The sequence below is a fragment of the Oratosquilla oratoria genome, unplaced genomic scaffold (assembly GCF_046742065.1).
Source record: "Oratosquilla oratoria isolate Oo_2021 unplaced genomic scaffold, ASM4674206v1 SCAFFOLD115, whole genome shotgun sequence".
Lineage (NCBI taxonomy): Eukaryota > Metazoa > Arthropoda > Malacostraca > Stomatopoda > Squillidae > Oratosquilla > Oratosquilla oratoria.
In genome coordinates, this window is record NW_027467472.1 from 23305 (window position 1) to 94761 (window position 71457).

At 40.9% G+C, this 71457-nt stretch overlaps 1 protein-coding gene across 1 annotated transcript; it reads left to right on the forward strand.

The window, feature by feature from the left end:
* Positions 1–3937: 3937 nt before the first annotated feature.
* LOC143022548 (tetratricopeptide repeat protein 1-like) lies at positions 3938–59517 on the forward strand. The gene is made up of 6 exons (XM_076180816.1): positions 3938–4137; positions 8903–9263; positions 10076–10249; positions 29313–29498; positions 29887–29941; positions 58858–59517. Exons 2-6 carry the CDS (start codon positions 8904–8906, stop codon positions 58983–58985), a joined length of 903 nt encoding a protein of 300 aa, XP_076036931.1. The 5' UTR covers positions 3938–4137; position 8903; the 3' UTR covers positions 58986–59517.
* Positions 59518–71457: the final 11940 nt, after the last annotated feature.

Sequence of the window (71457 nt, forward strand, 5' to 3'; positions counted from 1 at the left end):
AGCGGTTCAAGGAGCGTGAGAGCATGCTCTAATATCTCGAACTGGTCCTGTGGTGATCCACACGGACTCAGTCTCTGCTAGGCAGCTTAGATACGACACAGCCCAGCGACAATGTACGCCTACTGACCTCCATCCTAGCACTCCTGCTGAAGCCACATCAGCAAGGCAGGAGTGTTACGCTCAACTGGGTGCCGAGCCATGTAGGCGTCCCAGGAAACGAGCTAGGCGATGCCGCAGCAGAAGCGGCGCGCCAAGGACCCGAAGTCGATGTTGTCGTCCCTCTTACCAGAAATCAGTTGCGCATATGCACCAGGACTCTTAACCAGGTACAACGGTTCCTTCAGCACAGACTGGAGGCAGAGGTATCAGAAAGGGCGAGGTGATACAGGGCAGTCACAGACTACGAGCCCCTTGTACTTCCTCGCTCCACACCAAGAAAAGTGGAAACTCTGCTCTTCCGTCTGCGACTGGAGGACCGTTGTTTCTGGCAAATAAAAAGAAATCCAACACCTGAAGAAAGAACATACCACCATTGCAACCACCCTTAAGCATTACCTCCAGCATTGCCCCGCAACTGCTTTTCTGAGGAGAAGGCCTTCGACAACATCTGAGGGTCTTGTGTGCCGCCTATGCAGCCACCTTAGCGAATATGAACTGCGTCGGCTGGTGGAGTGTCAGCCCCCCCTTTAAATATTCATCATGTTTACATTTTCTGATTACATGCACTATTATTGTTAGGAAAGGGTTGTGGAGAATATTATGACTTCCAACAGATTTCCCATCTCTTTTAATACGAATGTTGACGGTATAAGTTAATCTAGGTGACCGTCCCACCGAGTTAATACTGGGATACTCTGCGTGAACTTTGTATACAACTTTCAACACTCCAAAACTACGTACCTGTGAACAGCAGGGAACTCATCGAACCCTGAAACGTATAATGGCATCACAAAGCATCATGTATCTTTATGAATATGTAATTATTTCCATTATTCATATTGGTTTGAATATTTCATTGAACTAAATTTGTGACTTACCGTGGCCTTGGGGCCACTTGGAAATCTTCTTCGTCTTGTTCTGGTTAATGACGGTGATGTGCGTAACGAACTTCGGGCGTGGCATGGAGGGTGAGTATGGGGATGGGAAAGGATATAGGTATGCTGAGGGGAAATGGTTCTCTCACAGAATCCCCTCACTGGTTTAAGACACGCTTCGTCGTATATGCACTTCACACATGATTTATATGAGGTCTGTGATTGGGGTGAATTCATATCATCCCCTAGTCACTAATCACTAACACTTTGGTCAATTACATTTCTTGTCTCGGACTTGTCTTGTCCTCAACTTGAACTCAACCACGCCAACACTGCCTGTTTTGGCGCCAGAGGGGCCTCCTTGGTGCCGAACGCCTAGTGACCTTTGGCCTCTCGTTGCCAAGGGTCTATGGGAAGTACAACTTCACCTTAACTGAAGTGAAAATGTTGCACGATACATATATTATATGATCCCCATGCATAGGAACTATAGATGGGTAATACACCAGAACCAATACTCAAGACGGAGAAGACACCAAGTGGTAAATAAAATGATTAATAATGAAAATGACATATCGGTAACTCGACATTCCTGAGAGGGGTTAGAACAACCGGCTTGTGGTAACTAAGGGGTGTCGAGTCCTTACAAAATGCTTTATATAATATTTTTGTATATAGAAACAAAAATGATAGGCCACTCTATCTAAATGGTAAAAGTAATACTGTATAATCTGTTATGCATGCTTTCATATACTAAGTCTCTAGAATACCAATTTCATACAGCTCGATATGCCATATTGTGAAGTGTGAGGAATTCATATTAGATGGGCTGAATTACTATTCGGGGCCCGTTCAAAAATTATGTAACGTTTTTTCTGGTGAAATTCGACACCCCCCACCTCATGTAATATTGCGTAACACTGGGTGTTACATCTCCCTGTATTACATAACACTGATTACAACTAATTACAACTCGCACCCCCATCAAGTGTAGGCCAGATCCGCCAAACACCCCTCCCCCTTGACTTCTCACCAAAACATACTCATTTTTATTTGTCCTGTGTGAAATTGTTTACGATTGCATCAAAGAATGAAACATGGTATGATGTTTTTGGATTTTTTTGCTCGATATTTATTGCTCGATCTGTTAAGGATATGCTATTTCAGTGCATAATTTATGACATAAATTAATAAATGAATATAAATAACCATTATTAGCGTTGCGTAGCACTGTTGAAAACACCCCCACATCCTCGTAACGCATCGCATCTACCATACTCTTTGAATGGCCCCTTACATGTTCACCACTTTAATGCGATATTTTACTATTTGAAACAATTTAGATCATAGATATGGCAATTTCTCTATCTTTCCACATGTTCGACACAACCCCGGATTCTAACCTCATCGTCAATTTGATCAAGTGTATCGTCACGTGCTTCTGCAAAATCAGGCTCCATCATATCTCCAAATTGTATTCTCAAAAAGTAAACGGTGTCAAAGTGAGGAAGGAGTTATCAAAACTTGTTTTATTCAAGCACCAATAACGATAAGCAGTACAGTAATCAAATGTTATAGGGATATTTATTCCGTTAAATGCTAGTATAGATATATTATTATCCCTATAATATTTTGACTATATATCATTATCCCATTTGTTGTCTGTGTAACATTCCCTTGAAGTTATAATATATACTGGAATTATAATTTGTCAGTGCCAACTCATCCATATACTGTACATGCACAAGTTTATGTATATAAATGGTATTTCTGCCAGAGGTAATGAATATCAATATATTGTTTTATTGTGATGATGCTATTTTGATATACACCTTGTATACGTATGTACGTACGTATGTATGTATGTATATGGAGGGCCCAGCAGCGACGAATTGTGTGGCCATTATATACCCAATCATGCTTGGATCACAGGCCACGAGAGTATCACGACAGCTCCCATGACACTGATCTAAAAATGGTTTTATAATGACCGGCGGAGCGGTTCACACTAGCTGTTTTGGTACTTCCATTATGGCGGCCATGTCCCGCCCGCTGGCCTCACTCCTGGGGCAGCCCACGGCCCGTATACGCTATCCAGGTGTTATATAGATCAGTGGTTCCGGGTTCGGTTCTCAGCCGATAATGTAAAATTACAGCTCACATATGAGGGAGCAGAATTATGAATGACATTGTAAACCTGGTTTAGTTTCAGCTGCTGGACACGATATTTTACTGGTAACATTCCTACCTTTCTAAATTCTTCAATACCAATATGACTACGTTGAGGTAGGTTAGGTATGAATCTAATTATCTTATTCTGTGTAACCTGTAGCCGGGACTGGCAAGGCAAAGTCGAAGTAGTGATGCAGTTTGTACATGTAGCCTTCATGCCAGTCAAATGCCTTCTCCACATCCCTGCACACCAAGTTTACCTTACCAAGGCACATAATAAGACGTCCTCATAGTAACCACATAATGATGATAATCGTTCAATTTTAACGAGTTTTTACCAAATAATGTTTCATACTTGTACACATTTTTCATATATGATAAACAATACTACAACGTTTTACGTACAAAATATAGCATATGCGCATAGGATATGCACTAAATAAATGCAGTATTTCTTATTCTTGGACCTTTAATGCGTTAAAGTGAGCTAATGTTAGCGAAAACTCGTGAGCGCTAAAGATTTTGTGGCTGCCTTGAGGACAGCTAGTCGAAAACACTAGACTTTGTCCTCCTCACCTCATGTTTACAAACAAGTCAGCAGCTGTTATCAGGAGACTGCAGGTGTTGTCACTGATTTTTTTTTATTTTAATTGAAATAAGAGTGATTATACACCGTGAGGTGGATATTTTTAATTATACTGATAGGTTAAAAATTACCATAAGAAAACTTTTTACAAAAGGAAAAGGGGGATAAACGAGATTCTGTAATTTTGACAGAACTGAAGTCTGAATACTGGGTGTGTGAAAGTTCTCGTGTTTTTCTCCAGTCTGAAGAAAAACACGAACTTGCACACACCCAGTATTCTTTTGGATATTTCGAGAAGCAAAATACAAATCTATACGAAGCCAGCTTTTTATTCACATTTGTTGGGTATGTATGTGTGCAAGGGAATAATATTATATTTAGTAGATGGGGACGACTATAGTGACGTCAATATCGCCATGGGTACGTGAATGATATCAACTCAAGGAAGCATACATAACTCCAGTAGTATACATCTGGCTACGTATATTTTGAACGTAGGAGACAGGACCTAACGAATATTGCTCGTTTCCTATATACTACAATTAAGTAAATACACACAACCTATGCCAACATGTTCACACTTGTAAAAATCGTGAGTGGGAATGGGCGATAGCTTCAAAAGTTGAAAAGACCATCTTTAAACTATAATAGTTACTATGGACAATTTATAGTTTCACCCAACCATAGAATTTGATATGTGGCTTATGTGTTTCTGGTGAGAAATGTTGTGATATGAATGATGGTGTACATCATATCCATCGCAAATGCGTACTTTTGAAGTAATTAAGTATTGAATTTATGCACTTATGCCTACATCTCCCGAACGATCTGGGGGACGTGTGGGAAATCAGGGTTTGTGGGTGGGGAAGACTAATAAATGAAGTAATGTGCATTGCAAAACAGTTATAAAATGAACAAAAACATTTAAAAAATATAAAGAAAAATGAAAAATCACATTCTATGGCCGGAGTCCAGCGGTAGCCATCTTTGTGTTTACCAACGAATTGAACAATGTCTCGCTAGATGTGTCACACTTAGCGAAGTCCACTCCAGCAGCACAGGACTTCCTAACCGTAAACTAACGTTACCTCCGTTAGGTTAGGTTACTTTACTTTATGGTTACCAAGTCTTGCGCGAGCGGCTAATCTAGCACTTCTGGTCACAAAAATTTACAATCGTTAGTAAACAAACATGGCGCCGCGTGCGGTACCCGCCGATATGGGATATTTTTGTTTTTATGGGTTTCTTTAGTCTTATTCCTTTTACACCTGTTTGGCAATGCGCATTACTCCATTTATTAGTCTTCCCCACCCAAAAACCCCGATTTCCCACACGTCCCCCCAGATCGTTCGGGAGATGTAGGCATAAGTGCATAACTTCAATACTTAATTACTTCAAAAGTACACATTTGCGACGGAAATGATGTACACCATCGTTCATATCACAACATTTCTCACCAGAAACACATAAGCCACATATCAAAATCTATGGTTGGGTGAAACTATAAATTGACCGTTACGATTCCTTGGGAAGTGAATCATTACAAAAACAAAAGAAAAGAAAAATATGGAAGTGTCAATAAAAGACATCCTTTCACATGGCAGACAAATCAGCAGTATTGTGGGAGAGATGTATGGATTAGTACAGAAGATTAATGTGGTTTTCCACAATATAGATGGAGAGAATGAGATGATAAAAAAAAAAAAAAAAAAAAAAAATCAAAATTCTGAGTTACTCAAGACTGAAATATGTGTCAATGGTATGGTCCTGACAAAGAGTGAAGTATATAAACAAGATTGAGAAAATGCTAAGGTCAAAAACCAAACTGGTTCCCAGTCTGGCTGATAAATCATATAAAGAAAGACTAAACAATGGGTTGGTATTTTTTTTGGAAGTGCACACCTATGCAATACAGCATTAGAAAACTAATTATTGATTTTATTAATTATAATACATCAATGTAACATATGTTTTTCTTGGTGGAAATAAATAACAAAAAACCTTGCTAAAAGCAAATATACTACTGAACAAAGCTGTGTGCATAGGAGCAAGACGCCATGTTGTTGTCTATCCAGTCCAGTCACTGTCAGATGATGGCTTTCACTTTGTGCACTGGGTGTTCTCCAACTCCAGGTGACATTAATAAGTGCTGTTTCAAAGACAATAGGGCTTCCTTGGACTTTATGAGAGAACATGGGGTTCTGCCATTGTCTGTTAATTGCCTGGGGTACAATAATAATCAGGCTGTCAACATCCGGGTATTATTTTTGTTGTGCACACCTACACAATATAGCATTAAAGAATTAAATATTAGTTTTGTAAATTATAATACATAGGTAATAAACAATTTTCTTGGCAGAAATAAGTAAAAAAAAAAAAAAAAAAAATTACTACAAGCAATTCTGATGATTAATGAAGGCGCTAGGATACAGTCCAGATGCCACATTGTCGTCTGTCCATTCCAGTCACTGTCATTTAGATGATGGTTTTTACGTTATAGACCGGGTGTTCTCCAACTCCAGGTGATGTTAATAAGTGCTGTTACAAAGACAATAGGGCTTCCTTGGACTTTATAAAAGAACTTGGAAAAATGCCAATATTGTGCCAGTATATAAAGGGGGAGATAAGGAAGACCGAACAAACTATAGACTGGTCTCCCTTACAAGCACAATAGCTAAAATATGTGAAAAAATCATCAAAAATAGATGGACTAAACATCTGGAAGAAAACAGTACACCAAATCCAAAACAATTTGGATTAAGACATGGAAGATCATGTGTCACAAACTTGATTTGTTTTTATTCAAGGTTAATAGATATAATGCAAGAAAGGGATGGATGGGCAGATTGTGCATTCCTGGATTTACAAAAGATGTTTGATAAATACCACAAAAAAAGCTATTAAGAAAACTCGAAACAACAGGAGGTGTACAAGGAAAATTATTGAAATGGAAGATTTCTTGCATGGGAGAAAAATGAGGGTGGTACTTAGAGATAAAAACTTGACCTGGGAAGAAATGATAAGTGGAGTCCCACAAGGTTCAGTATTAGCTCCGATAATGTTTGCTATATATATATATATATAAATGACATGGATGAAGGTGTAGAATGTTATATGAACTTCTTTGCAGATGATGCAAAACTACTAAAGAAAGTACGGAAAAAGACTGAATCACTACAGAGAGACCTGGACAAAGTCTAGAAATGGAGCCAAAAGTGGGAAGTGAACTTCAACATTAAGGAATGTAGTGTAATAGAGTTTGAAAAAAATAATAAAATAATATTAGGAGAATACAAAATTGGTATAAAGGAAGTAAAGAAAGCTCCGAAAAGGACCTAGGAGTAATAATCATCAAAGACATGTCGCCAGACAAACATATAAACAAAATAGTTGGAGAAACCTACAATTTACTAAGATCAATAAAGGTGGCTTTTAATTGCTTAGATGAAGTAATGGTAAAAAAATATTAGTCACACTGATAAGATCAAGATTGGAGTACACTGCGACACTATGGACGCCCAGTACAAATAATAATATAAAGAAATTAGAAATAATCTAAAGAGCAATGACAAAGATGGCACCAACACTTTCAAAATTGACATATGAACAAAGATTGTCTAAATTGGAACTACTAACCCTGGAACAAAGAAGAGAAAGGGGAGACATATTGGCCATTTACAGAATCATGAATGGCATGGAAGTCCTTGACAGAGAAGACTTATTAAAGTGTGGTAAAAGAAAAACAAGAGGACATGAAAAGAAATTCAAAAAGGATAGTTACAGGAAAGGGGACAAGTGTGAGTTTCAGAGGGATCAGCTTGTTAAGTGTAGTTGGGAAGGCTTATGGGAGGGTCTTGATTGAGAGGATTAGGAAAGGAACAGAGGGAGTAATTGGTGAGAAACAATGTAGTTTAAGACAGACAGGGGTTGTGTAGTTCAGATTTTTGTGGTAAGACAGATATGTGAGAAAGCTATAGGAAAAGGTATATATATTTTTTTATGGATTAAAAAAAGCTTACGACAGGGTAGACAGGAAGGCACTGGGAGGTATTGCAAATATATGAGATAGGAGGAAAGCTTTTAAGAGCAGTCAAAAGTTTTTATGAGAGTAGTAGAGCATGTGCTAGGATTAGAATTGGAGAGAGTGAGTGGTTTGAGGTAAAGGTAGGACTTCATCAGGGATGTGTAATGTCGCCCTGGCTGATGTTGAGGGAGCGTCGGGTTCAACATTTATATCAGCCCTCTGATTACCTATAGTAACAGAAACTACTTCAGAAGACAAAATTCTTCATGGGAGATGATCAGGGTTGAACACCATCCTCATGTGGTGGATTGATAGCTACAGTTGTCCCTTCATAATCAAGTACATCCAGTATTTCATGAATATCATTTGAGTTGAGGCTGAAAACCAAACAGACAAACAAATAAGCACATGATATTAATGTGTACACATTTTGCTATGCAGTTTATTGCAGTCACAGACATTGTATAGCAATAGAATGCTATGCAATTTATTGTTACTGAAAATAGCTTATTGTAATGATGAGCGGCAGGAAATCCTGCCAGCAAATTCTTTCCAGTTACATATCTGATAAGAAGCAATTTGCTGATATTTTCCAGTACAGTTTTATAAAGACATCATTACAGAGTAAAATAATAGTGGTTACTGGTCTGAGAACAAATGTAAACATTGTTCTACATACCTTTGTTTGTTGTGTGGTCAAGACATGCCTATGAACACCTTCACACAGCTGTATCTAGCACATAACTGACACAGACTTGTGAATAAGAGCGATTGTGGATGTGTAATGAGCAAGTTGAAACATGTAGATATCTGCTCAAGTGGTGTTTAGAGTGCTAGCACTGAATACCATGTGTCCTGACATGTACAGTATAGAAGCAGTGGTAGGATATTCTGGCAATCATCATTAATGGGTTAATGACTTCTGGATATAGTGAATTACATCTTTAGTGACCTACCTTTCCCCCATATGTGTTTATTATATTGAAGGTTTTTTGTATTAACTTATAACTTTAAGGAATGTATATAGAGTTATCATAAGAATGTATTTACCCATCACAATTGAAATCTCCAAACTCTTGCTTGCAGCATGGAAGTCAAAGAATCAGTTCCATCATATGTAGATGACCTTGCACAAAAGGTAAATTATGAACTAAAGCTAGAACAAGATGATGATGATGATTCAGATGCATCCAGTGTAACATCCTTTCACTCTGCTGGTGAAGATATGACAGCCCACATGGACAAAGAGGAAGTTAGAGAAACAACAGTTGTGAAAGAAGATAGGATTTTACCAGATGGGAATGATGGAGAAACTACAGATGTAAAAGAAGAAGACCATTTTTTTACAGATGATAATGATGATGAATGTATATCAGAGTGTGATAATGTTAGTGATGAAGAATGTTTGAAGGATATGGAATTGCAGTTGACTGAAGAAGAAAAGAAGGTATGTTGTTTTGCTTTGGTTCCTTCATCTTGACTTGCATCTGATAGATTTACTTAGATATTATGGTTTACTTGCAGAACCTGTTGGTCAGTATGGCTTTGTTTACTTATTATTATTTTGTTTTAGTTATTGCCAGGTGCTATTGGACAATAGGAATGCCCACTCCCATTTTAAAGGTTTTAGTCCAAATAGGTTTAGTTCCTTATCAAGTAAAATCTCTCTCTCTCTCTCTTTTAATATATATATATATATATATATATATATATATAGATCATGTATTGGACACATGATTAACATTTAACCCCTTCCATACGGTGCCGCACACGTAGGCGTCATGGGGAGCGAGTGTATTCGCGAGGCTGCCATATCGGCGTCTTGATTATATTTATTGTAGTCGCCCCTCCATAATGACATTCTTTCTAATTCTTTTGTAATCGCATTTTCTATGGTTATCAAAATTCACGGGTGAAGAGAGAACGATCGATATAAGCGGTGACTACATTTTATGATGCGAGTATTATTACGACACGTCGTACGGCTGGCATTGGCTGCTGCCACCGAGATCCAAGGAAATGACGCCTACGTGTGCGGCACCGTATGGAAGGGGTTAATACCCTCCTGGATGTGAGCTCAGAGCTCATACATGGCCCAGTTTATGGGTAGTTCTGTGACCTTATCTTGTTTACTTGAGGGAAACCCCCTGTGCAATAATAAGATGTATGACTAAGGATTATTTGTATTATGTATTATTTTACAAGCACATCTGTATATTTAATGGAATTTGAAAGTAAAAGTTGATGCACATATTTCAGGTTAAACTTGAGGAAGCCAAGAGTCACAAAGAGGAAGGAAATAAGCATTTTAAAGAAGGAAACTTTGAGGAAGCCTTAACTGAATACACTTCAGGACTCCGTATTTGTCCATTAGCTTTTCCAAGAGACAGAGCAATACTTTACTCTAACAGAGCAGCAACCAAAACACACCTAGTAAGTGAAAAAATGTAGTTTTGCATTGCAAATTCCAAAAGTCAGGTCTTGTTAATATATGCAGGTAATTTCCATCTTACACCCAGAATATGTTCTGACTGACCTATCATAAGTTGATTTGTTTGTATGTTGTGTGTATTTACCTAGTTGTATCTTTGGGAAGGGGAGCTAAGCTCGTGGTGTCCTGTCTTTGTCTCTCCATATCTAGTTTGCTCTTAAATTCTTGTATTGTTTTTGCACACACTTTTCTTTCATCTTTGTTCCATACATCCACCACTCTGTGGGGAAAGCTGTTTTTTTCAGGTCTCTTCTATAATTGTCCTTTTTAAGCTTCTTTCCATGTCCTCTTGTGTTTCTCCTATCCCAATTTAGTAAGTTTTCTCTATCAAGGACTTCCATGCCTTTCATAATTCTGTAGATGGTCAACAAGTCACCTCTTTCTCTTCTCTGTTCCAGAGTTGGCAACTCCAATTTTAACAATATTTCTTCATATGAGAGTTTTGTTAATTCTGGGGCCATTTGTGTAGCTGCTTTCTGGATTCTCTCAATTTTCATAATATTCTTCTTTGTACTGGGTGACCATAGTGTCGCTTTGTACTCCAATTTAGGCCTTATCAATGTGGCTAGTATTTTCTATACTGTTTCTTCATCAAAGTAGGTAAAAGCCACTTTTATTGATCTTAGTAAATTATAGGTTTCACTGATAGTTTTGTTTAGATGTTTGTCAGGGGACATATCTTTGGTGATGATCACTCCCAGGTCTTTTTCAGGTCCCTCTTTCTTTATTTCATTTTGTCCAATTTTATATCTTCCTGATATCCTTTTTTTTTTTTTTACTTTTTCCAAACTCCATTATGCTACATTTTTTTTATGTTGAATTCTGCTTCCCACTTCTGACTCCATTCCCAAACCCTGCTCAGATCTCTCTGTAATGAGTCACAGTCCATTTCAGTACTCTAACATTTTTGCATCGTCTGTGAAGAAGCTCATGTAACATTCCACTCCCTCATCCATGTCATTCACATAATTGACAAACATTATTGGAGCCAGCACTGATCCTTGTTGGACTCCACTAATTACCTCTTCCCAAATAGAACTCTTATCTCTGAGTTCCACCCTCATTTTTCTTCTATGCAAAAGTCCCGCATCCATTTCAATAGTTTACCTTGTATCCCTCCTATGGTTTCCAGTTTTCATAGTAGTTTTTTATGAGGAAATTTATCAGAAGTTTTTTATAGCTCTAGGAAAAGGATGGAAGAGGGTGGAGGGGAGTGATGTAAGGGATGAAATAGGTGGGAGTGGTTTCTGTGCCTTTGTTTTTTGGCTACCTACCTTGTAAGGGGAAAAAAGCCTTTGGTATATGTATGTATGTATGTAGGAAAGCACAATTGGCCCATCCGTCCCTTTCTTGTATTATATGTAGTAGTCTTAAGTAAAAGCAGATCAAAATAGTGGTGCATGATCTTCTCTGTCTAAATACAGATTGTCTCAGATTCATTATGTTGTTATCCTCCAGATTTTTTATCCATCTACTTTTCATAACTTTTTCACAGATTTAAGCTACTGTGCTTGTAAGGGAAACTGGTCTATAATTTGTTGGGGCTTCTTTATTTCCTCCTTTATAAATTGGTACAATATCAGCATTTTTCCTTCTTTGAGTGAGCAACTTATTATGTTGTATATTTTGTCTGTTAGTTCTTTATATTCTTTTAATATCCAATTTGCTATTCCATCTGGACCATATGATTTTCTGACATTGAAACTCATTATTTGTTCCATTATTTCCTTCCTTTGTATTATTATTTCTTTCATGGGGTGGGGGGGAGATTTTACTTCTCTCCCTTTAACCCATTGTTGTATTTTTTCTCTAGTGAAGACCGACTTGAGGTGTTTGCACATAACTTCAGCCATTTCTGAATCTTCTGTGTTCTCTTGGCATAGTTTCACTATTTCCTGCTTGTTTTTCAGTTTCCCATTTATATATATCAATAGAATAGCTTTGGTTGATCCTTACATTTTTCTATTATGTTTTTCTCATATTTACATTTTTCTTCCCTGTGTATTTTTACATTTTCTTTCCAGCAATTATCATATATTTGCTACTTTTTAGGCTTCCTGTCTTTTCTCCATTTCTTCCAAGCTTTGTCTCTTCTATCCTTCGGTTTGCTGCACCCTCTATTATACCAGCACTTAATGTACACCTTTTCCTGTTTTTGCTTTGGTACATATTTCTCCACTCCTTTATAGATATTCATCAGAATCATCAATTTTTCTTCTACTTCTATTTCCTTTGTGTATTCAACTTCTTGTCGTAGTTTCACTAGTTCTTGTTTGTTTTTCTGTTTGTTGTTTAAAAATCTATAAGATAGTTTTGGTTGATCTTTACATTTTTCTATGACATCCTTTTCATATTTTCTCTTTTCTTCTCTGCACACTTGTACATATTCATTTGTATAATTAGTATATATTTTCCATTTTTCAGGTCTTTTGTCTTTCTTCCATTTTATTCAAGCTTTATCCCTTTTGTCTTTTAACTCCCTACATATTTTGTTGTACCAATACTTTACATATCCTTTTTCTTGTTTTTGTCTTGGAACATACTTTTCCACTCCTTTATAGATTTTTGTCAAAATAGTCCATTTCTCTTCTACTGTTGTTTCCTCCTTGTGTATCCTTTCCCAGTCTGCTTTTTGAAAGAATTCTCTTATTTGATCAAAATTTGTTTTTCCATACATCAATCTTCCATTTCTATATTGTTTGTTTTTTCCATGTATTTTTCTTATATTGGCATCTTATATTCAATCTTGTCCACTATTTCTGATGTGATTATTAGGTCCAGTCTTGATGGTTCTTCCTCATTTCTATACCTAGTATTCTCTTGTATACATTGGGTCATTGTAGGTTCTATAATAATATCAAGTACATTTCCCCATAGGTCGTCTCCACCCTTCACTGTCATCTCTTCCTAGCAGATTTCTTTACAATTAAATTCACCCATTATAACTATTCTTCCTCCATCTTCCATTATCTTATTTAGTGTTATCCTTGTGTCTTTTAACATATTTTTGTGTTCTCTCTCTTCTCATGAAGCCATTTTAGGAGGCACATAATTTACTACAAACTTCCTGCTCTTCCCATCCCTGTCCTCCATTTCCATCATAATCATCTCTATTCTTTCCATATGTGACATTCCTCACATTTATATCCTTCTTAGTCAGGAACATAACTCCACCCCCTTATTTTACTTCTCAGTTTCTAATCCAGTAATTATATCCACCATGTCCTACACTGTTGGGTGGTAGTGGACCTTTCAATTTTGTCTCTACAATTCTCATTATGTCCGGTTCTTTTTCCTTCAGGTAATCATTCAGTTCATTCAAGCCTGTTATTAAGCCATCTATGTTTGTGTAAGACACTTTTAATTTTCTGCTACTTCCATCGTGTTTTCTGTTTCCTTTCTGTTTTTCTCTGCTATGAACCATTTCCTCACTTTCATATCCACTACTCTCCAATAGAATTTCTCTTTTTCTGACTGTTCTTTTCTTGTTTTTTTTTCCTTAGCTTCTAGTCTTTTTGTTTTCTCATCCTCTCTTTCCTCTTTATTTATTTCTCTTTTTATCCATACCTATTTATATTGATCACTGTCTGCTAGTTTCCCTAGTTTTGCTAAGATATTCTCTGCTATTGTTTGTGACCTGAATTTGATCTTAATTGGTCTGGTGTTATCTGTATTGTATTTCCCTAGTCTATATATTTCTTCAATTTCTTTCCCTGTTTCTTGTCCATCCTCTTGAACTACTTCTAATATCATGTTTCTCTTCCATCCTAATATAATTATACATTTGTTTTTGTTCGCTAAGTCTCCTACTATATTCTCTTTCTCATCATTTTAATAACTTTGTCCTTAGTTTGTTCTTTCATCTGTTGTGTCACTATATCTCTAAATACAATTTTGTTGTCTTGGACTTTTCTCCAACTCTGTGCTTCTTTTGCTATGGACTCTTTATTCTCTTTATTATTATTCTTTAATTCCTCATTCTCATCTACTTTTTTTAACTGTCTTTTTAATTCTTCTGTTTCTTTAGCTAGGTTTTGATTCTTCTTCTTTAGTTCCAGTTTATCAACTCTTTGTGTAACTAGTGTTAATCGGTTAAACCTAACCTCCCATGCTACGTTAATTTTTTTTTTTTAGACTGTATGAAGGAGTGATTGTGCCAACAGCACTGTATGGGGCAGAAACGTGGAACATAAGAGAAGAAGAGAGAAGGAGTTTGAATGTGTTTGAGATGAGGTGTCTGAGAAGTATGGTGGGGGTTACTAGGCTAGATAGAGTGAGAAATGAGGAGGTGAGGAGGAGAACAGGGGTGAAAAAGGATTTGGGAGATAGGTTTGATGAAAGAATATTAGGATGGTTTGGACACATGGAAAGAATGAGTGAAGAAAGACTAGTAAAAGAGGTATGGAAGGCAGATGTGGAGGGAGTGAACATGAGGGGACGTCCTAGGATGAGGTGGATGGATGGGGTGAAGGGGGCTTTGGGGAAGAGGGGAATGTCTGTTGAGGAAGGAAGGGAGAGGACGGAAGACAGAGGTGAGTGGAGAATGGTTGTATATGGATGATGTTGTGACTGCATGAGGAGGAATGGGCGGGGAAGTGGGGGTGGGGTAGTATGTGTGAGTAAATTTTGACGCAGCCCGAAGGGATTTCTCCCCGTCCTCGCTTTATATGCAAAGGGGGAAGGAGAGGGGGGGTCGCCGATTAAATGAAGCGGCCTCGCTGTGGATGTACTGTGTCTTGCGACACTGCTTCTGACCCAGGGCGGTGGGCAGGGTGCAGGGATGACCCGTCATCCAGGAGGTGCTCAGATGAGAGGAAGGGTGGGAGGGGTGTGGAGTGTATTTAGGGATGAAATGGGTGGGAGTGTTTTTATGCCTTTCCCTTTTTGGCTACCTCCCTTGGAAGGGGGAAAAAGCCTTGGTATATGTATGTATGTATGTATGTAGTTTCTCCTCTAGACTTACTAGTCAGGGGAGGTTGTCACCTCCCTCATTAAATCCATAAAATTAGTTATCTTCTCTTTCCATTGTGCTGCTATTATCTATATTTCTGCTTTTGACACCTCTGCTTCCTTGTTCTCCCTCATCTGTGTGTTCTGCACTCCTTTTGTTTACACCCCTTCTAACATCTGGGGCCCGTTCGTCCCCTTCCTCATTTCCTTCCATTTTCCTCAGTAATCCCTCTCTCCTTTTTCTTCACCTTCCCACTACACCATGAGCTTTCCCCTTCCCTACTAATACAACAAAGGTACTCCCTTGTTGTTGAGATTGACGAAACTTGAAGTTTTCCTTGAGTCCCAAACTTTGCTGTCACTTCGACTGATGTGTGTGTGTATGCTTTATATATATATGTATATATATATATATATATACAGGAAAAACACTGGAAGCGTGTGTTCTTGAAAATGCAATGTTGACCACGAAGAAAAACTATTAAAGCAGAACGCTTTTGTGTATTCACATCTTCAGTGCAAATAATATTTGCACTGAAGATGTGAATACACAAAAGCGCTCTGCTTTGATAGTTTTTCTTCGTGGTGAACCTTGCATATATATATATATATATATATATATATATATATATATATATATATATATATATATATATATATATATATATATATACACACACACACACATTTTAACAACCACAATGCACTTTAATTCTAAGCCATCAACATCGGGAGACCCAATGGAGGCCTCAAACCGAGGATTCAAACTCAGCGATCACATGACAAGCGACATAGTAACTTACTAACTATGCTATCTCTCTCGATAGCGTAGTTGATAAGTTACTACGTCGCTTGTCATGTGATCACTGAGTTCAAGTCCTTGGCAGTACCGCATTTCAGTTTCTGCTTGTGGCCTCCATTGGGTCTCCCGATGTTGATGGCTTAGAATTAAAGTTCATTGTGGTTGTTAAAGTGTATGTCTAATCACTGGGACCCATTCAGTGTTGTACATATACATACATACATACATATATATATATATATATATATGAGAGGTGGCAACAAAACTTTAAGGGTAGAGGATGGAGTTTGATTGATTCAGAACCAGACTTTTCAACCTCTTGGGCTGTCTTCAGTGGACTGATGACAGGAGAAGAAATCAAATCAATCAACACCTTTCATTCATTGGGATAGCCCATCTTGTTGTGACCTGATGCTCTTGTTGGACCTTGCCTTTGTCTCTTTATCTCACACTTGCCAACCACTACCTTTGTGGATAACTACACCCAGGACATAATCCCACCTTGAGAATTGATGGAATTTTCTGTGGTAATGTATGCTGCCTCCAAAACTTGTCTTTTCCTTTTTCCCAGTTTGCTGGATTTTGTATATCAATTAGGTTTCCTTATCAAATTAAAACACACACATATGCCAAGGGCTTTTTCACCCATACAAGGGAGGTAGCCAAAGTCAGAGACATAAATCCACTCCCACCCATTTCATCCCCATATACTCCACTCCCATTCACCACCCTTCCCTCTCTTATCAAATTAAAACACAAAGCCATGGAAATCATGGAAAGGAACAGTATTTACATGGATAAATACACAAATAACAAAGTATTCATGTCTATTCAAAACTCCAAATATGCACAAATTGTCAGTAATTTCTTAAGAAACACTAGTGTAAATCTAGTAATGGCAACGGGAAAGAAAATTGACAAGCACACCAGAAAAACAGAAAATTTGCAAGAAGATCAAAGCATAATTAATAAAATTCCTTGCACAGTTTCGAGAGATCATACATCAGTGAGACAGGACATGGCCTGGGAAAAAGGTTCAAGGAGCACAAAAAGGATGTGAGACACCACAGATTATCCAGTGCACAGATAGTTCATATTGAAAAAGAAAGGCAAATTGCCAAACTGTTAAGAAGCCCACATTTTGCACAGCAAACTGGGGAAAAGAAAAAGAAAAGCTTTGAAGGTGGCATACATTGCCACAGAAAATACCACCATCTCCCGAGGATGATTTATGTCCCAGACACAGATGTCCGCACAGGTTAATTGGTGAATGTAGGATAAAGGGACTGATACAAAGTCCAGCAAGAGCATCATCCTAGTTCACCCTGGACTGGAATATGCTGTAGTAGTGTGGTTGTCACACAAAAAGAGATAAACAAGATAGAAAAAATTTAGAGAGCAGTAACTAAAATCTTTCCATATATTGCTGATAAATCATATGAAGAGAGACAATATTCTGAGGCTACCAACATTAGAGAAGAGAAGAGAGGTGATTGATGGCAATATTTAGAGTCAGTGAGGATATAATTGGTAGAAAAGTCCTCTTATTGTGGGTACAGAGGAAAACCAAAGGTCATGAGGTGAAAAAAGTGGTTCTCAAGAACTGTTCATAGACTGTAATTAGTCTCCTTAACCTCTTCCATATGGTGCCGCCTTCATAGGCGGCATGAGGAGCAAGTGGATACGCGAGGCTGCCATATCGGCGTCTTGATTATATTTATTATAGTTGCCCCTGCGTAATGACATACTCTCTAAACTGTCTTCATCACATTTTCTATGGTTATCAAAATTCACGGGTGAAAGAGAGAACGATCGATATAAGCAGTGACTATTTTTTATGATGCGAGTATTATGAAGCAACATCGTATGTCTGGCAGCTGATGCTGCCCGCGAGATTTTGGCCCAGAGTGAAGTGGTTAAGCTGTCCAGAGACTGTATTTTGTGCTTACAACTGATTAGAGTATGGTTGATTTCATGTTAGTTTTTACTGTCAGAATATTGAAAGTGAGGCCTAGAATTTTTGGTTTCTTTTCCAATGGAAAGGTTTGGACATTCAGTTTTACTATTGGATATTTCTTTGATTTGTAGTTGTCTGGAGTGAGTAATGTTATTAATGGTTTTTGAGGGGTGTTCTCTATTCCTTTATTCCCAAGCAATTATTCTAGTGTGTTTAGCTTTGGCTTGGTTGTTCTTATCACCTGTTTTATAGTTGCCGTATATATAACAAGTCAGTTAAATACATATACCAAGGGCTTTTCCCTCTTACAAGGGAGGTAGCCAATGTCAAAGGCATAAATCCACTCCCACCCCATTCCCACACACTCCACTCCCATTCACCCCCCTCCCTCTGTGTTTTCTTGGCTCCTTCTGGATGACAGGACATCCCTGCATCTCAACCACTGCCCTGGATCAGAAGCAATGCAGCAGGGCCACTTCATTTAACTGCCCCCCCCCCCCCTCTGTCCCCTCATATAGAAAAAAGGAGATGGGGAGAAATCCCTTCGGACTGCGTCAAAATATCATTCACACATACTCACCCCCACACCTCCACCCACCTCCTTCCATACATCACACCATCATCCATGCACAACCATTTTCCACTAAACCCTATCATCTGTCTTCTCCCTTCCTTCATCAACACATTCCCCTCTTTCCCAATGCTCCTTTTACTCCATCCATCCATCTCATCCTTGGTTGCCCTCTCATGTTCACTCTTTCTACCTCTGCCTACCACACCTCTTTTACTAATTTTTCTTCATTCACTCTTTCCATGTGTCCAGACCATCCCAATACTCTTTCATCAACCCTATCTCCCAACCCCCTTTCCATTCCCTCTTTCCTCCGCACCTTGTTTCTCACTCTATCCAACCTAGTAACCCCTACCATACTTGTCAGGCATTTCATCTCAAACACATTTAAACTCTTCCTCTTTTATGTTCTATGTTTCTGCCCCATACAATGTTGTTGGCACAATCACCCCTTCATACAATCTCCTCTCAGTATCCATTCCTGAATGTCTATTTCTCATTACACTTTTTGATCCCCCAAGGCATTTACTTGCTTCTCTCAGTATACATTGTACCTCCACCTCCACTCCCTTTCCCACCACATTCACCCCCAAGTACCTAAAGCTATCCACTTCCTCCAGTCTCTCTCCCTTAATACTTCAAATTTGCTGCCATCCACTCCCTTTGTACACCTCATCACCATTTACCCACATTTATCTTCAAATTTCTTCTTTCACACACCTTCCCAAACTCCGTCACTAACTTCCTTAATCCCTCCTTTGATCCTCCTACAAGCACATTGTTGTCAGCAAACAACTGGCTTACCTCCCATTTTTCTCCATTTTCTTTTTACCATTTCCAATCCTGGCCCATTACCCTTGCATTTACTTCTTGGACCACCCCATCCATGTATAAATTGAACAGCCAAAGTGACATAATACATCCCTGACAAAGTCCCACCTTTACCTCAATCCACTCTCTCCATTTCTAATTAACACAGGCTCTACTACTCTCATAGAAATTCTTGACTGCTCTTAACAGCTTTCATCTTAACCCATATATCTGCAATACCTAAGAAAGTACCTTCCTGTCTACCTGTCATAAGCCTTGTCTAAATCCATAAAGGCCCAAAAAACATCCTTACCTTTTCCTAAAGCTTTCTCACATATCTGTCTTACCACAAAAATCTGATCCATGAAACCCCTAGCTGTCCTATACCCACACTATTCCTCACCATTTACTCCCTCTGTTCCTTTCCTGATACTTTCATTCAAAACCATAAGACTTTCCAACTACACTCAACAATTTGATCCCTCTGAAACTACTACATTCACACTTGCACCCGTTTCCCTTGTAAAGTGGAACTATACAAGCACTCATCCAGTCCTCTGGCACTTTGCCCTCTTTTAGAAAAACAATAAACCACCTCACAAGCCAGTCCACCATCACTGTACCTCCCTTTTTAGACACTCCACATGACACCCATCTAACCCAGGTGTCTTACCTGCTCTCATCATTTTAATAACTGCTTTCTCTTTATTTCTCTTCCATTTTCCTTATTTATCACTGTCATTTTCTTAGTGCTTCCCACTGCAACCATCTTTCCCTCCCTATCCTCCACATTTAGCAACTCCCTAAAATACTCTGACCATCCTCCTCTTACTGCTTTTTCCATCTGCACCTTTTACCTTTTCTTCTCTGCTTGATTCACCTCCCCTTCCTCTCTTTCCTTCCAAAACATTTTTTTATTACTTTCAAAATTTTCTGTCATACTCTTAGCCCACTTTACATTTACTCTTGTTTTTGCCTCCTTTATCTCATGCTTTACTTCTCTTTTCTTTGCACCTCACATATGATTCTCTAATCCTATTTTGCAACCAATGTGTGAATGCTTGTTTCTCTTCTACAACCCTCTTTGCTTCCTCATCCCACCACTCCCTACCCTTCCTTCTATTTGCTCCCATCCTCCTTGTTTCACACACCATGTTTGCACACCTTGTGACTCCCCATTGAAACCTTCCCATTCTTCCTCCACTCCTAGTTCTTCTCTGTCTTTCACTCCCTTTCACTCTTCTCTCAGCTTCTTGTACTCATTCTCCTTTTCTGAGTTAAATAAGTGATACATATCATGGAAGAACATGAAGGCAGAAACTTTGTTTACTCTTGCATAAAACTAAGATTTTCTTATGTAATTTTATTCATGTAAAGAAACACCATATGAAGACTGAGCCTTTGTTAGTACAATGTATTGCTTGTTACAGCTCTATCAAGTAACAAGCGAAACATCATACTAATAAAGTCTCCATCCTCACATGGTGTTTCTTTGTTTTGGGGGGCACATACACGGTACACTACAAATTTTCTACTCTTCATATGTTTGCTTTCAACTTGTATCATAATTGATTCTACATTATTTTTCCCTTGAGTTATTTTTGTTACATTTAAGTCTTTATTAGTCAAAATTAATACTCCGCCACCCTGTTTATCTTTTTTGTTCTTTGCCCAGCAGTTGTATAAACCTTGTTCCACAGTGTTGGGTGGTGGAGTACACTTTAATTTAGTTTCCACTATTCCCATTATGTCCGGTTTTTCTAAGGCCAGATAATTATTTAATTAATTCACTCCTGAAGTTATTCTATCTGTATTGGTATAAGGTATTTTTAATTTCCTTTCTCCTCAACTTTTTTCTGTCTTCTTTGTTTCCTTTTTCCCAGTGGCGGCACCAGGGGGGGGCTGGGGGGGGCTTTAGCACCCCCCAAAAAAGTGGCCAGCCCCCCCATTAGCCCCCCCAACTGAAATGAGCAAATTGAAAATTTAAAACACTCATTGAAATAATTTTATTAAGTGGATTTTTTAATTGCCAGGGCTAAAGATTTGTCAGCCATCAGTGCTAGCCCAACCATTAACCCCCTCCCCTTCTGAAATGAGGATAATATATGTGTATTATCATATTACTATTAGCCCCCCAAAAAATTTGCTCAGCCCCCCCTTAGCCTCCCCAACTAAAAATTCCTGGCGCCGCCGCTGCTTTTTCCTTATATACCATTTTCTCAGCCTCAGGTCCACCACTCTCAATTTTTTTTTTTTTTCCGTTTCAGTTCTCTTTTCGTTTTTTTCATTCGCTTCATTTCTAAGTTCCTTCTCTTTTTCTTCCTCACTCATTTATTTTTTTATCCATATATTTTTGTAATGTTCACTATTTGCTAATTTCGTTGTTCTGGATAGTACGTCCTCTGGAATTGTTTGAGATCTAGGCTTTATTTTCAGTGGCTTGTATTGTTTTTCTTTAGAGTATGTGCCTATTCTATAGGTCTCCTCGATTTCCCTATCCAAGCCTAGTCCTTCCGCTTGTAATTCTTTCAGAATTTCCTTAGCGATCTCTTTCTCCTTTTCCCTCTGATATCTAGGTACATCGTACTTCTCTTTAATGCCATAGATTACAATGCATCTTTTTTTATCCACAGTGTCCCTAACTAAGTTGCCTTTCTCTTTAATTACTTGGATCACTGTTTCCTTGGTATTTTCCTTGATCTGTTGCTCCATTATTTCTTTAAGGGATACTTTTTGATATTCCTGTTCAACTTTACACTGTTTCTTTATTTCCTGTAAGTCATTTTCTTTTATTTTTTCTTCCACCTTTTCAGTCACTTCTTGCATTTGATCTTTCATCTCCTTTTTTAATGCCTCATTCCTATTTATGTCTTCACTTTTTAACCTTTCATTTTCTGCCTTTAATTTATTTAATTCCTTTTTTAAGTCATCTATCTCCCTATTATTCTCCTCATTGGCTTTCCTTAGCATAGATACTTCTTTTTACATTGTTTTGTACTCACTTTTGAGTTCTATTAAGTCATCCAAAATGTCATCAATATCTCTATTTCTCATTATATTTCTATACCTGGGTTCTCTATCCATTTCTAATCCTCTATGCATAATATTTCCTTCCCGTTCGAACCCCCAAAAAAAACCTCTTTCAAACCTTTGGTATTCCCTTGGTGTCTGAGAAAGACACATCTTCTTTCGAATGACACCAAGTGGAGTTTTGATTCTACTTTCCTCTAAGCATCCCTTTGCTGGTTCTATGCCTCTCGGAGTTTCTTCGCTTCTTTCCATTTTTTAAGGAAGAACAATGAAAAATAATAATGACAAAAAAAAAAGCTAAAATGGAGATACAAGGAAATATACATTTTGGTCCCAACAAGCTTTTGCTTTCAATACACTGTATCTACAGTGATTGCAAAGGAAAAGTTCCCACTAGGTTCTTTGGGATAAAAAACCCACAAAAGTACAAGTTACATTTGTTTTATTGCATCCTTATGTTTACTCCTAGTACTTAGACATGTTTCCTTTTGTTTTTAACACCTGTTCAAGCCTCTTTGGCATCGAAATGGGTAGGTTTTCGAAGTAGGAGGCATCCATCGTGACCCACAACTTCTGCAAGGTTTCCTTCAGGCTGGTGATTGAGGTGGGGCATGATTTTTCTACTTCATTTTTCATTTGGTTTCAGACATTTTTGATCGGGTTTAGTTCGGGCCAATCCAAAACATCAATATTATTATCTGCCAGGAACTTTTTCACAGCTTTTGACTTATGGGCAGTACATCAATATAATTACTTGCCCTCATTGTTACATTCTTGGGGAGGAAATACAGTCCACCCCTATCCTTTTTCTCACTGAAGCACCCCCAAACCATCACACTATCCGGGTGTTTCACGGTCTTCACGGTGTACCGTGGGTCATACCTGGACACCCCACTAGGCCTCCTCACCACTTTGGCGCCCCCCGATGAGTCGGAAGGTGCTCTCATCACTCCACATCACATTCTTCCACTGCTCCTGGGTCCAGCCCTTATATTTCTTTGCAAATAGCATCCTCTTCTTCTTCATGGTCTCTGTCAACAGCGGTTTCTTGGCGGCACGCCGACAGGGCAAACCCAGGTCCTTTTGAAGGCGATGTTGGATTGTTCGAATAGCAACATTTTTAAGCAGCTCAGGGTGCTTATTTTTTAACTCAGTTGCTGTTATCAAAGGATTTTTCCCTACTTCTCGCTTTAAGATGTTATCTGTCTTTGGAGAAGTCTTTCTTTGGCCCCCAGAGCCTGCTTTCCTTGGTGGAACGGTGCCAGCAGGGAGTGCAGCAGCAGCATGTTTCAGCTTGTAGATAGTCCTTCTGCTTATGTTCAGCTCGCTGGCTACATGTATCATAGGCACTCCCTGCTCCAGTAGGGTGAGTGCACAGGCCTTCTCCTCCATAGTGAGCTTTGTACGTCCCATTGTGATCAGCTGGAGTCGTTTGGCAGAGCTTCAAAGTTGATTTAAGTCTGTGAGAAGTGTGAACAATGAGCAGAGCATCACAGATCCTCTCTCACTGGGCTCTGGGAGCAGACTGAGGCGTCCCACATGGGTGAGGGGAGGAATCAGCCAGGCTGGTGTGAGCCACGTCACTCCAAGGTTCTCCCACTATTTGTATGGTGGGAATGCAGTGGAAAAGTACCGTACAAATCTCGTGGGAACATTTCACTTGCGTTTTTCATGGGAACATTTCCCTTACGGGCACTGTATGTAAACAACCAGGTCTGCTTTCAAATTGTTTGTTCGTGAATCACTAGCTTGCGGTTCAGAGCATTCGTTCTGGCACGTCCTGCTTCGACTGTGTCTGCTTCATGTGTAGGAAGGGTAGTGAGTGGTGGGATGAGGAAGCAAAGAAAGTTGTAAAAGAGATGAAGCGAGCATTCACTTTGGTTACAAAATAGGATGAGATAATCATATGAGAGGTACAAAGAAAAGAGAAGAAAAGTAAAGCATAAGATAAAAGAAGCAAAGATGTGATGACAGAAAATTTTGAAAGTAATAAAAAGATGTTTTGGAATGAAATTAAGAGAGGAAGAGGAGATGAATCAAATACAGAAGAAAAGTTAAAAGGTGCAGATGGAGAGATGATAATGGAAGAGAAGGCAGTAAGAGGAAGATGGGGAGAATATTTTAGGGAGTTGCTAAATGTGAAGAAGGATAGGAAGGGAAAGGTAGTTGTTGTTGGAAGTGCTACGAAAATGGGTGTGATGAGTAAGGAAGATGGAGGAGAAATAAGGAAAGATGAGGTGAAGGCAGTTCTTAAGGTGATGAGAGCAAGGCACCTGGGTTGGATGGATGTCATGAAGAGTGTCTAAAAAAGAAGGTGCAGTGATGGTGGACTGGCTGGTGAGGTTATTTAATGTTTGTTTAAGAAAGGGTAGAGTGTTGGAGGACTGGAGGAGTGCCTGTATAGTTCCACTTTACAAGGGAAAAGGAGACATTTGTGAGTAGTAGTTTCAGAGGGATCAGCTTGTTAAGTGTAGTTGGGAAGGCTTATGGGAGGGTATTGATTGAAAGCATTAGGAGAGGAACAGAGGGAGTAATTGGTGAGGAACAGTGTGAGTTTAGGACATGTAGGGGTTACATGGATCAGATTTTTGTGGTAAGACAAATATGTGAGAAAGCTTTAGGAAAAGGTATGTTTTTTGGGCCTTTATGGATTTGGAAAAAGTTTATGACAGGGTAGACAAGAAGGTACTGTGTGAGGTATTGCAGATATATGGGATAGGAGGAAAGCTTTTAAGAGCAGTCAAGTTTTTATGAAAGCAGTAGATCTTGTGTTAGAATCAGAAATGGAGAGAGTGAGTGGTTTGAGGTAAAGGTAGGACTTTGCCAGGGATGTGTTATGTCACCTTAGCTGTTCAATTTATACAAGGATGGGGTGGTGAGAGAGAGCTTGTTGTAAGATCAGAGGAATTGGGGAAGTTAGTGACAGAGTTTGGGAAAATGTGTGAAAGAAGTTGAAGATAAATGTGGGTAAAGGTAAGGTGATGAGATATACAAGGGGAGAAAGTGGCAGCAGACTGGAAGTGAGTATTAGGGGAAAGAGGCTGGAGGAAGTGGGTAGTTTTGGATACTTGGATGTTGGAAAGGGAGGAGTGGAGGTGGAGGTAGAATGTAGATTGAGAGAAGCAAGTAAATGGCTTGGTGGATTAAAAGATATAATGAGAAATAGACATTTGGGAATGGATGCTAAGAGGAGATTGTATTTACCTAGTTGTATTATACAGGAAGGGAGCTATGCTCGTGGTGACCAGTCTTTGTATCTTTCAGCATCAAGTTTTTTCTTAAAATCTTGAATAGTATTTGCACACACTGTTTCCTTATCTAATTTATTCCAGGTATCCACCACTCTATGTGGCAAGCTATTTTTTTTGTTTTTTGTTTTCAGATCTTTTCTATAGTTATCCTTTTTGATTTTTTTTTTCATGTCCTCTTGTTTCTCTGTTGTCCCATTTAAATAGATCATCCCTATCTAGGATTTCCATTCCTTTCATGATTCTGTAAATAGTCAGTAGATCTCCTCTTTCTCTTCTTTGTTACAGAGTTGGTAGTTCCAGTTTGGATAATCTTTGTATGTTAATTTGGAGAGTTGGTGTCTACTTTGTCAATTCTCTTTGTAGCCTTTATAATTTCTTTATATTCATTTTAGTACTGCCTTGCTGTGGATGTGCTGTGTCCTGCGACACTGCTTCTGACCCAGGGCAGTGGACAGGGTGCAGGGATGACCCGTCATCTAGGAGGTGCTAAGATGGGAGGGAGGGTGGAGGGGTGTGGAGTGTTTTCGGGGATGAAATGGGTGGGAATGTTTTTGTGCCTTGTCCTTTTTGGCTAACCCCCTGGTAAGGGGGAAAAAAGCCTTGGTATATGTATGTATGTAGTACTGGGTGTCCATAGTGTTACTGCATACTCCAGTTTTGGTCTTATTAGTGTAACTAATATTTTTAAAATTATTTCCTCATCAAAATAGTCAAATGCCACTTTCATTGACGTTAGTAGGTTGAAAGTCTCTCCGACTATCTTATTGATATGTTTGTCCGGTGTCATGTCTTTGCTGATTATTACTCCAAGGTCTCTTTCCGAGTTCACTTTTTTGACTTCTTCACCAATTTTATAGTTTCTTGATATTCTATTTTTACTTTTTCCAAAGTTCATTATACTACACTTCTTGATATTGAAGTTTACCTGCCACTTTTGAGTCCATTTCCAGATTTTGTGTAGGTCTAACTGTTATGATTCACAATCCTCCTCTGTTCTTACTTTCTTTAGTATTTTTGAATTATCTGTAAAGAAATTAATATAACACTCCACTCTTTCATCCATGTGATTTATATATATTGCAAACATGATTAGAGTCAATACCAAACCTTGCAGGACACCACTTATCATTTCTGCCCAATTCAAGTATTTGTCTCTAATTACTTCCCTCATTTTTCTCCCAGTTAAGAAGTCTTCCATTCATTCCAATAACTTTCCTTTGATGCCACCTATTGATTCCATTTTTCTTATTAGTTTTTTTGTGTGGCACTTTATCAAATGCTTTTTGTGGGTCTAGAAAGGCACAGTCTGCCCATCCATCCCTCTCTTGTATTATTTCTATTAGTCTTGAATAGAAGCAGATCAGGTTTGTTGTACATGATCTTCCTTGTCTAAATCCAAGTTGATTTGGATTCAGTATATTTTTTTCTTGCAAATGTTTAACTCATCTACTTTTAAAAACTTTTTCACATATTTTTGCTATTGTGCTTGTAAGGGAGACTGGTCTGTAATTGTTTGGATTTTCCTTGTTCCCTCCTTTATATTTTGGTACAATATTTGCATTTTTCCAGTCCTGTGTTACCTTTCCTTCTTTGAGTGATATTTCTTCCAGATGTCTAACCCATCTATTTTTGATTGTGCCAACAGCACTGTATTGGGCAGAAACATGTGGTTGAGATGAAATGTCTGAGAAGTATGATAGGGGTTACTAGGCTAGATAGAGTGAGAAATGAGGTGAGGAAGAGAACAGGGGTGGAAAGGGAGTTGGGATGGTTTGGACACATGGAAAGAATGAGTGAAGAAAGGTAAAAGAGGTGTGGATGGCAGAGATAGAAGGGGTGACCATGAGGGGGCGACCAAGGATGAGATGGATGGCTGGAGTAAAAGGGGCATTGGGAAAGAGGGGAATGGCTGTTGAGGAAGGATGGGAGAAGACAGAAGATAGGGGTGAGTGAAGAATGGTTGTGTATGGATGATGCTGTGATGCATGGAAGGGAGTGGGTGGGGGATGGGGGGTTGAGGGAGTGAAAAATGAATTGACACAGCCTGAAAGGATTTCTCCCAGTCTTCTCCATTTCTGCATGAGGGGATGGAAAGGGGGTGTTGCTGATTTAATAAAGCAGCCTCGTTGTGGATGTGCTGTGTCTTGTGACATTGCTTCTGACCTAGGATGGTGGGCAAGATGCCGGGATGACCTCTCATCCAGGATGAGCCAAGATAAGAGGGAGAGAGGATGGGTAGGAGTGGAGTATGTGGGGATGAAATGGGTGGGACTGGATTTTATGCTTTTGTTTTTTGGCTACCTCCCTTGTAAGGGACAAAAAGCCTTTGGTATATGTATGTATATATTTTTTCATTATTTTTTGTGTGTAGTATACAGGTACAGTAGTATAAAAATAGGAAACAGGTGAAAGGTTTTAGACAAAATATGGGGTTTGGGCATGTATAAGTCCCATAATCATAGTTACCATAATTGCAGCCTTTTTACAGTACCAATTACTTATAATAATGGAGTGTTCACTGCATAATATTTTCTGTGCAATCCAGTTAGTACTGTTTAGTTAACTCAGACACAGCACATCTATTCGAAAAGGTATTCCTTACATGAAAAGTATGTCAATAAACTATTTTGTTTTATCTTTTTCACTTTGCTAGAACTCCTCATGCAGGACTTCTAACTTTGAAAGTACTTTTCAGAAATGAAAGTTTTCTGGATAACTTTTATAGTACTTTTAGTATATAGGATAGGACTAATAGTATGATTTTAAAAGCAATGTTTATTAGTGAAAGTACTTATGGAAATGGCCCCAGGTCTACAGGCCAGAGGCTTATTTTCATGCTTTTTGATGATAGGAGGTAGTGATATTTCTAATGTCTAGTTATCAGTTAGATAATGTGTTATTAAGATTTGTCAACTATTAATTACAAACATATATATAAACTTAACATTCTCAAATGTGACATCATGATGATGGCTACTGATGTAAAGAATACACAACAGATCTGTAGAAGTTGAACACTGAGCTCAGACGTGAATTGTGAAACTTGAAGTACACGTGATTTGTGAACCTGCTGTATTTGTTTATGATGTTAGTATGTAATTTGATTCAGTTACAACACCCTTATAGAGGGTAAAGAACCCTTGGTAATGATAAGTGTTGCCTCAAGTTTCATTGACTTGAAATCTGCAGCCCCACAGTGGGTGGCAGTGGTCCTTGGGCCCCCATAAATATCTCTGGGGAGAAATATTGGAGTGCTGTATCTCTTGTAGAAGTGTAGGACTATGTCACCTACTTATAGGAATAGAAATAAGGGACTGTTCACTGGTTGTTAGTTCTTTTTACCTGAAAAGGTGGAGGAAATACAGTTTAAGTTGATAGAAATATGGAGCTTTGTCTAAAAATTGAATATCAGCCCTTTGGAGCTGCACCTTTAAAATGGGCTTAGTTATTGTTGGGTTTTGAAAACAAGTGGCAGGGAGATTATTCTGATGTCTGTCTCATAGGACCACCACTTGGATATACCTGCCATTATCCCAGGGCCTAAGATGTATGTACAACATGTACATAATAGATATAATAGATGTCATGTATGATGTCTAAATCCATGTGAAAACAATCTTTCTGTATTTTCTAGGACAAGAAAAAGAGTGCTATAGAAGACTGTACTAAAGCAATAGATCTACATGGTGTGTATGTTAAAGCAATTGTCCGCAGAGCAACCCTGCAAGAGGAAACTGACAAATTAGATGAAGCACTGAAGGATTTCCAGCGAGTTCTTGAACTGGAGCCAAAAAATGCAATAGCTGCTGATGCAGTACTGGTATGATTTCTTTATGAAAGTTAACCCCTTCATGTGGGTGGTTTAGCTTATAGGATTTGTTCTGGCTGAATGAAACTGTTTCATATTTTCCTTAAATCTTTACAGTTTGTCTAACTGTTCAAGGAATTTGGGTGTTGTATAGAAGTCCAAGATAAGTGTGATGTCATATGTGTTTAACATTTGCATACATTCGCATGTGGAATAGATGAATGCACAGGTGGAGCAAGTAAAAATGAGTCAGGGAAGGGTAGTGAGGAAGTAGGATGTAAATTACATTTTTCTTTGATAATGCAGTCATGGGACCAAAGACAGGAACCTGTTTGTGTATATAGAGCTTTTATGTTTGTTTGTATTTTTGTTGTTATTTCTCAAAAACATTTGTTTTCAGAGACTTCCAAGAAAGATTGAGGAGAGGAATGAGAAGCTAAAAGCAGAGATGATGGGTATGTATGACCTAAGTTTTGTATTTACAGATTAATGTTTTCTTCTTTCATCTTTGCCATTAGCAGAACTTTACCATAACTTAGGTAAGGGATATTGACATTTTCATCAGTGCCAAGATATTTAAACCTTAAAAACAATAATGTACTGAAGGCTATGTTCTAGTGTAGGTACATATATACATATACCAAAGGCTTTTTCCCCCTTACATGGAGGGATAGCCAAAAAGAAAAAGGTATAGAAACCACTCCCACCCATTCCATCCCATACATATTCCACTCCCCTCCACCCTCCTCCCTCCCTCTTATCTTGGCACCTCCTGGATGACAGGCCATCCCTGCATCCTGTCCACTGACCTGGGTCAGAAGCAGTGTTGCAAGACACAGCACACCCATAGCAAGGCCGCTTCATTAATTTGGCATTTACTCACTTCTCTCAATCTACATTCTACCTCCACCCCCACTCCTCTCCTCCCTGCCACATTCGCACCTAAGTATCTAAAACTATCCACTTCCTCCAGTCTCTCACCCTTAATGCTCACTTCCAGCCTGCTGTCACTCTCTCCCCTTGTACATCTCATCACCTTACTTTTGCCCACATTTATCTTGAGCTTCCTTCTTTCACACACCTTCTCAAACTCTGTCACTAACTTCCTCAATCCCTCCTCTGATCCTGCTACAAACGCAGTGTCATCAGCAAACAACAACTGGCTCACCTCCCACATTTCTCCATTTTCTTTAACCATCTCCATCCCCTGACCCACTACCTTTGCATTCACCTCTTGTACCACCCCATCCATGTACAAGTTGAACAGCCAGGGCGACATAACAGATACCTGACGAAGTCCCACCTTTACCTCAAACCATTCACTCTCTCCATTTCTAATCCTAATACAAGCTCTACTACTCTTGTGTGTAGTGTAGGTATGGTGGATAATTACGTATATGTACAAATGGCTTTTTCCCCCATATAAGGGAGGTAGCCAAAAAACAAAGGCATAAAATTCACTCCCACCCATTCCATTCCCACATACTCCACTCCCATTCACCCCTCCCTCCCTCTTATCATGGCTTCTCTAGGATGACTGGTCATCCCTGCATCTTACCCATTGTCCTGAGTCAGAAGCAATGTAGCAAGACAGCATATCCACAACAAGGCCACTTCATTTAATCAGCAACCCCTCTCTCCATCCCCTCATGCAAAAAAAGAAGATAGGAGAAATTCCTTCGGTCTGCATCAAAATAACACTCGCATATACTTCCCCCCACCCCCACCCACTCCCTTCCATGCATCACAGCATCATCCATACACATTCTCCACTCACCCCTATCCCTTGTCTTCTCCTGTCCTTCCTCAACAGACATTCCCCTCTTTCCCAATGCCCCTTTTACCCCATCCATCCATCGCATTCACTGCTTCCACCTCTGCCCTCCACACCTTTTTTACTAATCTTTCTTCACTCATTCTTTCCATGTGTCCAAACCACCCCAATATTCTTTCATCAACCCTACCTCCCAACTCCCTTTTCACCCCCACTCTCCTCCTCACCTCGTTTCTCACTCTATTCAACCTAGTAACTCCTACCATACCTCTCAGGCACCTCATCTCAAACACATTCAAACTCTTCCTCTCTTCCTCTCTTATGTTCCATGTTTCTGCCCCATACAGTGCTGTTGGCATAATCACTCCTTCATACAATCTCCTCTTAGCATCCTGGCTACCTCCCTAGAAAGGGGGAAAAAGCCTTGGTATATGTATGTCTATTCATAAAGAAATGATGATACTTTATTATACTGCGACTGTCCCTCTGTTATGCTGTCCCCCCACTCTTAATACTGTCCTGTACCACTTCTTTGAATTTTCATTCCCTTTTTTTTGTTGTCAAACCCTATGGTGGGGGAGGAGAATACTGCCACAAAGTGTTCCCACTTGAGTCATAAAAGGTGACAAAAATGGGACAGGGATAGGACTAGGCATTCAACTCTCTCTAGCACCAAAGAGGACATTCCTAAAAAAAGCAAAGGCATAAGAGGTGGTTAATTATACCCTCCAATTTTCTATGAAGTTAGATTTATTTGTACACATAATACTGGCCCACAAGTATTGCTTCTAATGCCATGTGCACATATTAACTTACATTTGCAACTCTTGCATGCAGCTTTACTTGAATTTTTGGTCTCCTGTTTATAATCTTTATTAGAAAGTGGTATGAAAGGAGGTCATTCATGTTTTCCTATGTTGTTTGTGTTTGGAGGGACAATGAGCACATTATGTCAGGGGAAGTTGCTTGTTGGTTATATGAGATGGAGTGATGAGTTGCATGTGTTTCATAGGATATATTTGTATAATTTATGGGTTTAGTGCATATTGGATATATGTAGGAGCCTGGATTGGTTTCAGTGTCATCAGCTTGAAGGAAAAGGTGTGAGGGGGCATATGCAAGAGTACTCACCCCCTTATGGGAATAAAAATAATCAAAATGGTGATAATATATATATATATATATATATATATATATATATATATATATATATATATATATATATATATATATATATATATATATATATATATATATATATATATATATATATATATATATATACATGCATATACCAAGGCTTTTTCCCCCTTACAAGGGAGGTAGCCAAAAAGGAAAAGGCATAAAATCATTCCCACCCATTCCATCCCTGAATGCACTCCACACCCCTCCACCCTCCCTCTTATCTTAGCACCTCCTGGATGACGGGTCATCCCTGCACCTTGTCCACTGCCCTGGGTCAGAAGCAGTGCCGCAAGACACAGCACATCCAAAGCAAGGCCGCTTCATTAAATCGGCGACCCCCCCTCTCCGTCCCCCCATGCATAAAAGGAGAAGACGGGGAGAAATCCCTTCAGGCTGCGTCAAATATTTCTCACACATACTACCTCACCGCCCATTCCATTTCATGCATCATAACATCATCCATATACCATTCTCCATTCACCCCTGTCTTCTGTCCTCTCCCGTCCTTTCTCTTCCCCAATGCCCCCTTCACCCCATCCATCCACCTCATCCTAGGACGTCCCTTCATGTTCAACCACCGAACTACCCACTCCACTGACCCCCACATATATATATATATATATACAGAAATATATATATATATATATATATATATATATATATATATATATATATATATATATATATATATATATATATATATATATTTATTATATGTGGGGGTCAGTGGAGTGGGTAGTTCGGTGGTTGTTCTTGAGCTTGTTTAGTGATCTTAGTGTGGATGTATTTTGGGATGTACGCTGTTGTAGATATTTGAATAGTATGCAGCTGGTATAGTTTTTTGTTGTATTCAGATACACTTACTAAGATGATTTATACTTACATCCTGTTTAATAACCGATGCACCTAAGACAATCATAGTTATATAATAATACAGTGATTAAAAAAGACTACAAAAAGAATAAAGCAACATTACAAAATGAATGTTGCTGATGAATCCAAAGATAATCCCAAAGAATTCTATAGTTACATTAGAGATAAATAGGTTATTAGGAATCACATTGGCCCACTATTATCTGCTGATGGTTAATTTGAATATTTGAATGAAGGAATGTATGATATTTTAAACAATTACTTTAGTTCAGCATTTGTAAACAAAATGCCTCAAAGTGAAATCCTAAATGAAGGCTGTGATAAGTCTAGGAGAAGCTTACTACTGTAAATATAACAAAAGAAAAATTAAAAGATGTATAGAAAAACTCAAGGTTAATAAAACACCAGGACCTAACAGTTGGCACCCAAAAATTTTGAAGAAGATGAAAAACGAGATTGCTGCTCTATTAGAAGTTATTTAAAAAAAATCAGTCATATCTGGAGATGTCCCAAGAGAATGGAGGTTAACTAATATTACTCCCATATTCAAAAAGGGTAACGAAAGAAGCCAATGAATTACAGGCCTGTAAACTTAACCTTAGTTGTAGGAAAAATTATGGAAACTATCATCAGAGATGCTATTGAACACCATTTAGAAAGTGTTTAATAAATGATAGCTAGCATGGATTCAGATGGAAACATTTCTGCATGGCAAACCTATTTGAATTTTACAAGTCATCTCAAATTAGGACAAAAGAAATTATAGATTTAATATATCTGGAGTTTCAGAGGGCTTTTGATATTATCTTGTATGAAAGACTACTTGCTAAATTAGCTTCACACAGAATAAGTGGTAGCCTATTAAGGGGGTACGCGACACCTGGAGGTCATTTTCTAAAATATTTAGAGTAAAGAGCTGAAACTTCTCAGGTAAATAGGTATCCATATTGCCTACATTTTAGATGAAGCAGAATGATGTATGTACACATGTACACATGTACGTATACCAGTAGCGACATTTAAAAGTGCACAGCACCATAATACGTGGACCAATTTGTTTTATATTTTGGCTATGATTAGTCAGTAGGCACACCTAGGGCCGGTCATTGAGTAATTGAACAATTTCCTTTATATTTTTGCAAACAGGCATTTCAATTTTAATGGCTGGCAAAAATCGTGAAAAATACAATTTTTTTGCTCTTGTTTCCATTATTACTCCGAATTCTTTCATCCTATTCAAAATATTCAAACGATCGGCCCTAGCAGTTACTAAAAGTAATATTCCCTGTAAGTTTCATCTAAATCTAATGTATATTAGATTTTTTATGATTAAAAAAAAGTAGAAAAATATCGAACGGAGATATGGCAACTTGAAATATGAATATATCTGTAACTTGCTTATAGTTTCACCAATTTGACTGATTTTTTCATGTCTTAATTCTTATTATATAATAAGTACAGTAAAAATTATCAACATATTTTAATTATGAGTACTTTAAATACTGAAAAACTAAAGTATAAGTATGTCACAGTAGTGACGACGCACAGATGACAACATCATATAATTTGCTTTTTTGCACCTTTGGCGGTTTCTTCATATGAAACCTCTCTGCTGGGGGTCTTCAGGGTATCTAAATCATTGGAAAGAGGTTTATTTTCCAGTAGTGGGCGCTTTCTCTTTCCTCATCAGATTCCCCTCACCAATCTATGTTGGTAGGGCACCCCCTCCAGCATCATATGATGTCCCTTCTTCTTTCTTCTTCCTGTATAGCCTTGATCTTTTTCCTCTTGCTTTCTTCTTTGGATTTAATCTTCCTCTTTGAATTGTTTAGTCTAATGTTGTCCTTTACCTCTGTCACCGTCACAGAGGTGCAGGTGAGGGCGGTGGTGGAGTGAGAGGTGGTGAGATCTTTAGTCGTCTTTGACTGCTTGCCATCTTTAACTGCTGTTTTTTGTCATTGTGATGTCCCGTCATCCAGGAGGTGCTCAGATGAGAGGAAGGGTGGGAGGGGTGTGGAGTGTATTTAGGGATGAAATGGGTGGGAGTGTTTTTATGCCTTTCCCTTTGTGGCTACCTCCCTTGGAAGGGGGAAAAAGCCTTGGTATATGTATGTATGTATGATGTTCTTTTGTTCTTTTTGCTACCCATGATGACTGTACTAAAGAGTAATATGTACTAGCTAAAGTAATAGATTGCAATGAGAGCTCATGAGACATGCGTACTTCCCTTTTCGGAGCTAGCCGGTAACTAACGCTTAGTTTCGCACAAAGTTGGCGAAATATTCTCCCTCCACCTTCCTCCCTTCCCCTCCACAATCGTATTGGCCGTTGATACACTGGGCGAGTGTAAATTCAATCAAATTTCAACGTTATTCGCTGCGCCTGAAGGTCCTAAGTGGCACGCCTCCTTCCAGTGTGGGTTGCGCCTTTAAATCTGTCCCTTTAATCCTCACCCAGGACCTTTAAATTGCGCGCGGCTGGAAAATTATTTGTCGGGATTTATTTCTAAGTGGTATACGAACATTTTGAACACAGTTTTGAAAAATGCCATATCTTGACCAAATTCACCCCCCCAGGTGTCGCGTACCCCCTTAAGCTGGACTAAATTGATTAAAAGATTGTAAGCAGAGTTGTTCTAATTGGTAAAACTTCTAGATGGAAGAATTTTATGAGTGTAGTTCCTCAGGGCATTCTTGAGCCACTTCTATTCATACATACATATAGATACATATACCAAAGATTTTTTTCTCCCCTTACAAAGGAGGTAGCCAAAGTCAAAGACAAAAATCCACTCTTACCTATTTCATTTCCACATACTCCACTCCATTCACCACGCTTCCCTCCCTCTTTTCTTGGCTCCTGGATGACAGATCCTGCATCTTGCCCACTGCCCTGTGTCAAAATATCATTCACACATATTCCCTCATCCCCCTATCCCCCACCCACTCCCTTCCATAAATCACAGTATCATCCATACACAACCATTCTCCCCTCACCCCTATCTTCTGCCTTCTCTCTTCCTTCCTCAACAGACATTCCCCTCTCTCCCAATGTCCTATTTACCCCATCCATCCATCTCATCCTTGGTCATCCTCTTATGTTCACTCCCTCCACCTCTGCCTCCACGCCTCTTTTACTAATCTTTATGCACTCACTCTTTCCATCTTCCTTAATCTCTCCACTGATCCATCTACAAGTGCAGTGTCATCAGAAAAATAGCAACTGGCGTATCTCCCATTTTTCTCCATTTTCTTTAGCCATCTCTAATCCCTGGCCCATTACCCTTGCATTTACATCTTGCACCACCCCATCCATGTATAAATTGAACACCCATGGTGACATGACACATCCCATTAGGGAAGCCCCACCTTTACCTCAAACCACTCTCTCCATTTCTAATTCTAACATATTCTCTACTAGGTACATACATATACCAAGGCTTTTTCCCCCTTACAAGGGAGGTAGCCAAAAAGAAAAGGCATAAAATCACTCCCACCCATTCCACGCCCAAATACACTCCACTCCCCTCCACCCCCCTCTCATCTTAGCACCTCCTGGATGATGGGTCATCCCTGAACCCTGCCCACTGCCCTGGGTCAGAGGCACTGTCGCAAGGCACAGCACATCCACAGCAAGGCCGCTTCATTAAATTGGCGACCCCCCCTCTCTGTCCCCCCATGCAGAAAAGGAGAAGATGGGGAGAAATCCCTTTGGACTGTGTCAAATTTTGCTCACACATACTACCTCACCCCCCATCCCCCCACCCATTCCACCTCATGCATCACAATATCATCCATATACAACCATTCTCTACAACATTCTCTACTACTCTCGTAAAAACTCTTGATTGCTCTTAACAGATTTCCTCCTATCCCATATATCTGCAATACCTCCCACAGTGCCTTCCTGTCTACCCTGTCATACACCATTTCCAAATACATAAAGGCTCAAAAAACATCCTTACCTCTTTCCTAAATCTTTCTCACATATCTACCTTACCACAAAAATCTGATCCACACAACTCCTACCTATCCTAAATCCACACTGTTCCTCACCTATTACTCCCTCTGTTCCTCTCCTAATCCTCTCAACCAAAACCCTCTATTAGGATGGCTGGAGCAAACTGATGGAGAGTTGGTTTTATTTAGCAATGAATTTGGGTTCCAATGTTATGAACAAACTGTCTATCAGAATGTTTATCTTTTCAAGATATTTGGTCCATTGGTCTTTTACAATCCTTTCACATAAATTCACTATTGTTCAGGTTATTGATACTGGCCTATAATTTAGTGGTGTTTCCTTGTTTCCACCTTTGTGAATTGGCACCATGTTTGCCCTTTTCCAATCAAATGGCATAGTGCCTTCTTTCAATGAACATGTAATAAGACTGGATTTTGTCTGCTAGTTGTTCCCTACATTCTTAAAGTATCCAGTTTGAGCTCCCGTCAGATCCTGAGGCTTTTGTCACATCTAATGATCCCAGGAGATTGGGTACTTTCCTCACTTCTACATTTATATCTGCTAAACCTGTTTTTTTTTTGCTTCCCTCACTTATCTTCAAAAAGTTGCAAACTTTTGTGAAGACCGATTGGAAACCTTCATTCATTATTTCTGCCATAGTTGTGGCCTCTTCAAAGACTTCATCATCTACTATTAACTAGGTGATTTCTTCCCTGTGTCTCAATTTACCATTTTTTACATATACCAAAGGCTTTTCCCCCTTACTAGGGAGGTAGCCAAAAAACAAAGGCATAACATCCACTCCCACCCATTCCATCCCCACATACTCCACTCCTGTCCACCCCCTCCTTCCCTCTTATCTTGGTTCCTCCTGAATGACAGGTCATCCCTACATCTCACCCATTGCCCTGGGTGAGAAGCAGTCACAAGACACAACACATCCACAGCAAGGCTGCTTCATTAAATCGGTGACCCCCCTCTCCGTCCCCTCATGCAGAAGTGGAAAAGACTGGGAGAAGTCCCTTAGGGCTCCATCAATTTATTTTTCACATATACTCCCTCACCCCCCATCCCCCACCCTCTCCACCTCATGTATCACAGCATCATCCATACACAACTATTTTCCACTCACCCCTATCTTCTTTCCTCTCCTGTCCTTCCTCAACATACATTCCCCTCTTTATTCAATGCTCCTTTTACCCCATCCATCCATCTCATCCTTGGTCGCCACCCCATGTTCACTCCTTCCACCTCTCTTACTAATCTTTCTTCACTCATTCTTTCCATGTTTCCAAACCATCTCAATACTCTTTCATCCACCCTATCTCCCAACTCCCTTTCCACCCCCAATCTCCTCCCCACTTCCTCATTTCTCACACTATCCAGACTAGTAACCCCTATCAAACTTCTCGAGCACCTCATCTCAAACACATTCAAACTCCTCCTCTCTTCCTCTCTTATGTTCCATGTTTCTGCCCCATATATTACTACTGGCACAATCATCCCTTCATACAATTTCCTCTGAGCATCCATTCCCAATTGTGTATTTCTCATTACACTTTTTAATTCCCCAAGGCATTTACTTGCTTCTCTTAATCTACATTCTACTTCCGCCTCCACTCCTCGCTTTCCTGCTACATTTACACCCAAGTATCTAAAACTATTCACTTCCCACAGTCTCTCTCTCTTAACCCCTTCCATACGGTGCCGCACACGTAGGCGTCATGGACTTAGATCTCGGTGGCAGCAACCAATGCCAGCCGTACGACGTGTCGTAATAATACTCGCATCATAAAATATAGTCACCGCTTATATCGATCGTTCTCTCTTCACCCGTGAATTTTGATAACCATAGAAAATGCGATTACAAAAGAATTAGAAAGAATGTCATTATGGCGACTACAATAAATATAATCAAGACGCCGAAATGGCAGCCTCGCGAATACACTCGCTCCCCATGACGCCTACGTGTGCGGCACCGTATGGAAGGGGTTAATAGTCACTTCCAGTCTGCTGCTACATTCTCCCCATGTACATCTCATCCATCACCTTATTTTTGCCCACATTTATCTTTAACTTTCTTCTTTTGCACACCTTCCCAAACTCTAACACTAACTTCCTCAATCCCTCCTCTGATCCTGCTATAAGCACAATGTCATCAGCAAACAACACTGGCTTATCTCCCACTTTTCTCCATTTTCTTTAACTATCTCCAATCCCTGACCCATTAACCTTGCATTTACCTCTTGCACCACCCCATCCATCTATAAATTGAACAGCCAAGGTGATATAACACATCCCTGGCAAAGTCCTGCCTTTACCCCAAACCACTCTCTCCATTTCTGATTCTAACACAAGCTCTACTACTCCTGTAAAAACTCTTGACTGCTCTTAAAAGCTTTCCTCTTATCCCATATATTTGCAATAGCTTCCACAGTGCCGTCCTGTCTACTCCCATAAGTCTTTTCCAAATCCATAAAGGCCCCCCAAAAATCCTTATCTTTTCCTAAAGCTTTCTCACATATCTGTCTTACCACAAAAATCTGATCCACACAACTTATAAAAGTTATGGTTCATCTTTGCATTTTTCTACTACAACTTTTTCAAAATTGCTTTCTCCCTGTGAATTCTGGTATAGTCATTCCAAGCTTGTTTGTAAGCTTCTTTTGTTTTATTGCTTCTTTTCTTTGTCCATTTTCTCCAAGCCACATCCTTGGCCTTTTTTGCAATATCACACTTTTTGTTAAACCAATCATGTTTTTGGGTCTTCCCTTCTCTAGTCTTTGGCACATGTTTGTTCACTCCTAGGTTGTAAATTTTAAGAAAGATTTCCCATTTCCTCCTTATTCCTGTGGTATTAATGAAGTCCTCCCAGTTTTTTTTTTCTTCAAAGAATTTTCTCAACCCTAAGTAATCTGCCTTCCCAAAATTGAGTCTCTCATGCCTGTGTGATTCATTCCTTGGCTCTATTTCCTCATCCTCCTGCTGAAATTCAATTGTAACATGGTCACTTTTTCCTATTGGGCAAAGATAGTTCAAGGAGCTAATGATGTCTGGCTCTTTGGTTAGTAACAGATCTAATCTTGTGGGAGTGTCATCCTTTACCCACCAGGTCAGTGTGTTCTCCATTGCTATACTCAACAGTGTATTTCCCCAGTTATTTGCTTTGCTGCTTGCTTCCCATTCCTTCCAGTTGGTGTCAACACAATTAAAATCTCCAATAAGGACTATGTTACAGGAGGTGCTAAGATAAGAGGGAGGGTGGAGGGGTGTGGAGTGTATTCAGGGATGGAATGGATGGGAATGATTTTATGCCTTTTCCTTTTTGGGTACCTCCCTTGTAAGGGGAAAAAAAGCCTTGGTATGTGTATGTAGAAAGAGTTGTATCCTTTAACATTTCTTGATATTCAGTTTCATCCCATGTTCTTGTCTTAGGGGAAACATACACCACCATGAAGTCTCTTTTATTGTGTCTTAGTACTGATCTTTAGGTGAATTGCTTAAGCCTCACTCAGATTTACTTCATCCACCTTTATGTCACTTCTCCACCCTTTTTATTTTCTCTCTCTCTTCTCCAGGAGGTGTATCTTTTGTTTCTCAACTGTAAATAATTTTTGGGGGGGATTTTAGTCTTTACTAGACACAATATATCAGGCTCATTTATCCTTAAGTAGTCATTTATCTCCAACCTAGCTGATAGTAAACCATCACCATTAACATATGCTATTTTAAGTTTCTTTGTAGTGCTTACTTTGCACTACAATGAAACTTAAAATAGCATATACTCTGTTGGGTCTTTGTAAGTGCATATGGGCCTGTAGTGAGAAGAGTGTAGAGGAAAGGGAGGCTTTTTGGATAGATATGAGTGCATAGAGGGTTTAGGGAGAAATGTCTTTGTAGTAATATTGGGAGATCTCAATGCTAGGATAGGAGACAAACCAATAGACGGAGTGATTGGGAAGTGTGGAGTGCCAGAAAAAAAAAAAAAAAAAAAAATCATAGTGGAGAATTGATGGTGATGTGTCTAAAGAGTTGATGATAGCAAACACAGTGTTTAAGAAGAAAGTCAAGCATAAGTACAGATGGGAGAGGGTGGTAGGTGGAAGGGTAGTGGATAGGGCTTTGATGGACTACATAGTGGTAATCAGGAGAAGAGTAAGAAGAGTTTTGGATGTACATGTTCTTAGGAGAGGGAGTTGGGGAATATCAGATAATTTTTTGGTGGAAGGTAAGCAGGGCTGTGGAGTCGGAGTCGGAAGCAATTACGGTCACTGGAGTCGGAGTCGGAAGCAATTACGGTGTCACTGGAGTCGGAGTCGGTAAAAATATACTGACTCCGACTCCAGTTAAATTTACACTTTATAATGCCTTTGTTTAGTCTGTAGAGTTATGCAGTGCACACTCCTTATAAGTAGATTATATAAAAAAAAAACAATGTTATAAAATGTAATAAATCTCATCGTCTTATCTTCATGGTCATTCCACTAAACTCCTAAAATGTCCTTGTGCAACGCTGGCTTTCAAATTTATACATAGAGCGATAAACATCCAAAGTATTACTTGAATAAATTAGATAAACACCTCCATTTTACACCTGTTGACACACAGTCACGGGAGCTGTAATATTCCTGTCAAGTTCCATATGCGTCGTTTCCATCACTCCATCAGTTTGGTGGTTTCTCCCACTGCTGTGTTGCCAAACAGTAGGATAATTATGATTTCAACTGTAGACTAACGCAATAATACTATCTCTTCTCTCCTTTCCCCTTCTTTGTCCCCTCTATACTTTTTAACATTGAATTATTGAAATAAGGATATTTAAAGTTGAAAAAAAGTTTCACATTTCAAACATGTTCAGCTGTATCTTGTGTTGTACTCGTATTGATAAGATCGGTTCCAGAACCAGAGTAATGTCCATTGCAGTAATTGCATAGCAGTACCAGTATGTAGTTAAATCAAGAGGTGCATTATAGAATCTTTATTTTACTGAATTTTCTTCAATATCCTTTCAAAAAATCTCTACTTCAGTAGGAAAGCCACACTATAACATATATCTTTATTCTTTGATATAAACCAGTTATAATGATATAAGTCTACTCAAGATTGGAGGGTATGTGTGTTGTATAGGCTTTATAAGATAAGTAGGCCATAATCAGTTAATTACATGAAGAGGAGTCGGTGGTGCCAAAAATAGAGGAGTTGGAGTTGGAGTTGGTGGTGCCATAAATAGAGAAGTCGGAGTCGGAGTTGGAGTTGGAGGATTTGTGTTCCGACTCCACAGCCCTGAAGGTAAGTTGAGAGTGGAGGATAGATGGAGAAAAAGGAGAAAAGGTAGGGAGGTGCTTAGAGTAAACTGCTTAAATGAGAAAGAAAAAGGAGAAAGAATAAAAGAAAAAGCTGAGAGAAGTGTGGGAGGGAGTGAAGGATAGAGTAGAACTAGGAGTGGAGGAGGAATGGGGATGTTTCAAGGAGGGAGTCACGAAGTGTGCAAAGATGGTGTGTGGAACAAGGAGGATGGGAAGAAATAGAAGAAAGGGTAGTGAGAGGTGGGATGATGAAGCAAAGAAGGTTGTAGAAGAGAAGAAACAAGCATTCACATATTGGTTGCAAAATTGGATGAAAAAATCATATGAAAGGTACAAAGAAAAAAGAAATATAGCATAAGAGTATGACAAAATTTTGAAAGTAATAAAAAGATGTTTTGGGAGGAAATTAAGAGAGGAAGAGGAGGCGAATCAAGTAGAAAAGAAGAGGTAAAAGGTGCAGATGGAGAGATGATTATTGAAGAGACTTCTGTTCATACATACATACAAATATATACCAAAGGCTTTTCCCCCTTACAAGGGAGGTAACAAAAAAAAACAAAGGTATAAAAACTACTCCCACCCATTTCATCCCCACATACTCTACTCCCATCCACCCCGTCCCCTCCAACTTATCTTGGCTCCTCCTGGATGACAGGTCATCTCTGCATCTTGCCCTCTGCCCTGGGTCAGAAGCAGTGTCACAAGACACATTACATTCATAGCAAGGCCACTTCATTAAATCGGTGCTCCTCCCCCCCCCTCCATCCCCTCGTGCAGAAATGGAGAAGATGGGGGAGAAATCCCTTTGGGCTGTGTCATTTTACTTTTCACACATACTCCCTCACCCCCCATCCCCCATCCACTCCCCCTCATGCTTCACAGCATCATCCATACACAACCATTCTCCACTCGCCCCATCTTCTGTCTTTTCCCATCCTTCCTCAACAGACATTCCCCTCTTTCCCAATGCCCCTTTTACCCCATCCATCCATCCCATCCTTGGTCGCCTCCTCATGTTCACTCCCTCCACCTCTGCCTTCCACGCCTCTTTTACTCATTTTTCTTCACTCATTCTTTCCATGTATCCAAACCATCCCAATACTCTTTCATCAACCCTATCTCCCAACTCCCTTTCAACCCCCGTTCTCCTCCTCACCATGTTTATCTCTATCTAGACTAGTAACCCCTGTCATACTTTTCGGACACCTCATCTCAAACACATTCAAACTCCTCTCTTCCTCTCTTATGTTCCATGTTTCTGCCCCATACAGTGCTGTTGGTATAATCACTCCTTCATACAAGCTCCTCTTTGCATCCATTCCCAAATGTCTATTTACCATTACACCTTTTAATCCCTCAAGGCATTTACTTGCTTCTCTCAATCTACATTCTACCTCCACTCATCTCTTTCCTGCCACACTTGCACCCAACTATCTAAAACTATCCACTTCCTCCAGTCTCTCTCCCTTGATACTCACCTTCAGTCAACTGCCACTTTCTCCCCTTGTATATCTCATCAACTTACTTTTATCTACATTTATCTTCAACTTCCTTCTTTTGCACACCTTCCCAACCTCTGTCATTAACTTCCTCAATCCCTCCTCAGATCCTGCTACAGGCGCAGTGTCATCAGCAAACAACAACTGGCTTATCTCCCACCTTTCTCCATTTTCTTTAACCATCACCAATTCTTGACCCACTATCCTTACATTTACCTCTCACACCACCCCATCCATCTATAAATTGAACAGCCAAGGTGACAGAACACATCCCTGACAAAGTCCCACATTTACCTCAAACCATTCTCACCATTTCTGAATATAACACAAGCTCTACTACTCTCGTAAAAACTCATGACTGCTCTTAAAAGCTTTCCTCCTATCCCATATATCTGCAATACCTCCCACAGTGCCTTCCTGTCTATCCTGTCATAAGCCTTTTCCATATCCATAAAAGCCCCCCAAAAATTTGCTTACCTTTTCCTAAAGCTTTATCACACATCTGTCTTTACACAAAAATCTGATCCACACAACCCCTGCCTGTCCTAAACCCACACTGTTCCTCACCAATCTCCTTCTGTTCCTCTCTTAATCCTCTCAATACCCTCCCATAAGCCTTCCCAACTACACTTAACAAACTGATCCTTCTGAAACTACTACACTCACACTTGTCCCCTTTTCCCTTGTAAAGTGGAACTATACAGGCACTCCTCCAGTCCTCCAGCACTCTACCCTCTCTTAAACAAACATTAAATAACTTCACCAGCCAGTCCACCATCACGGTACCTCCTTTTTTCAGTCATTCTGTATGACATCCATCCAACCCAGGTGTCTTACCTGCTCTCATCACCATAAGAACTGCCTTCACCTCATCTTTCCTTATTTCTCCTCCATTTTCCTCACCCATGACTGTCATTTAGCACTTCCCACTACAACTATCTTTCCCTTCCTCTCCTTCTTCACATTAAGTAAGATAATTTTGGTTGATCTTTACATTTGTCTATTATGTCCTTTTCATAATTTCTTTTTTCTTCCCTACAAATTTTTACCTATTCATTTCTTAGTTTGATGTATATTTTCCATTTCTCAGATTTTTTTCCATCTTTTCCTGTCTTTATCTCTTCTGTCTTTTGCCTCACTGCTTCTTTTTTATTGTACCAGGATTTTATATATACCCTTTCCTGTCTTTATCTAGGTACATACTTGTCCACTCCTTCATTATAGATTTCCTTTCAAGTTGTCCATTTCTCTTCCACCTTTGTTTCTTCATTTTTAATTTTTTCCCAATTTGCTTTTTGAAAGAATTTTCTAAGTTTCCTAAAATCTGTTTTGTTATACATTAGTCTTCCTTTTCTGTGTTTTTCATTTATTCCTGTATCTGTTTCTTCATTTAATTCTAGTTCTAGAAGTATGTGATCACTTTTTCCAATTGGTGTCTTGAATTCGATTTTATCCACAATCTCTGATTCTGATATGAATATCAAATCCAATCTTGATAGAAGAAAGCTGAAGATAAATGTGGGTAAAAGTAAGGTGATGAGATGTACAAGGGGTGAAAGTGGCAGTAATCTGGAAGTGAGCATTAAGGGAGAGCAACTGGAGGAAGTGGATAGTTTTAGATACTTGGGTGCAAATGTGGCAGGAAAAGGTGGAGTAAAGGTGAAGGTAGAATGTAGATTGAGAGAAGTGAGTAAATGCCTTGGTGGATTAAAAAGTGTAATGAGGAATAGAAATTTGGGAATGGATGCTAAGAGGAGACTGTATGAAGGAGTGATTGTGCCAACAGCACTGTATGGAGCAGAAACATGGAACATAAGAGAGGAAGAGAGAAGGAGTTTGAATGTGTTTGAGATGAGGTGTCTGAGAAGTATGGTGGGGGTTACTAGGCTAGATAGAGTGAGAAATGAGGAGGTGAGGAGGAGAACAGGGGTGGAAAGAGAGTTGGGAGATGGGGTTGATGAAAGAGTATTAGGATGGTTTGGACACATGGAAAGAATGAGTGAAGAAAGACTAGTAAAGGAGGTATGGAAGGCAGATGTGGAGGGAGTGAACATGAGGGGACGTCCTAGGATGAGATGGATGGATGGGGTGAAGGGGGCTTTGGGGAAGAGGGGAATGTCTGTTGAGGAAGGACGGGAGAGGACAGAAGACCGGGGTGAATGGAGAATGGTTGTATATGGAAGATGTTGTGATGCATGTGGTGGAATGGATGGGGGGATGGGGGGTGAGGTAGTGTGTGTGAGCAAAATTTTGACGCAGCCCGAAGGGATTTCTCCCCGTCCTCTCCTTTATATGGGGGGACGGAGAAGGGGGGGGGTCGCCGATTTAATGAAGCGGCCTTGCTGTGGATGTGCTGTGTCTTGCGACACTGCTTCTGACCCAGGGCAGTGGACAGGGTGCAGGGATGACCTGTCATCTAGGAGGTGCTAAGATGGGAGGGAGGGTGGAGGGGTGTGGAGTGTTTTCAGGGATGGAATGGGTGGGTATGATTTTATGCCTTGTCCTTTTTGGCTACCTCCCTAGTAAGGGGGAAAAAGCCTTGGTATATGTATGTATGTATGTATGTAATCTTGATGGTTCATCATTATTTCTATATCTGGTGTTTTCCTTGACCCATTGCATCAATGTGTATGTAATCAATGGTCATTTCCAGTAATATGTTTCCCCAGTGATCTTCTCCACCTTTCACAGTCATTTCTTCCCAACATATTTCTTTTGAGTTAAAATCACCCATAATTACCAGATTTCCTTCTTTAGTATTTAATTTAGTGTATATGTATTTTAGGGAGTTGCTAAATGTGAAGGAGGATAGGGAAGGAAAGATAGCTGCAGTGGGAAATGCGAAGAAAATGAGTGATGAGTGAGGAGAATGGAGGAGAAATAAGGAAGGATGAGGTGAAGGCAGTTGTAAAGATGATGAAAGCAGGTAAGGCACCTGGTCTGGATGGATGCCATGCAGAATGTCTGAAAAAGGGAGGTTCAGTGATGGTGGACTGGTTGGTGAGGTTATTTAATGTTTGCTGGAGAGAGGGTAGAGTACCGGAGGACTGGAGAAGTGCCTGTATAGTTCCTCTTTACAAGGGAAAAGGGGACAAGTGTGAATGTAGTAGTTTCAGAGGGATTAGCTTGTTAAGTGTAGTAGGGAAGGCTTATGGGAGGATCTTAATTGAGAGGATTAGGAGAGGAACAGAAGGAGTAATTGGTGAGGAACAGTGTGGATTTAGGACAGGTAGAGGTTGTGTAGATCAGATCTTTGTGGTAAGACAGATATGTGAGAAAGCTATAGGAAAGGGGAAGGATCTTTTTTGGGCTTTTATGGATCTGGAAAAGGCTTATGATAGGGTAGACAGAAAGGCACTGTGGGAGGTTATGCAGATTTATGGGATAGGAGGAAAGCTTTTGGGAGCTGTCAAGAGTTTTTATGAGAGTAGTAGAGCTTGTGTCAGGATTAGAAATGGAGAGAGTGAGTGGTTTGAGGTAAAGGTGGGACTTCGTCAAGGATGCGTTATGTCGCCCTGGCTGTTCAACTTATACATGGATGGGGTGGTGCGAGAGGTGAATGCTAGGGTAGTGGGTCAGGGATTGGAGATGGTTAAAGAAAATGGAGAAAAGTGGGAGGTGAGCCAGCTGTTGTTTGCGGACGACACTGCGCTTGTGGCAGGGTCAGAGGAGGGATTGAGGAAGCTGGTGGCAGAGTATGTGATAGAAGAAAGCTAAAGATAAATGTAGGTAAAAGTAAGGTGATGAGATGTACAAGGGGTGAAGGTGGCAGTAGACTGGAAGTGAACATTAAGGGAGAGCGACTGGAGGAAGTGGATAGTTTTTGATACTTGGGTGCAAGTGTAGCAGGAAAAGGTGGAGTGAAGGTGGAGGTAGAATGTAGATTGAGAGAAGCGAGTAAATGCCTTGGTGGATTAAAGAGTGTAATGAGGAATAGACATTTGGGAATGGATGCGAAGAGGAGACTGTATGAAGGAGTGATTGTGCCAACAGCACTGTATGGGGCAGAAACGTGGAACATAAGAGAAGAAGAGAGAAGGAGTTTGAATGTGTTTGAGATGAGGTGTCTGAGAAGTATGGTGGGGGTTACTAGGCTGGATAGAGTGAGAAATGAGGAGGTGAGGAGGAGAACAGGGGTGAAAAAGGATTTGGGAGATAGGGTTGATGAAAGAATATTAGGATGGTTTGGACACATGGAAAGAATGAGTGAAGAAAGACTAGTAAAAGAGGTATGGAAGGCAGATGTGGAGGGAGTGAACATGAGGGGACGTCCTAGGATGAGGTGGATGGATGGAGTGAAGGGGCTTTGGGGAAGAGGGGAATGTCTGTTGAGGAAGGAAGGGAGAGGACGGAAGACAGAGGTGAGTGGAGAATGGTTGTATATGGATGATGTTGTGATTGCATGAGGAGGAATGGGCCGGGGGGTGGGGGTGGGGTAGTATGTGTGAGTAAATTTTGACGCAGCCCGAAGGGATTTCTCCCCGTCCTCTCCTTATATGCAGGGGGGGTCGCCGATTAAATGAAGCAGCCTTGCTGTGGATGTGCTGTGTCTTGCGACACTGCTTCTGACCCAGGGCGGTGGGCAGGGTGCAGGGATGACCCGTCATCCAGGAGGTGCTCAGATGAGAGGGAGGGTGGGAGGGGTGTGGAGTGTATGTAGGGATGAAATGGGTGGGAGTGTTTTTATGCCTTTCCCTTTTTGGCTACCTCCCTTGTAAGGGGGAAAAAGCCTTGGTATATGTATGTATGTATGTATATGTATATGTGTGTATGTATAGTCTAAAGATTTTATGTGGCTAACCTTCCCTAGTTTTCTTATTTCTATATAAATTTTGTGTTCTATTTCTCTTTCTTGTACTCTGAAGATGTTGTAATAGACGAAAATGTTTAGTATTCCGAACTTTAATTTCCCTGTGGTTTCTGCTTGATATATACATATATATATATATATGTATATATATATATATATATATATGATATGCACACACACATATATATATATATATGTATATATATATACACATGTATGTATATATATATACAGTATATATATATACATATATAAATATATAATATATATACTGTGTATGTATATATATATATACGCAAGTCGGTCTATATATATATATATACGCAAGTCGGTCTATATATATATACAGTATATATTACCCTTTATATAATATATATATATATATATATATATTGTATATTTAGCATACTGAAATAATCTTAGCATCTTTGAACTATGTTGTATAGTATTTTTAACCTTTTTATAATTTCATCTGATTTTCTTTGGGAAACGTAGCCTAGGCCTAAGCATATTGAATAAAATCCTATCATCTTTGACCTATGATATTTAATACTGTATTTGTTAACCTTTGTATTATTTTACCATCAGACTTTCTTTGGGAAACGTATGCATACTGAATAAAATCTTAATATCTTTGAGCTACGTTGTTTAATATTCATTAACTTTATATCATTTTCGTTAGGAAACGTAGCCTAGGCCTACGCATACTGAATAAAGTCCTGTCATCTTTGACCTACAAATCCTTTTTTGTTGGTTACATTAAAATCATTGTAAAGCAAAATTAGGAAAAAAATATTTCGAAACACATTCTTTTCGTTTACGTACTGTACCGAAAATATTGTTATCGACAACAGACTAGGCATAAACAAAGTTTACTGTTACATTTTATTAATCGCAAAACATAAAAATACAAAATGCTGTGCCGAACATTTTGTCATCGACAACAGACTAGGCATAAAAAAATACTGTTACATTTTATTAATTGCAAAACATAAAAATACAAAATGTAAGGCAAAATTAGGATTTTTTTTATTTCAACAAAATGTAATTTTCGCAGGAAAATTAATTTTTCCCTGATACAAACCTGAGGTACTCCTTACACTAGGATACTCTCGCGTAGCGCGAATATTTCTACTGCGAAATTAAAATCCTCACTCTGGGTCTGGGCAACACTTATCCTCAGTAAGGGGCCCCATTGGGGCAAGGGGGGGGGCCCTTGCCCTCCACCACAAGTCTCGCACACTATAACCATTCTCTGAGCCAGGTATGATTTAAGCACAAGGTTGTCAGGCAAGGAGAAGGAACTGTTTAGAGGGGTGGTTGAGGAGGGCCATTAAAGGTAAGGAGTACCTCAGGTTTGTATCAGGGAAAAATTAATTTTCCTGCGAAAATTACATTTGTTCCGAAGAATACAAACTCTTCGGTACTCCTTACACTAGGAGACTCGGACTTAGGAGGGAAGGAAGTTGTTATCTAGCCTGGGAAACCGCTGTAAGGAAAATCTAGTGTGCTAAGACTATGTTGACCAGACCCCTATACATTCCCCTCACTTTGAAGTGCACCCCTTTCTGTTCCCTGGAGTGGAGACAGAAAGGTTATAATCACTTTTGTACCACTGAAGGGCTTGAATTGATTCCCTTGGAATGCTTGAGAGCCCGCGGGTGAGGTAAGGGAATGTAAGAGTATGAGAAGGATTTTAGAAAGTTATCCCTGCAGTTGCCGAGCCAGAACCTGGATGAGTTGTCAGGGTCGGCTGTGTGCTCTTGAGGAGGGGTATATCATTTTCAGGACTTCTTGGGCGGCCACTATGGGGCCCAAAGATAAGTTCCCTAAAGATTCCCGCATAACTTCTTTGAGGTAAAAGGAAGTGAACGTATTCTGGCTCTTCCATATACCTGCTTGAAGAACCTGGTTGACTGACCGATTCTTACTGATGACTAGGGAGGTCCCTACTGCCCTCAGGTCATGGGCAATCTGTGTGGTTCATGTCGCAGGCTCTGCGGATGACTTCCATTGTCCAGTAAGAAATGGAATTCTTAGTGATGGGCTACCTTTAGTAGAGATGAACAACCACTTTAATTCTGGTCGAAGATGTTCGGTTCTCTTGAGGTAGGTCCGGATGGCTTGTACCGCCGAGAGGGAGATCTTCCTGGACTTCCTGAGGACGTGGAAGGAGGCGATCTCAGGAATGGTGGCTCGAACTGGGACTAACTTCCTGGAGTGGCACCATTTTGCAAAGGCGCATTTCCCTTGATAAAGGTTAGCTGAGGAAGAGCAAATAGGAGCGGACATGTCCTCAACCACTTCTCTGGGAAAACCCTTCTTTAGGAGGATCTGGACTATAGTCTGAACGCGTGAAGATTGAGTGCTGAAGGGTTCTTGTGCCAAGGCCCGTTGATGGGTGGATACAGAAGATCTGGTCTTCCCTGAAGTGCCAGAGGCTCTTCTACTGCTAGCTAGAGGGCGTCCGGAACCATGGGGCTTCGGGCCACCAAGGAGCGATCAAAGTCATCCGAAGGTAGGATGCGTGTCTTGCTCTGAGGAGTACCTTCTGGAGCAAGGGAATGGTGGGAAAGCGTAGGAGTCCAGGTTGTCCCAACTTTGCAGAAGAGCGTTTTCTCCTGCTGTCAGAGGATCCAGGAAAGGGCTGAAATATATTGGGAGTTGGTGATTCCATCTCATTGCAAAAAGGTCCACTAGAGGGGAGCCCCATTTGCTGAGGATGAAGTTCGCTACCTCTCGATAGAGGGACCATCTGTGTTGATTATCTGATTCTTCCTGCCGAGGTGGTCCGCCCAGACACTCCTCTTCCCCGGGATGTAACGGGCTTTGAGTGACACCTGGAGATTCTTGGCTAGGTTGAGGATGTCCATCATCAGAAGGCATAGTTCCTGGGAGACTGTGCCCCCCTTGCTCGTTTAGGTAGGCTACTACCAAGGAATTGTCCGACATTATGCCCACTACTTTTCCTGAGACTTGATCCTTGAAGTGACGGAGAGCCAGGAGTACTGCTTTCAACTCAAGCCAATTGATATGGGCTGTCCGCTCGACTGTGGACCAGGAACCGCTGATGTGATCGTCGTTGAGGTGGGCTCCCCAGCCCTCCTTGGAGGCATCGGAGAACAGGAGGACTTCGGGGGGAGATGGGCCGAGGGGCATCCCCATGAGAAGGTTGCATGGGCCTTCCACCAGAGAAGAGAATCCTTGACTTCTTCGGTGAGGGAGATGTGTTGTAGGGGTTCTCCCTCTTGCGGGGCCCACTGAGACTTGAGGAGCCGCTGTAGCGGTCGCATTCTTTGTCTACTCCAGGGGATTAATTTCTCTATGGAGGCCATATGGCCCAGGAGGATTTGGCATTGTGTAGCCGTCAGGAACCTGGTCGATAGTGCCTGTGCAACTAGAGATGCGAGATTCGGGATCCCCTTTCCTACTGGGAAGGATTCCATTAGGGAGGAGTCCAGGACCATACCCAGGTACGTGACTCTCTGTTCTGGTAAGAAATCTGACTTTTCCGGGTTGACTACTGTGCCCAATTTCAGGACAAAGGTTAGGACCATTCTCAGGTGTTCTTGGCATAGCTGGGCGGAATGCATCTTGGAGGTCCAGCGACACCATGAAGTTCCCTTCCCTGATAGACGCCCTTACGGACTCTGGGGTGGCCATTCGGAACTTCGTCAGGGAAAAGGAACTTGTTGAGTGGAGACAAATAGATGACTGGTCTCCACACCCCTGTTGTCTTTTCTACTAGGAATAGCCGTGAGAAGAACCCTGGGTCCGGAGTCGAGACTTCCACTAAAGTTCCTGTCTGGAGCAGAACGGAGGATTCCTCCGCTAGGGCCCGCCCGCGAGCCGAGTCCGGGTGGAAGCTGCTGACTTGGATGGGATAGAGGGAGAGGTTTGGGACAGTGGAAAAGGGAAGACAATAGCCCGTCTTAATGACTTAGTAGGTCCAGTCTTCCGCCCCGGCCTCTTCCCATGCTCTCCAGTAGAGGGAGAGGCAACCCCCTATCTTGTGCGGAGGGGCTGGCGAATTCCTAGGAGTCCTGTGGGGGAGTCCGGAGCCTCTATAATGTTTGCGTCGAGGATCTCGGAGTCCACCATATCCGGGGGAATCAGCGCGTGGGTGAGCATAAATCTCCCTGAGGAGGGGGTCACTGGGGTTCCCCGAGGATGGTGTCTCTCCTGTGGGACTCGAAGTTGGCTCAGGACGTTGAGAGACAGGAAACCTGATGTCAGGGCTCTGCTCGCGCTTGCCAAAAAGCCTGGAGGTCGCATTCTTCCTGGGGTTGTAGTGCGGGTAAGAACTCCCACGCCGAGGCAAGGAGGCGTTCTAGCCAGGAGTTCACCGCCAGGGACAGAGCCAGTGATTGAAGGTGGGAGCTGACTTCCCTGCCAGAGAGGAGGACGTTTCGCCTGCGCAGCGACTCGGCGTCCGCCTAACCAGCTCTGGTAACCTCGCCGGGATCGAGGCTGCTCCGAGGGTTGACCCCGATGGGGTGTAGAAGCGCTTCTGGTGTTCCAATGGGACCGGAAGCCAACGCGTCTTCTCGGTCGTCCTTGTTGCGAGAGCGTCGGAGGCCTGGGCCATGGCTCTCGCCGTCTGCGTACTCCATGGAAGGTGGAGGGGAGGAGGCTGGGCTTTCTGAGAGTTGGCCGTCATGAAGATGTCAGACTCGAATGTGGCTTCCTCTGCTTTCGGGTGGCCCAGTCGATTCGCCCTCCGAACCCTCGCGAGGACGTCCGAGAAGGAAGGAGGGACCACCATCGAGGATTCCGACTGGGAAACGGGAGGGGAAAGGGAGCGTGCCCCCCCCCCCCCTACGGAGCTGTGGACATCGTCGTCGGCGTAGGAGGGGTCGGCACGGGCAGAGAGGAACCTCACGCTACCATCCCGGTCACTGATGGGTACAGAGGGGGGCCGAGCAAGTGGAAGATGGTCGAGGGGGGCCCTTGGGGGCGGTGACTCCTCACGAGCTTCCGTGCGGTGCACGAACCGCGCTTGAGAAGCGCGGAAAAATTCCCGTTGGGCCTCCATCTGTTCCTTCAACGTAGTGACGAGTGAACAGAGTAGGGAGGAGGTCCGGGGAATGTCCGCTTGATGAGTCCCGCCTGGGTGCGGATGGTCCGGGAGACGCCAAGGGGAGACTGCCTCCAATGGACGAAGCTGAGTCACCCACGACGAACGCGCGCGTGGGCACATCTCGGGCTTCCTGCCCACCGGGCATAGAAAGGGTTCCGGCGATGACCCGGCTCGTCTGACGACGGGTGGAAGGTGGATGTGGGGGACCACCTGAGGAGAAGAGGCCGACGCGCTCCGAATCTCCGAACTCGGCTCCTTTGTCCGTGGGGGGGCGGAGCCGCCGGACGCATCCGGGAAAAATCTCGTACCCGGGGGGGGGGGTTCGCGGGGGCGGCTATGTACAACCATTCCGTTTACTACGCTTAGGAGGGGGGAGACAACTGTCCGCGTCCTCCGCCGACGTAGCATCCGGTCAGCGAGAAATACCGCGTCTGCAACCTCGTCCCTGATCTCTGTCCCTGTGAGCAAAGGGCATGGAAGGTCACCGTTGATCACCCGGCTCTTTGTGCGTACTGCGGGATTCCTGAGTAGAAGAGACTAAGGGGCTCTTTGCCCCCCCCCCTTTGTCCGTGCCGGCGTCGAGTTTCGGGGGCAGCCGCAAGCGACCACATCCGGGAAAAATGTCATACAGGAACGGTAGCTAGCGGTGGTGTTGACGCGCATGTCCGGCTACGCTAACCGTCCTGGTTTGAAGGAAGAGGACAACTTGGCCTGAGAATGACTCGAAGTGGCGTTGTACCACCTTCCTGGCGACTGTTGAGTTTCTGGGATGGGCGAGGGCAAGCCGCAAGCGACCACATCCGGGAAAAGCTCGTACAGGAACGGTAGCTAGAGGTGGCCTTAGGCGCATGTCCATCTACGCTAACCGTCCAAGTTTAAAGGAATAAAGGACAACTTGGCTTCCTGTCTACTACGCCGTGGAGGAGGGAGAGAATGCTCGTCTCCTCCGAAGCCGTAGGCCGCCTTCCCATGTTTTTGGGGGGGTGAAGAGGGAAGCCATTTTCTATGCGTGCGCACCTTTCCCTTTATCTCCCTGCGGCGAAACCACAACAATACTGGAACCAGATTCCATACTTACAGTGAAGGGTAGGATACCCGGTGGCGGTTAAGGGAATAATACAGGGAATGGAGAAGCACTTAATAATGCCAGGACACAGGATGGCGTAGGGAAAACCCCGATGAAATTGAAGGACGACGAACTCCTTAGCGTCCTTAGAGTGAGCTGGCGACAATCGAAGCGGATTGCTTGATTTTCGGCACCGACGTAAACAGTGACTTGGATGCCACGCCAATAAAGGAATTTGACTGAGAATCGGCCCATTAAGGGGGAAACCGAAAAAAAAACTAAACATGCAGTAGAGAGATGTTAACGCGGTCACTACTGCGAAGAGAATGGTTATAGTGTGCGAGACTTGTGGTGGAGGGCAAGGGCCCCCCCCCTTGCCCCAATGGGGCCCCTTACTGAGGATAAGTGTTGCCCAGACCCAGAGTGAGGATTTTAATTTCGCAGTAGAAATATTCGCGCTACGCGAGAGTATCCTAGTGTAAGGAGTACCGAAGAGTTTGTATTCTTCGGAACAAACACATTCTTTTCGTTTAAGTACTGTACCGAACATATTGTAATCGACAACAAACTAGCCTAGGCATAAAAAGTTTTTTATATTTTATTAATTGCAAAACATACAAAAATACAAAATGCAATGCAAAATTAGGAAACATTTTACTTGAAACAAACAAAATGAAAGAATATTTAGCTGTCTGGGATGCTGACGCTGCCGGCAGCCTGCGAAAACTATCGTACTCGCGTCTCGCAGAGTGCGGAGTAATGTACTGCACTGCCAGGCATAACATTGCAATTCTATTACTCTATTAAATGTTAGATATTATTGCACCATCTCGTGGTCGTAAAGTCGATCAGTCGTAAGTCGCATAGGTCGTAAGTTGACGACTACCTGTTTATAATATATATTTATATATATGTATATATATATATATGTTGGTCTTGATAATAGGTCCAACATAGATGAGGGTTCGACAAGTGGTAACACGTGGTTTGGTAGCGTGGTGAAGCTTGATCAGCGTTGGAGGTTGGAAGTAAAACACGTGGAGCCCTCAGCTCTCAGCCTCTGGTCTTCTCTTTATTTTGTGAAAAACAGGTGCTTATATACAGGGTTCCGGCTAGGTTGCCGACGAGAACATTTAGAAGCATAGGTGCTGTTTTTCCAGCAAGAACGGATATTTACAATCTTGAAATCTAGCTACATGTGAGGAAAAGGTGAAAGTACAGGTGGTGAAACAATTCTACAATGTGTCAGAGTTTTCCGGAGGGAAAACATACATAAAACAATTAATATATATCCTTCGTGGCAATTTTTCCTGGCTGTCACGTATTGGCACTCGGGCAGAAGTGCCCGTTGGAGATTCGACGAGGCCTACGGTCTTTGACCGCAAAAAGTGACCGCGGGACAACCTTTTCTATGGGAACGAGGTTTGTAGTGCCATCTCACTCCTCGTGTGCACCTTCGTGCATTTCTGCATGCTGGCTAGTATGTGTAGAGGTGGTAGAAGAAATCTAGGAGATTAGTCGTAGATATGCCTTCTAGGGTGTGCAACATATATATATATCATACAATCCATGACCGTCGCGCAGAGGATTCGAACCACCGCCTATAGACCCAAGAGAGTCCACAGCACCCGCCTTTGACCACTCGACCACAGACTGTGGTCGAGTGGTCAAAGGCGGGTGCTGTGGACTCTCTTGGGTCTATAGGCGGTGGTTCGAACCCTCTGCGCGACGGTCATGGATTGTATGATTGATGTCGCTGTCCACTAGCGAATTATTCAAATATATATATATATATATATATATATATATATATATATATGTATATATATATATATATATATATATATATATACATATATCAATATATATATATATATATGTATATATATATATATATTACAGGTGAAAAATGTAATCACACATTTGTCAATAACATAGAAACCACTGTTGGAGTAGAAAAGACTGGAAACGGGGAATCTATATATTTCGATTGCAAACTGCAATCCTCTTCAGTAGATACAAATAAGAGAGGGCGTGCTGTTTAAGTAGCACCCTTAACAAAAGAAAGGGGACCTGGGAAGATATCTGTACCATCGGCTCACTCCGTATGTGAGGTCAGGAGGCAAATGAGCTTTCACTAGGTTGGAGATGAAGAGTCCGGACATTATGTCCGGGGACCATTGCCCCTTTGAAATATTCATGTTGGGCTGAAATTCAATGATCGTGGATTCTACCATTTTTCTCCTGAACTCACATCTGGATTTATAAATAAGCTCAGCTCTGTCCCAATCTAAACAATGTTTAAATTGCTTAACATGTTGGAACACAGCTGAGCTATCTTGTGCATATTTAATGGAACGTTTATGTTCAATCATCCTGGTATTCAAATCCCTTCCAGTCTGTCCGATGTAAACTAAGTCACAACCTTTACATGGAATCGAATAAACCCCTTGGCTCTGTTCTTCTTTTAACCTTTGATGGACATTTACCACCTTTTTATTAATGGTGTTAGGGTAATAATTAATCAAATTTAATTTGTCTTTGGGAAGAAACTTGGTCGAGGGAATGAATGATTTAGAAAAGGGAACGATTAAAGAGCTCTTACCCAATGAAAAATTAGAGGAAGTGGGGGTGGTGTTGAAAAAGCCGAGCGAGATCCAATTTTTTCAACACCACCCCCACTTCCTCTAATTTTTCATTGGGTAAGAGCTCTTTAATCGTTCCCTTTTCTGAATCATTCATTCCCTCGACCAAGTTTCTTCCCAAAGACAAATTAAATTTGATTAATTATTACCCTAACACCATTAATAAAAAGGTGGTAAATGTCCATCAAAGGTTAAAAGAAGAACAGAGCCAAGGGGTTTATTCGATTCCATGTAAAGGTTGTGACTTAGTTTACATCGGACAGACTGGAAGGGATTTGAATACCAGGATGATTGAACATAAACGTTCCATTAAATATGCACAAGATAGCTCAGCTGTGTTCCAACATGTTAAGCAATTTAACCACTTCAGTATGGGACTTAAATCTCACAGGCAGCAGCCAATGCCAGCCGTATGACGTGTCGTAATAATATTCGCATCATAAAATATAGTCACCGCTTATATCGATCGTTCTCTCTTTCACCCGCGAATTTTGAAAACCACAGAGAATGGGATTCAGGGCGCATTTGGGAGAATGTAAAAACACAGGGGCGACTACAATAAATATAATCAGGACGCCGATATGGCAGCGTCGCGAATCCACTTGCTCCTCATGACGCCTACGTGTGCGGCACCGTATGGAAGGGGTTAAACATTGTTTAGATTGGGACAGAGCTGAGCTTATTTATAAATCCAGATGTGAGTTCAGGAGAAAAATGGTAGAATCCACGATCATTGAATTTCAGCCCAACATGAATATTTCAAAGGGGCAATGGTCCCCGGACATAATGTCCGGACTCTTCATCTCCAACCTAGTGAAAGCTAATTTGCCACCTGACCTCACATACGGAGTGAGAGGGTACAGATATCTTCCCAGGTCCCCTTTCTTTTGTTAAGGGTGCTACTTAAACAGCACGCCCTCTCTTATTTGTATCTACTGAAGAGGATTGCAGTTTGCAATCGAAATATATAGATTCCCCGTTTCCAGTCTTTTCTACTTCAACAGTGGTTTCTATGTTATATATATATATATATATATATATTATGTAAAAAAGAAATTACATATTCTCTTTAAAAGGTAATGTCATCAATGAGGTATTATCTGTTTTCAATATTGTAATCTAATTTAGCAAGATAGTTCAAATTTTCTTTAATTTTACCTTCTTTGTTTTCAGGTACACTTAAAGAACTAGGAAATAAACTTCTGAGTCCATTTGGTTTATCAACAGAAAACTTCAAACTCAACCAAGACCCACAGAGTGGATCCTACAATATTTCTTTCTCACAAGATCCCAATAAATGAGTGACAGTTTCATTTATGACCATATGCTTGATATATATATATATATATATATATATATATATATATATATATATATATATATATATATATATATATATATATATATATATATATTTAAATTGATATGCAGTACTATGTCACACTATAACACCTCTTTTTTAATGTATCTCCCAATGAGAAATTATGTTAGTGATATTGATTTTGATAAAGATTTGCAGTTAAATATATAGTTAAGAAAAAACTCCTGTTAGATGTCAGAAAAACTCGTGTTACAGATATCAGAAAAATTAAGTTGCCACAGGTGCAAAACATAGTATTCTTTTATGATTTTGACTGCAAAACAGAAGATTATTTGGATTAATTATCACGGGTTCAAAGAACAACTTGTGATGGTCAGTTATGTGGCCAGCTTGTACAGTATATGATCATTGTAGATTTACTTTATGTTGTACTCTAGTCACTATTATGTAGATACAGTGAGTACTGACATTTACTGTTGTTCTGTATTATTTGATAGAAGTTGCTGTTCCAAGTTCTCCACCATGCTTTTCCTATTAAAAAAAAAAAAAAAAAAGGGTTTTTATTTCAAATTCCTAGTTTAGATAAAGGAACCAAAAAGGAGAGTAGATATAAAATGGGGGGGTATGATAGAAAATGTTTAGATTAATAAAAATTTGTTTTGGAAGGAAGTCAAGGGAGGCAACTTCAGCAGAGAAGAAAAAGTAAAAGACACAGATGGAGAAATGGTAACAGAGGAGGAAGCAGTAAAGGGAAGATGGGCAGAGTTTTTTAGGGAGTTGTTAAATCTGGAGGAGGATAGGGAGGGATTGATGGTAGCAGTGGGAGATTCTAAAATAATAACTGATGGGTGAGGAAAATGGAGGAGAAATAAGAAAAAATAAGGTACAAGTAGTTATTAAAATGTTGAGAGCAGGTAAGGCATCTGGGTAAGATGGGTTCATGTGGAGTGTCAAAAAAAGAGAGTTACAGTAGTGAACTGGCTAGTGAGGTTTGATGTGTGTCTAAGGGAGGGTAGAGTGGCAGAGGACTAAAAGAATGCCTGTATAGTTCCACTTTACAAGGGAAATGGGGACAAGTGTGAGTGTAGTAGTTTCAGAGGGATCACTTTGTTGAGAAGGCTTATGGGAAGGTTTTAATTGAGAGGATTAGGAGAGGAACAGAAAGAATAATTGGTGAGGAACAGTGTGGGTTTAGGGAAAGTAGGGGTTGTGCGGATCAGATTTTTGTAGTAATACAAATATGTGAGAAAGCTATAGCAAAAGGTAAGAATGTTTTTGAGGCCTTTATGGATTTAGAAAAGGCTTATGACAGAGTAGACAGGAAGGTATTAGGAGGTTTGGCAGATATATGGGAATGGGGGAAAGCTGGTAAGGGCAGTCAAGAGTTTTTACAAGAGTAGTATAGCCTGTGTTAGGAATAGAGAGAGCGAGTGGTTTGAGGTAAAGGTGGGATTGTATCAGGGATGTGTTATGTCACCATGGCTGTTTAATGTGTATATGGAGAGGATGGTGTGGGAGGTAAATGCAAGGGATTGGAAATGTTGCAGAAAATGGGGAAAAGTGGGAGGTGAGTCTGTTGTTTGCTGATGATACTGCCATTAGTGACAGACTTTGAGAAGGTATATGATAGGAGAATGTTGAAGATAAATGTGGGTAAAAAGTAATGAAATGTTCAAAGGGAGAGGATGGCATCTAGTTGGAAGTAAAACTTAAAAGAGAGAGGCTGGAAGAAGTGGATAACTTTAGAAACTTGGGGTCACATGTGGCAGGAGAGGGAGGAGTGGAGGTGGAGGTAAACTGTAGATTGAGAGAAGCAACTAAATACCTTGGAAGGTTAAGAAATGTAATGAGAAATAGGCCTTTGGGAATGGACACAGAGAGGATATTATATGAAGGAGTGATTGTGCCGACAGCACTGTATGGGGCAGAGACTTCGAGTTTAAGAGAGGCAGAGAAGAAAAGTTTGAATGTGTTTGAGATGAAATATCCGAGAAGCATGGCAGGGGTTACAAGGTTGGATAGGGTGAGACATGAGGGGGTGAGGAGGATAGTGGGGGTGGAAAAGGAGATAACAGATAGGGACGATGAAAGATTATTGGGATGGTTTGGACATGTGGAAAGAATGAATGAAGAAAAATTAGTAAAAGGTGTGGAAGGCAGAGGTGGACAGAGTGAACTTGACGGGACACCTGAGGATGAGTTGGATGGATGGGGTGAAAAGAGCACTGACCAAGAAGGGAATGTCTGTTGAGGAAGGAAAGGAGAAGGAAGAAGATAGGGGTGAGTGGAGAAAGGCTGTGTACTGTGTTGCAAGGAATGGGGGATGGAGGTGGGGTTAGGGAGTGATTATGTGTGAATGATATTTTGACACAGTCCAAAGGGATTTCTCCCTGTCTTCTCTTTTTCTGCATGAGGGGATGGAGAGAGGGGGTTACTGATTAAGTGAAACGGCCTTGCTGTGAATGTGCTGTGTCTTGCTGTATTGCTTATGGTCCAGGGCAGTTGGCGAGATGCAGGAATGATCTGTCATCTAGGAAGAGCCAAGAAAAGAGGGAAGGATTGTAGGTAGGAGTGGAATGCACATACTCCCTAGGCCCCTCCCCCCACCCACTACCTTTCATGCATGAAACAAGAAAACAAACCTACTTAAATCCATTGCAAGCACTTATTTTGGACAACAGAAACTCACAAACACCTATAAGCAATTCACAAGAACCACCCTCAACTATACCTCCGCAGCATGGTTCCCAGCAATCAGCAAGACCATTTACAAACTTTGCAGAATGGAGCACTAGGAGTGATAACAGGATGCACCAAAACTACATTGTACATCTGCAATTGGAAGCCAAAGTCCTCCCCATCAAACATCACATGAAAATAACAGGAACACAATTCTGCACCAGAACCATAAACACCGCACACCCTTTACACCACATTTCATAAGCACCACCAACAGAATGAAAAAAAAAAAATAAATAAGTAAATAGATAAATAAAATACATACATGCATATACCAAGGCTTTTTCCCCATTTCAAGGCAGGTAGCCAAAAAGAAAAAGGCATAAAATCATTCCCACCCATTCCATCCCTAAATACACTCCACTCCCCTCCGCCCTCCCTTTTATCTTAGCACCTCCTGGATGACGGGTCATCCCTGCACCTTGTCCACTGCCCTGGGTCAGAGGCAGTGTTGCAAGTCACAGCACATCCAAAAAAAGGCCGCTTCATTAAATCGGCAACCCACCCTCTCCATCCCCCCATGCATAAAAGTAGAAGACGGGGAGAAATCCCTTTGGGCTGCATCAAATTTTGCTCACACATACTACCTTACCCCCCATCCCCCCACCCATTCCACCTCATGCATCACAACGTCATCCATATACAACCATTCTCCATTCACCCCTGTCTTCTGTCCTCTCCCATCCTTCCTCAACAGACATTCCCCTCTTCCTCAAAGCCCCCTTCACCCCATCCATCCATCTCATCCTAGGATGTTCCCTCATGTTCACTCCCTCCACATAAAAAAAAAAAATAATAATGATAAGAAGAAGAAAAAATAAAAATGAAATAAAATAAAATATAATAATGATACACTCAGACGACTAAACAAGCCTTTCAAGACAGACCAACAAATTCAATACTCACCACCAACTCCCAGACATATGCCCCATAGAAAAACCATTCACACATCTGATAAAATCACATTGGCATGCCTGCACTCATAACACCAGCATTAAAACTATACCACCACAAAATAGGCCAAGCCACAGATTCAGACTGCCCCAGAGAACATAGAACACCTCATACTACACTGCCCCATACCAACAATCCTACACAACACAATACAGACGCTCCTCTACTTACGTTCATTCGTTTTGCATTTTTTCGATTTTACGTTTGAACTGACTAAAAAAAATGGTAAATTTTTTTGGAGTGAATTTTTTATTTTAGCGCGCTCTCCGTAGTTCAAACGATACTTACGCATGACACTGCGTCCATTGTTTACATGATACAAACGACAGACTGAACGTGCCTTGCCTCCTCCTCCACCATCTCAATTTATGTTGCTTGAATTTAATTTATTTGAAATTAATGTTACAGTAAACTTGCGTTTTAACCGAATAATCGCATTAACCGAATATTTTCTCAATACGGTAGCCATCGCTTCAACCGAATGTATTTGGATCTCAACCAAACATTCAAACACCCCGCCGCCTCTTCTGCCACCCGCAAGCTTCACTAAGTGCTCACACGGTGGCAGCACACTCCATGTTTACACCTAATCGGCTGTTTATACTCTATAGAATATGTTTATGAACTATTATAAGCATTTCCATGTGTATGTTAAGTTTACAGGTACGAATATTGCATACATTACCTCATAAAACTCTTCGGGAATAAAACATACAAAGTTGGATTAACCGAACATTTCGGTTAATCGGACATTTCTAATCCCCCTTGGAGTTCGAATAAGTGTAAGTTTACTGTATTTTACAATGTTATGAGTATAATTAATGATTTAGGGGTGTTTTATAAGATACGGTAATAGAATTTACGGATGTATAGTACAGTAACAACTTACGTTCATTTTCAACTTATGTTTGGCCATTCGGAACGTTGAGGAGCGTCTGTTGTTGTATATCTTCCCTGAGTGAGTTAAGGTCCTGCCTGGAGGCTGTTGCTGGTTATTTGAAGGATGCAGATCTTCTGCAAGAGAGACTATAGGCAATGGACTGACCAAGTGCCACCCTCCATGTAGAAGCAAGGATATTTACGAAATTTGACAATGAGCATCTGGGAAATTATTCTTTCTGATGTCTATCTTGCAGAACTACCTCATACAGGTTCCCACTACTGGTCTCTCAAGTGCCAGCACTGCCAACTGGAAGATGGACTACCTGATGGAGAAGACTCAGAGGCATCTTAACCAATTCAATACGAGTCAAATTCTCGTGTGCAGCATCATTGCTGTATTATTCATTCTCTTTTACTCTGAGTAATAATAAACAGAAAACGTTATCAAGCCAGTTCATAGACACACCTACATAAGTGTCATTGTACCGAACTGGTTAATCACAATGGCACCAACCAAATTCCACCTCTGTGAGGTGCAACCCCAAAGGGCTGGTACCTGGTATCTGAATTGGGCCCAGAAAATAGAGAACTTAAGGTTCTTCAGAAAATTAAGTTATTGTTAGTTAATGAGTAGTCCACCTTCATTCTCAGTGACTCCAATTTTTTTTTTTTTTTTTTTCAGTTGAGTCCCAGCAGGACTAGCTAATTTAGGTACTCATAATTTTCCTGTATAGAATGAGTATTCACTGTATAGGAAGGAAGTTAATCATATGAAGTGGGAGATTGGATGGGTGGGAAGTGATTAATGAGGTTAAGCATGTCTGAGAAAGTGCATGTGTGTGTGAGGGTGGGTTCAGGTTAGAGCTGCTTTACAGCAGGGGTCCTACAGAGGAGAAGCAGATGAGGTGGGCTGCAATGACGTCTGAGGTGGAGCTTGCTCTGAGGCAATCTAATACTGTGTCAGGGTTACCAAGGAGGTTTCTGAGGTCGTTGAAGTGATATTCCAGGTCTGTACAGAGAAAAATGCAATGGCTGAAGGACACCAGCTTCATGCCACAGGAACAGATGGCCTGTGTGAATCAAGTCCGCCAGTGATCCACTCTTACCGAGATATCATGGCCAAGGTGTGAGGGGGAAGTGAAGGGAGGCTGGAGTCACTGGCCTTGAGGCAGATCCTGATGAGCCATCCCCAGGAAGCAGCAGTGGTGGCATATTCTGATTTCCACAAGTCCCAGGCAGCCTGATCTATTTTACAATAAGCATCACTTATCAAAGGCTGGATGGGCATCATATCCTCTTCAAGGGCCAATGCCCTTTGTCTGGGAGCACTGTCAGCACTTTCATTGCCATGAAGTCCCACATGAGAGGGGACCCATTCCATTGGTACTGGAGGCGGACACCCTGGTGGTCTGCCTCTGCCTAGAGATGAAGGATATTGTTTAACACATCGGCCCTCAAAGTGCAGTAGGTGTTCTGTAGAACAATTAGGCTTGAGCAGGAGTCCAATAGTATTGGCCATGAGGATGGTGGTGAAAGAGAGTCTTACGGAGAAGGCCTCCCCTGTGGCCTGGAAAAAAAAGCCTGCTCTTATGCAGCCATCTTTGAGTACAGACCTATCTGTATAGACCAGGAATTCCCCAGCGTATTGGTTTGCTAGGAGTTCCTGAGTACCAGCTCCAAGGTGTGAGCAGGTCCCAAGGAGCACCTATTGGTGGTGGTTAGGCAGCAGATGATCTTCCTTTTTCAGATTTGTCTTCGAGTTAGCAGTGACTATTTTCATCTAAAAATAAGGTGGTTAGTTGTTCTTATGCTTTTACTGTAGATTTTCATGTGGCAGGAAGGTCTAAGGTAGTTGACAGTTTAGGAAGGAATGTGATAGGAAATTGAAAGTATATGTAGGTAAAAACAAGGAGAGAGGGTGGCAGCAAACTGGAAGTGTTTGAGGAAATGGATAGTCCTAAGTATTCAGGGAATCCCCTATATATGAAACCGATATGTGATGGTTCAAAGTACATATACCAAGGGGTCTTTCCCCTTACAAGGGAAGTAACCAAAGTCAAAGGCATATATCCACTCCCACCCATTTCAGCCCCACAGCCTCCCATTCACCATCCCTCTTTTCTTCACTCCTGGATGATGGGTCATCCCTGCATCTCGTCCACTACCCTGGGTCAGAAACAATGCAACAGTACACAGCATATCCACAGCAACGTTGCTTCGTTTAACTGGTGAGCCCCACTCTCCATCCCCTCATGCAGAAAAAGAGATAGGGAGAAATCCCTTCATTCATACATACTCTCTCACTCCACTCCTTTCCATGCATCACAGCATCATCCATATACTGTACAACCATTCTCCACTCACCCCTATCTTCTCCTTTCCTTCCTCAACAGACATCCCTCTTTCCCAATACCCCTTTTACCCCATCCATCCATCTCATCCTTGGTTGACCCTTCATGATCACTCCCTTCACCTCTGCCTTTCACAAATTTTACTAATCTTTCTTCACTCATTCTTTCCATGTGTTCAAACAATCCCAGTATTCTTTCATCAACCCTATGTCCCAACTCCCTTTCCACCCCCACTCTCTTCCTCACCTCTTTGTATCTCTATCCAGCTTAATAACCCCTACCATACTTCTTACGTATTTCATCTCGCATTTAAACTCTTCCTCTCTTATATTTCATGTTTCTACCCTATACAGTGCTGTTGGCACAATCAACCCTTCATACAAACTCCTTTTAGCATCCCTTCCCAAATGTCTATTTCTCCTTACACTTTTTAATCCCCCAAGGCATTTACTTGCTTCTCTCAATCTACATTCTACCTCCACCTTCACTCCTCCCTTTCCCACCACATTTGCACCCAAGTATCTGAAGCTATCCACTTCTTCCAGTCTCCCTTAATATTCACTTCCAATTTGTTGCCATCCTCTCCCCTTGTACATCTCATCACATTTATCTTCAACTTCCTTTTCACACACCTTCCTTAATCCCTCCACTGATCCTGCCACAATTGCAGTGTTGTAAGAAAAAAAAAAAAAAAAAAAAAAAAAAAAAAAAAAAAAAATACTATTTTTCTTTAACCATCTTCAATCCCTGGACCATTACTCTTACATTTACCTCTTGCATCACCCCATCCATATATAAATTGAAAAGCCATGGTGACATAACATCCTTGGCAAAGTCCCACCTTTACCTTAAAACATTTGCTATTTCCATTTATTCTAACACAGGCTCTACTAGTCTTGTAAAAACTTGACCACTATTAACAGCCCTATCCTGTATATCTGCTATACCTCCCACAGTGCCTTCCTGTCTACCCTGTCATAAGCCTTTTCCAAATCCATAAAGGCCAAAAAAACATCCTTAACTTTTCTAAATCTTTCTCACATATTTGCCTTACCACAAAAATCTGATCCAATTAATCCCTACCTGCCCTAAACCCACACTGTTCCTCTTGATCAAAACCCTCCCATAAGCCTTCTCAACTACATTCAACATACTGATTCCTCTGAAATTACTACACTCACACTTGTCCCCTTTTCTAATGTAAAGCAGAACAATACATGCACTCCAGTCCTCTTTTTGACAAACACTAAATAACTGCACCAGCCAGTCCACCATCACTGTACCTCCCTTTTTAAACACTGCACAACACCCATTTAACCCAGGTGCCTTACCTGCTCTCATTTTAATAACTGCTTTCACCTGTTCTCTTATTTCTCCTCCATTTTCCTTATTCATCACTGTCATTTTCTAAGCACTTCCCATTGCAACTACCTTTCTTCCTTCACATTTAACTCCATAAAATACTCTGCCCATTTTCCTCTTACTGTTGTCTCTTCCATCCTCTACTTGATTCACCTACCCTTTCTTAATTTCCTTTCAAAACATCTTATTACTACTTTAATTTTTTTTTATCATACTCTTACTCCATTTCACATCTGCTCTACTTATCTCATGCTTTACTTCTCTTTTCTTGTACCTCTCACATGATTCTCTCATCCTATTTTGTAACCAATCTGTGAATGCTCATTTCTTCTACTCTACAACCTTCTTTGCTTCATTATCCTACCACTCACTTTCCTTCTCCAGTCCTCCCTGTTTCACACATCTTTGCACACCTTGTGACTCCTTGAAATATCCCAATTCCTTCCCTACTCCTAGTTCTACTCCCTTTACTCCCACTCCTCTCAACTTCTTGTACTTCTTTTCTCATTTAAACAATTTACTCTAAGCAACTTCCTACCTTCTGTCCTTTTCCTCTTTCTCCATATATCCTCCACTCTTACCTTCCACCAAAAAATTATCGGATTCCCCCACTCTCTCCCCTAAGAACATGTACATCCAAAACTCTTCTTCTCGTTACCACTATATAGTCCATTAAAGCCCTATCTACCATCCTTCCATCCACCACCCTCTTCCATGTGTACTTATGCCCAACTTTCTTCCTACACACTGTGTTTGGTATGATCAACTCTCCACTAAGATTTTCCTGGAATTCCACACTTCCCAACCACTCTTTCTATTGGTTTGTCTCCTACCCTAACACTGAGATCTCCCAATACCACAACGTAACATTTCTCCATAAACCCTTTTTGCACTCATTTAAATCTATCCAAAAAGCCTTCCTTTCCTCTACACTCTTCTCACTACCAGGCCCACATGCACTTATAAAGAACCACTTCTCACTTCCCAGTTTCACTTTCATCCACATTAACCTTGAAGAAACCTTCCACTCCACCACACACCTACCTCTTCACTTACTGGTATAGTCACCCCTTCTCTCCCTCGTCCTCTCTTCACCACTACACCCTCCCAATTTTCACTCAATGCCAACACATCAATCCTTCTTCTCACAAACATACTGCCTATCTCTTCCCTTTTACTTTCATCTATACCACATCCATGCACATTAAAAGACCCAAACCTTTGGGTTCTGGTTGGAAAACTCCCAGACCCTTGTTTTTTAGGAATGTAACCCTTGGGGCTACAGATAGTAGGATGCTTAGTCCTATCCTGTCCCTTTTCTGTTGCCTTTCACAGCTCAAGTGAGAACACTGTGACAATATTCTTTCTCCTCTACCACAGGGTTCAGTGAAAAAGGACATGTATATTCAGATGTGGTACAGGAAAGTATTGAGAGTAGGGGGGCAGCATAACAAAGAGACAGTTGTTATGCTGTTGTAGTATAAAGTAGGATCATTTCTCTATGAATACAGATTTCCTCCATCACAAAATGGTGTGTGGTTCTAGTCCGTAGGGACACCCCACATAGATCCTAAAATATCAGCTGCATACTACCGAGCAATTTTAACCTCACAATAACATGCAGCCAACACCCCAGACCGGGAAAATTATGAATAGGAAAAATGAGGACAACATTCTCTTTGCAAAAGATGTTTTGATGGTACAAAATATATTAAAAAATTATGAAAATACTGTACAGAACCAAGTTTGCCATATGAGTGACCACAGTGCCAGTCTTTATGTTGAGGAAAATAACTACACTCCCATAAAAAATAAATAAAATAAAACATATTTTGTTAGGTCACTGATTTAGCCACAAAGTTGTGCTTTAAAGATTATTCACAGGGCACTCCTGGGTATATTAAAGGAACCTCAACCCAAGGGCATTTGTGTGGGGCCCAGCCAATTCCCCCCCTTCAAATTTCCACCTTAGGCATCTGCACCTCCAGCCTGAGTGGAGTCCAAGTGAAATTCAGTCCTTATGTCCCTCTGAGGGCAAGATGGGGGCAATTTTTTTTTTTTTTTTATATCCATCTCCCTTTGTACATGCCATCACCTTGCATTTAGCCATTCACAGTTAATTTCCATCACACACTGCCTCTGACCCTGCCACAAGCATAGCATTGTCAAAAAAACAATTGGGAGGTCTAGAATTGGCGAGGAGACATACAGATTGTAATAACCTTGCTAACCAATCCACTATACTAATCCTCCTTTTGTCAAGATACTGGAGACCCATCCAACCCAACTTTCAATGACTTTTATATCTCGCCTTCCCCTACAGGGATCATAATCCCCTCCCATCGTAGCACCTTTCACTGCCACAATCATTCCCAAACCTCCATATTCAGCAATTCTCTAACCATCCTTACATCTTTCACTTGCTACTGTCCATCTGCTCCCTTTACCTTCTCTACCAGGCTACATTTATGGCATCTTTTATAACCCCTTTCCCATGTGGGCTGACCTGAGTAAATCTTGCATAAGTCTAATTAGTTGGCCACTGCCATGCTGCATTGCCCTTTTCTCATGCAAAGCAACCACTGGGCCTACAGTGAGCCTTTAGTTACAAATTGCATGGCAAGTAGTGTAGGCCCTAAGGGCTTAAAAATAATCTGCCCTCCCCATCCATCACCTAAGAACTGATGGTTTTTAGGAGTTATTGTTAGTTGGCTGTTCAATTTAAACATGGTTGAGGTGGTGCAAGAGGTAAATGCAAGGGTAATGGTCCGGGAACTGGAGATGGTTAAAGAAAATGAAAATGGGAGATAAGCTGGTGGTTTAATGACAACACTGCATTTATAGCAGGATCAGAGGAGGTATTAAGAAGTTAGTGACAGAATTTGGGAAAGTGTGTGAAAGAAGAAAATTGAAGATAAATGTGGGTAAAAGTAAGGTGATGAGATGTACAAGGGGAGAGGATGGCAGCAAATTGGAAGCAAGTATTAAGGGAGAGACTGGAGGAAGTGGATAGCTTTAGATATTTGGGTGTGAATGTAGTAGGAAAGGGAGGGGAAGTGGAGGTAGATTGAGAGAAGCAAGTAAATGCCTTGGGGGATTAAAAAGTGTAATGAGAAAGACATTTGGGAATGGATGTTAAAAGGAGATTGTATGGAATGATTGTACTGACAACACTATGGGGTAGAAACATGAAATATAAATGAGGAAGGAGGAGTTTACATATTCGAGATGAGGTGCCCGAGAAGTATGGCAGGGGTTACTAGACTGGATAGAGTGAGAAATGAGGTGAGGAAGACCGTGGGGTTGGGAAGGGAGTTGGGAGATAGCATTGATGAAAGAATATCGAGCTGGTTTGGATACATGGAAAGAACAAGTGAAGAAAGATTAGTAAAAGGTGGATGGCACAAGTGGAAGGAATGAACATGAGGGGGCGACAAAGGATGAAATGGGTAAAAGGGGCATTAGGAAAGAGAGGAATGTCTGTCAAGGAAAAGATAAAACAGGATAAGGGTGAATGGAGAATGATTGTGTATGGATGATGCATGGGAGTGAGTGGGGGGACAGTATGTGTGAATGGTATTTTGATGCACCCTACAGGAATTTCTCCCCGTCTTCTCTTTTTCTACACAAGATGGAGGGGGGAGGTGTTGCCAATTAAATGAAGCAGCCTTGCTGTGGATGTAGTGTGTCTTACTACATTGCTTCTGACCCAGGGCTGTGGGTGAAATGCAGGGATGATTAGTCATCCAGGAGCCAAGAAAAGAGGGAAGGATGTTGAATGGAAGTGGAGTAGGTGAGGATGAAATGGGAGTGGATTTATGCCTTTAACTTTGGCTACCTACCTCCCTTGTAAGGGGGAAAAAAGCTGTTGGTATATGTATTGTTAGTAGTTTCCTTACTCTTGGCATAACCCAAGAGCATCACTTAAAGGTGGTGAGGTAGCACTGGTTTTCTTTCCTATTTTTGAATCCTGTTTTGATATTGCCCCCCTCTTCTTTGGTAGTAGATGGGACGGAGAGGGCTGCAAGACCTTGAAACAGGAATCATAATGGGTAAGGAAATCTTAAACCCCAAATTCTTATGGAGATAAGAGAATGGGGGCTACAAGACTGAAACAAGGTTCATGGCATGGGGGAAAACCTTACCTCAACAAAAGACATGGGT

Bases quoted from the DNA above. Each gene is read 5' to 3' on its own strand.
- LOC143022548 (XM_076180816.1), top strand. From the start codon at position 8,904: ATGGAAGTCAAAGAATCAGTTCCATCATATGTAGATGACCTTGCACAA. The intron at 10,250-29,312 runs GTAAGTGAAAAA...TGTATTTTCTAG, and splicing joins CAGCAACCAAAACACACCTA to GACAAGAAAAAGAGTGCTAT. The intron at 29,499-29,886 runs GTATGATTTCTT...ATTTGTTTTCAG, and splicing joins TAGCTGCTGATGCAGTACTG to AGACTTCCAAGAAAGATTGA.